General features: G+C 50.0%; 1 protein-coding gene across 3 annotated transcripts; it reads left to right on the top strand.

Moving 5' to 3' along the window:
* Positions 1-18,094: 18,094 nt before the first annotated feature.
* On the top strand, positions 18,095-62,031 carry RXRG (retinoid X receptor gamma). Of its 3 annotated transcripts, XM_040635992.1 has the most exons (11): positions 18,095-18,242; positions 34,954-35,201; positions 43,458-43,602; positions 45,786-45,965; positions 52,176-52,336; positions 52,454-52,583; positions 54,059-54,191; positions 55,415-55,506; positions 56,753-56,858; positions 61,541-61,734; positions 61,851-62,031. In XM_040635992.1, the coding sequence occupies exons 1-10, from the start codon at positions 18,194-18,196 to the stop codon at positions 61,686-61,688; spliced, it is 1,392 nt and encodes a 463-aa protein (XP_040491926.1). In that variant the 5' UTR covers positions 18,095-18,193; the 3' UTR covers positions 61,689-61,734; positions 61,851-62,031. The 3 variants fall into 3 exon arrangements, with proteins under 3 accessions (XP_040491926.1, XP_040491925.1, XP_040491927.1); XM_040635991.1 differs by having other exon boundaries at positions 61,541-62,031; XM_040635993.1 differs by lacking the exons at positions 18,095-18,242; positions 34,954-35,201 and adding an exon at positions 38,074-38,315 and having other exon boundaries at positions 61,541-62,031.
* Positions 62,032-70,532: the final 8,501 nt, after the last annotated feature.

Below are 70,532 nucleotides of genomic sequence, written 5' to 3'. Positions count from 1 at the left end.
TTTACTCACTAATTAATGAAAGTAATATAGGCACAGAATAAGAAATCCTCGAGCAATAAAGGACAACAAAAAATGAAAAGTAGAGATGTCCCTTCTCTTCCCTCCCCTGTGCCTAGCCTCTAGTTCTCCTGGAGGTGATTTCCAGACTTGAACCATCTAAATGCTTTATGCCTTTCTCTTGGTTTTTCAATTTTAAATAGTATTTATTGATTTCTCACCGTAAGAGAGGAAGGATATAACTCATTTGCAGTAACTGCAACCCTCCTTCTAATTTTGCTTTTTTTAAAAAAGATTTTATTTATTTATTTATTTGACAGCCAGCCAGCGAGAGAGGGAACACAAGCAGAGGGAGTGGGAGAGGAAGAAGCAGGCTCCCAGCGGAGGAGCCTGATGTGGGGCTCGATCCCAGGATCCCGGGATCACGCCCTGAGTCGAAGGCAGATGCTTAACGACTGAGCCACCCAGGTGCCCCTAATTTTGCTTTTTTTGTCATTCTTCACCTGCGTAATTTTAAATAATATATTTAAATTTATATTTTCAAAAGATTATCTTTCTTGATATCTCAACTTCAGACAGTACTTTCTGATTTTGCACTGCAAAGTGAGGAATTCACCTCCCTCCATGTTCAGATGTCGATCAGCTGTTCTCTTACTTTTCCATCGCTCGTTTGAAATATTTACACTCTGTTTCATAACTATCATTAGGTCCTCTGTGTTTGGTGTAGATGCTGATTTTATAGATTAAAAATCAATGAGTATTTATGTTATGATTATTTAATTATTATCCTCCTCAAAACCAAGCAGTGTGATTAGACCAATAGAAAGATGTAATTCTCTCTTTTTTTAAAGATTTTATTTTTATTTGTTTATTTGAGAGAGAGAGAGCGCACGAATGGGTTGAGGGGCAGAGGGAGAAGCAGACTCCCCACTGAGCAGGGAGCCTGATGCAGGGCTCAATCCCAGGACCTGAGATCATGACCTGAGCTGAAGGCAGATGCTTAACTGATCAAGCCACCCAGACGCCCCAATACTATTCTTTTTAGATTATCCAGCTTCTCATTCCAATTTCTTGTTACAAGAAATTTCCTTGATTAAAAAAAAATTTTTAATTTTTTTCAGCACTGGACCGGAGCCAAAACATAACCGAACATGAAAGTTATGAACACCCCTAACCTAGGTGAAGACATCCAGGAAGCCAGCCAAAGTTGTTCCAGGTTTCCCAAATCCTAGAACCATGAAATTCCACGTGGCCTCTTGGAGAAGGAACTGGATCTGGGCTTCATGTTCTTTTTTTTTTTTTTTAAAGATTTTATTTATTTATTTGACAGAGATAGAGACAGCCAGCGAGAGAGGGAACACAAGCAGAGGGAGTGGGAGAGGAAGAAGCAGGCTCATAGCGTAGGAGCCTAATGTGGGGCTCGATCCCATAACGCTGGGATCACGCCCTGAGCCGAAGGCAGACGCTTAACCGCTGTGCCACCCAGGCGCCCCTGGGCTTCATGTTCTTATTTGCACACAGCGCTTAGTTTCTCTGCACCTCAGGATCGGCCTCCATAGATCAATGATGGCTATCGATTAATCGAGCGTGTATGAAGTGCTAAGACAGCATTCTAAGCACTGGATATACACTGTACATACTTGGTCCATCTCCAAGATACTCCACGAACTAGGGCCAATCATCATTGCAATTTCAGACACAAGGGGCTGAGATTTAGCAAGACTAAGCAATTTCTCAAGGTGGTGAGTCTCAGAGGCAAGGCTTGAACCCAGGTGGCCTGCCTCCAAAATCCACACTCTCCTCAGCTGTGTTCTGTTGTTTCTGTGAAAGAATTTCTCCGCTCCCTTTCCACAACCAACACATGCCAATGATCCTGTGAGCATTTATTCCATTAAGTATCGAGAGCAACCACCTTCAGAGCCATGAATTCTGAAGGAGGACCCTTGATTCTTGAAGATATTCTTCTCGAAGGGCTCTGTCCTCCTTTCCTAACATGCTTGCTTATTTTCTAGGTCCCCTAGAGAACTGTCACAATAGGATTTCAATGCATTTCACTTCCGTGTTACTTTTACTCTTTCTAAGCCCCATGTTCTCCTCTCTCAGATTTCTCTTTGTTTGGCTGGAGTATACTTTCAAATGATCATTATAAAAAGGTTGCAGTGGATGTCAAATTTCTGACCTTTAGCATATAGTCTGATACACATTGCTTTATAGATAACCACCTTTATTTTTTCTAGATGTTTAGGTTTTTATGTATCTTTGGCATTTCTAAGCTCTTACTGGGATATATTTGAGTGGTGGGCCTAATCTGTGTTTTTTGTAAGCTCCAGGCATTTATCCTCCTTTCTTTGTTTTATCATTGTCTCTGTTTTCACCTGCTCGAATACTCATTAGACAGGTGGCCCACTTACTGGGTTGATCCTCTAAGTCTCTTAACTTTTTGTCTGAAATTTTCCATCTCTTCGTCTTTACGGTCTATACGGTCTGGAGGTGTTTTTCCATTTGCCTTCCAGTTGCTCTATCAACCTTTTCTCTTTAGCCACTGTGTCTGTCATTTCCAATCTCTTGCTCTCTGAATGTTTTATTTCTATAGCAACTCTTTTTGTTTTATGAATGTACTATCTCCCTGAATCTTTCTGAGCACGGAAATTAGAATCATTTAAAAGCTCTCTTCTGTTTTGTTTTCTCAGGGGTGAGTGTTTTATTTGTTCATCTAGATTCTTCTCTGATGCTGATTTTTCTCAAATACCTACTAGTCCTTGGAATGCCACTTCTGTTTTTTTGAAAGAAGGAGAAAGTTTCTTAATCTCTGAAGCTAGCGTGAGTTTCCTTTGTGGATGTAGAGGCCTGTTTGTTTACCAGGTCTCTTTCCTCAGTGGAAGATGATTAAGGTCATAGACAAAATGTCTACACTCATGCTAGTTAAAGTCTTAGAGACGCAAACATCATATATATTATGGGATCGATAAATGTAAAATTTTGATAAGATTTGGCGAGAAATAGCAGGGCTTATGAAGGAGCGTAGTGAGGAGATCTCCAATTTAGATTGGAGTTTTAGGAAGGGCTTTGCTGAGGAGGTGGCATTTATACTGGGCCCTGGAAAATGGGTTGGAGTTGTATGCTAGCGTTGGTGTAAGAGCCTTCCAAAAAGCAAGGTTAACATGTTTAAAGGCCCTGGGGCAGGAAAGGGTGTGGCATGTTGTCGGCACTGAAAGGACAACTGGGCATCTATGACGCATTGATGGAGGGCAAGAGTATACGAGTTTAGGGTAAAGAAGTAGCCAGGGGCCAGGTCATGGGGATTGTAAAGATCAAGTTATGGTAAAGGAGGTTACTTTTCAGTTCAACTATAAATCATTAAAGGATTTCAAGCATAGGACTAATATGAGCAAGTCCACATTTTTTTTAAAAATTGGCTATTGTGTGGTTAATGGAATGGAGAGGGTAACAGTGGAAGTGGGGGGAAAAGGAGGTTTTTGTAGTAATCCAGGCAGAAGAAGATGGAGACCAAGCTGGGTACATTAACGATGAAGAGAAGAACTGACAAAATTGGTGGATGGTGGATGAAATAAAAGGAGCGAGGGGGAAAGTGGTTTCATGGATGACCTATATTTCTGGCTGGAGCAACATGGTGGCTAGAGATGTCATCTGGGGGTGGAAGACCCTGGATGAAAAGCAGATTTAGAGGGGATCCTGAGTTTAGTTAGGTTATGGCAGGTGTGAGATGGTTCAGAGACATCCAAGTATAGATGTCTAGAGGGCCTGTGAATACTTGGATCTGGAGAGGATTGTGCCAAGGAGGCCAAAGGATCATGCTTCAAGAAGGGAAGAGAGCAGTCAGTAGTGTTGAATGCTGTCCCATTGTCAAATAAACAGTAGCTAAAACGTAATAATTCAAATCTGAAGCAAAGAGGTTTTTGATGGCCTTGGAAAGAGTGGTCTTATTAGACTGGTGGCCATGGAGGCCAGACTGTGTGGACTGAGAAGCAAGTGGAAGGTGGGTGGGGGTGGGGATGTGGCAGGTGCTCAGACAACACTTTCAGGAAGGGGAGGAGAGAGCAGCAGCTAAAGGGAAGTGTAGCATAATACGATTTCCACATCAAAATTATTCACTAGATTATGAACTTGAGAAGGGCAGGAGACATTTCCTATACTTCATTCTGTCCCCTAGGCCAGCACAGTGTCTGGAATATGGGAGATGATCAAACCACGTTTACAGAATCTCCTGGAATATACAAAGCCTTGGAAAGAGAACTGTTCTAATGTTCCATGGCAGGTAGAGCTGGCTCAACACCTGGCCTGCAGTGCTGTTGCTGAGTTCCATCACAGGTCCAGATAATCACAGACTGTCTGGCAACAGTTGTGACTTGTGTGACTTGCCATTGTCAGCCTGACCTCTTGGGGTTAAGCCACTGAAGGTTCTACTTGAGAAGGAGCAAAAGCTCCAGTGGGCCTGCTGGTAAACCCCAGGCGCTGGTTGGAGAATTGAACAGTCCTCTTGAGGTCAAAACAGATGTTCTCTTACAATTAGTGAGTACCTACTAGAAACCCTGTGTTTTCACATGTTTTCTCATCTTTTCACAAATTTCTCATATTCCCAACTGTCATTCACATTTCACAAATGAGAGCATGAACGCACAGAGAAGGTAAGTGTATTTCCTAATGTGCTATACATAGAGTCAGGATTTGAACCCAGGTCTTCTGATTTCACAGGACACACACATTACTCCAGAAAGGCATATGGAGAATCAGCAGGATAGAAGAGGAGCAAGATGGGCTCTCACGGTCTAAGAATCTTGATAGCTCATCTTTTCAGTGACTTTCGAGGGACGTGAAAAGCAGATGGTAATTAAATGATCATGGGTGGGAGGACGTGGAGGAGAGGGGAGGGGAAGGATAGCTGAAGAGATTGATTCATTAATGGGATGAGATTCAGGTGGGTGGGCCCCTGAGCGACTGCGCCAAGGGGATGCTCGTAAAACCTTTGTTTTTGGCTCTAACCTTATGGCTTTTTCAGGGAGGTGAGGATTCCAGGCTTTTTTGTTTGCTTGATTTGCTGTTCCTCAACTCTGTGCCTTATGAAATAAAATGTATGAAGGGAAGGGGCTGTGACGGCTGATGCACCAACGGCAGAAAACAAAGACGTTCAGAGGAATAGAGAATATTTTGTTTAAAAAATATTTTCATTATTTTTCTCAATGTAAACATAATTGGTAATAGGAAAAGGTAATAGGGAACTCATAAAATATTGAGAGTTTTGCAGAAGAAAATTCCATGACCTAGAGTCAATCGCTGTTTGAATTTTGCCGTATTCTGGTCTAAAGAATATTTTTGAAAAAATCCAAAGCTCCTTTGAATTCACATAAAATATTTAAAGGAATAAGAGACAGTCCCTCCTTTTTCCTGCAGGCAATCATGTTGATCTTACATGAACAGAGGAAGAGAAGAGTCTAGTTTTCCTTAAAAATCCCCAGAAAAGGAATATTCTTAGCCATTCATGCTATGACATTCCAGTGGACCCCACATCCTGGTAGCAGGGAAATCTCTCCGTTCCAAATATAAATCCTCCTCTTCGTTCGACCCACCTCTTCTAGTCCTGGCAATGGTAGAAACATCTATGAAGTCAATAAACACAAAAACAGCCACTCAATTTGCCCTGGAGGCAACTACTATTTTATAGAAGGAGACCAAGCCAAACGATGAGCTAAAGCCCAGAAGGAAACAGGCACTCTTCACCATGATGATTGTCTCAGGACCTCACTTATAACTGATGAACTAGCAGGAGGGAAGAAAAAGGAAACAAGGGTTACGGAGGAGACACTTAGGGACCACTGGAAGCGGAAGCTCTTCTAATAACAGAACCATAAAAATGTCTGTGAACAGATGTTCTTGTCTTTAAAAAAAAGCCAAAGATCTCACAGCTGGCTGGGGTCAGCTGGGCCCAGAACCCAAGATAGTAAGACTCCCTGGCAGAAGGTAATGTGGATGAAGCACCCGATCCAGCATCTGGGGCACGCAAGGACTCATCAGGCATGAGTCCCCTTCTTTGCTCCATCTAATGAGTTTTTCCTTGCCCTGGCAGCCTCCTGGGCTGTGCGGCGTGTCCTCGGATGGACAGACGATATTTTAAGAGAGTCATGAAGTTTGATGGTATGGAAATCAGCATTGGCATTGACCTTCCAGTCACGGCATACAGACCCTGGTTCTCCACATCGGTAGGACTCCTGGAGAACATCGTCAAGCCAGAGGCCACGCCAAACCGAGTTGCGAAAGTACTCCCTGAAGTCGTTCATCAGTGAGTGCAAATAAAACCCGTGTTTCTAGTTTTTTGGTAGATTCACAAGCTGCTTTTACCCACATTTTTGCACCTGCTTTTATCTTTAAAAAAACACCGGGGGCTACCAGGTGAAGTACCCAGGGGGATCCTCAATTGCAGTAGCAGCAGAAAATCTGGAGGTGCTCAAGATACAAGCCAGCTAGCAGGGCGCAGACGGGAGAGGCTACCCGGAGCGGCCAGCACCCCCAATACTGTTTGTTCGTTCCCTTCGGCTACCCGGAGCGGCCAGCACCCCCAATACTGTTTGTTCGTTCCCTTCGGTGCTTACTCTGCATCTATCCGTGTTTGCATTTCCTCCACCCCCATCCCGTGTGCATCCCCACCCCCCTTTTCCCATCTGCAGGCTCCCTATTCTTATCAAAAGCTGCTCTTCTCCAGATCATGTAATGCCCGTTACCATGGCACCCGGTGCTTCACGTTATTAAGACAATCTCTTTATTAGTAAGCCCGCTCCTCCCAGGATGCCAGGCGCCTCGGAGCCCATTTGACAAGATGATGAACCTGTGTCTTGGGAAGCTTAGGGACTGTCAGGGGTCAGGACAGACAGGCTCAGGGAGCGTGGACCTCACGCCCCACTCGTGGATCGTGCCTCACTGCTTAGAGGGTGACTGGGACTCACAGCCCTGTCTCCTTTCGTTGTCTTTTCTTTTCATCACGCACTCGTAATAATTATACACGTTATTACACTTCACGTTTTACAAAAGGCTTTCAAATACGTCCCTGCTTTCAATCCTCACCGTGTCCCTGTGAACTAAGAATTTTGTGCTCATTTTAAAGGCTGAAGAAACTGGAAGCTGACGTTCAGGGAATCTGACCTTTCAAGGTCATACAGACACTCAGTACCAATGGCAGAGCTGGGACTCAAACCAGCCCCTCTGCGGTCTCTACAGCCACCCTTCTTATTATCGACAGACAGATGGACGGGCGCACAGAGAGACAGACAAAACATTCTATGCCTTTTGGGGGCTCAATAATCATTTGTTGATTTATTGGACTAAATGTGTCTGCTTCTGAATCAATGCGATGTTACTGACTCACCGTCACTGGCTTTGGACTACTTTCCCAGGAGAGGATTAGATTCAACAACTTCTTTTTGTTTGTTTCTTTTCTTTTCTTTTGAGCACCTGCTCGGAACAAGGCACGATGGAAGTGCTGGGGAGTACAAAGAGTGTCCTCTATCCCCTGCATTCTTCGACGGCGAAGGATGGGGAAAACACGCACTGTGCACACAAAGCTATCTTCCAGCACAGAGTGTGATAAAAGCCAGTCCTCCATTCACCAACGAGTCATTGCCTACCAGCCGTGTCCCAGGATTCATTGATGAATAAAGGAGAAATGGGCCTTGCTCTCATGGAACTTTCTGCCTGTGGAAGGAGACAGGTGTTAAAGAGTTATACAACTGTGTAATTGTACTTGGGGTGTGTGCTGGCAAGGGAGAGTGGATGTACAACCAGACATAGAAGCAAAGGTCCCGACCTTTGCTGGGGGGCGGGGATGGGGGACGTGGCACGGAAAGCTTCCTAAGGAAAAGACTTCGATCCACAGAGGTGGGGTGATGTGTCTCACTGACCCCCCCCCAGTCCCCAAGGAAACTGAGGTCCCTGCCTCATCACAATTAGGCCAAGCCTTCAGTGGACATTGAGAAAAGAGCATGAATTTCAAAGGGCATGAAGGATGGGTTATAGTAGCAGCAAGTTCAATGATATTAGTCTGTGGATATGCTTCACGTTGAGAAATCCCAAAGGTCACAAGGCTAAGCTAGTTGTGGATCACAACAGGGAGGTACTCAATGCTGGGAGGCGGGGGTGGGAGTTTCAAGAGCAGGGAGAGACAAGGAGATACAGACAGCCACACAGAGAAGAGGGAGAGGGGGAGACGAGAGAGAGAGAGAGAGAGAGAGAGAGAGAGAGAGAGAGAGAAACCTACCTGGGAGGATCAGGAAGAGGTGACATGTAGGTGCCCAGAGAAGGACCAGCTGGGATTCAGCTAATGGGGATGAATAGTGGGGCAGACGATGTTCTGGAAGGATAAAGCAGCTTGAGTGAAAGCAGAGAACAAAGGAGAAGGAGTGTGCTAGGTGTGTTTGGGGAAGAGCACGCCGTGCACTTTTCTGGACTAGCGTGTGCTCAGCCAAGGAGAGGGGTGAAGGTTTGGAGAAGTGGAAGGGGACCCAGTGTAGATAACCTCTGTGGGCAGAGGGGGGGCCATGAAGAGTGTCTGCTCCCATCAGAGCTATGCATTAGGAGGATTAATCTGTCGGGAGTGCACAGGATGGATGCGGAGGGAGGGGCCCTTCCACCTCACTCTCACTGTCCTCCTGGCCTATCAGGGGCAAACTGATCAATAAATGGAAGTTTTAACACAGTCCTCTGCCTACTTTCCAATGGAAAAGGGGTGATGAGTTTTTAGCCCTAATCATCGTTGCTTTTTTTCAATTGCCTGGCATGACTGGTCCTTCCCTGAAGGATAGAAAGGGTGTAGCCCTGCCCTGCAAACAGGTGGGGAAGTAATGGATGTTCAGGAACTATGGAGAGGATTAACCAACTTTTCTCCCTTCCTGCTTTAGTTTTTGGTGGCCTGAAGTCACTTGGGAGCTGTTTTCATCTGCCAGGATGTCAAGGGGAAGTCCTCTCTGCTGCCCCTGCCTTCTCCACCTTTGACTTCAGAGCCCTCCCAGTCTTGGCTGGCTGCAGCCCACGAAGGATCTGGACCAGCCGCATCTGTGCAGGACCGAGGTGGGAGGGGGCGGCATCAGTCTCAGACATAGGCTTTGATGAGGAGGCACAAAGGCTCCAGTCCTTAAATATCTGTGCCCAGCCTGCTGATGTGTCTGAAATTCCCCCTTAAGAGTCAGTGATGTTTGGGCAATTCCAGAAATAACGCTTCACACTAACAGCTGCCCAAGGTGACGTCACAGGCAGCCAGAAAAGCCTTCCTCTCCCCGTGGCCTTTGCACCCGGGAACCGCTTCTAGATCCGCCCCTCCCCCGCCGTCCTCCAGCTCCTGTAGCCCCGGCTCGGCTCTAACTGGGCATCCTCTGGGGCTCCTTTTGCCAGACCGTTCCTCTTCAGCCAGCCCTCTGTATCCCGAATGCTTCGAACTATTTCTCGTCTCTTGGGCCTACTTTCTCCCGGCTAAGTCTTCCCAAAACTTGTAGCTGCAGGCAGACACCACCTCACTCCTCCCTCACTCCTCCCTCACCCCCGACCTCAGCCCATTTTTCCAGAACCTTCATCTGACCAGAGCCTCAGCCTCCTGCTTGCCAGGGACAGAGGTTTGGACAGTTCAAGGATTGCACCTTCAAGGTGAAGGGTGGTAGAGAGAACACGTTATTTAGAGTCGAAAGAATTTCCCGAGCTTGACTCCACTACTTGTAATAACCATGACTTTAGGAGCTCAGGCTGTGAAAAGACATTAACGTTGGCTTTACAGAGTAACCAGGAGGCGCCAATGAGTAATCTCTAACACGCAACGTGGCCTGCATTCCCGGTTAAGGTTTGGCTTTCTCTAGATACCATTCCGTAAAGCTGTGATTCTTAAATTCTGCTGCCTATGGGAATCACCTGTGGGGCTTGTTAAAGACCCCCCACGCCCAGGCCCTCTCTAGCCCCAAAGATTCTAATTCAGAGGGTCCAGGCAGAGCCCAGAAGTCTCTGGGTTTGACAGGCCTCCCAGATGAGTCTCGTGCAGGTGGTCTATGGACCCTTTGAGCAACCCTACTGCAGGGGCAAATGTCTCAGGTCCCGACTTCCTCCGCTCATTCTCTTTGGTGTCCCATGGTTGGTACCAGCTAAATTGGGCTGAGCATCTCTTCCGAGGCTCCTCTAATACACCGAGTACCGAGATTTCTCAAACTCGCTCTGATGTTGCTAAACATCGACTTTAAGAGCTTCCACGTGCCACACCCCTGCCCTGATCAACTATCCCCCTGCCTTTACCTACTTCTGTTCGTGTTTGCTATTCGGCACTCACCTGAATGCTGGTGGTTAATGCAGCTCTCGCTCCATGCCTTCTGGAACTAAATGCTTTCTGGCCTTTCGGGATTAGCTGCCTGGAAATAGAGTTAGTTATACAGTGTTCAGCTTTTGGCAGTAAGAGAACTATGTCTTGGCTGAACACTAACTCAAAGGCCTTCCCCGTTACAGAGAAAATCATTACAGCAAGATAAATTCTCATGTCCTAACATCCAACATCCTTTCGGACTGCAGCCCCCTTGGATTGACTTTTAATAATATTTCATACCTGCTTATAAATAAGCTATAAAAGCATGCTGTAGACGATCGGGTATTATGCACAGGGGGAAATTTCATTACCATTGCTTATGTAATTGCAAGACCTCCCTCTGATGTGGATGCCTGAGAACAGAACAAGGTCAGTTTTGCCTACGTCCTCCTTTGTGGCATCTACACGCTCAGTGGCTCTTCCGACGGGACAAAATAGCGGTTTGGTTGCCATACAGAGCCCATGGCCAGGCGCTTATACATGGAAACCCCATCAAATATAACAGACACTTGCCCTTATGTAAATTTAGCTCTACAAGTGGTGGGGCCTTTGCGCTGTGCTGAGGGTAATGGTGAGGCTCCTGACGTCCCTGTCAGCCCCACCCTGCTCAGCTGCCAGCAATGATAATCTGCCTCCTGCAGTCACTGGAGGGTATATTTAGAGCCTCTACCCCAAGAGTGAGCTGGATCTGAAAATAGATCGCTTGGCCTGTGTGCGATTGGGTTGCAGCCTCGAAATCTACACCTGAATATATGTAGCCAGTCGCCAGCCCGGTGCACGTCTGTTCAACCGAATATAAGCGCCAGCGGCCTGGTCTTGGGGGCTGGGCTCTACTCCAGGATTTCTTCTTCCCTCTCGGGATGTGAGCAGGCCTTCCTGAGGTCTGGTGCTGACATTCACCTCTTTGGCTGTGACTCCTTGGATCTGGACCCAGCCTGGATTAGAGTGTCCCATATTTGAACTGCTGGCCTCTCTCTAGAAGGGACCAGATGTTTCCCTCTGGTCGCAGCTCAGTGTGATCACAGTTGTTCTGTATCCCGAGAGCCCCCATGTGCTTTGCAGCTGTGGTCGAGTTGTTTATGACCGGGAGGGTTTTATGACCATCGCTTGACTGGGAACCAAGAAATGGAGGCATCTCTGTAACTGTTCTTTCCACCTTGAAAACGTTATAGCAACGTTATTTAGTTTGGAGTTAAGGGCGGTTGAAAGTTACCCTTCAACTTGTAGCTTATAGCGCCATGAGAGCAGGGGTAGAGTCCGTCTGGTTGATAGCTGTCATCTTTGCGTCCATGCAATAAGCATTTATTAAGCACTCACTGTGTACAAAGCAAAATGCTAGATTCTTTGATATTATAAAGATGAATAAGAAGTTGTCCCTGTATTCAAGAAGACGGTCCTAGTGTAACAAGTAATTATGATACGAAGGGAAATTAAACTGGTGCCGTAATAAATATTGAAGCAAGTGTTTTGGAGAACAGTGGGAGTACTAACCCTATGTAAGGGAAGACTGACGGAGGAGACAGCCTTTAGGGAGTGCCTTTAATGAACAAGATTCTGATGGGAGACGGGCTGCGATGTGACTGTGTCACACACAGTCCCAGCACACCTCAAGTCAGTATACACTAAGTCCACACAGCAGATGGCCTCAGCCACCATGCCTCCTGCTAAGCAAGAGTTTCTTGGGTTCATAAGTTCCAACCTCATGTCCTAGCAAATGGGCAAAGTGGATCTTCCTGGATCCTTGGAATTATCCCTGAAAGTGATTACTCATTTTTTGCTGATGGCTCCTTCTTAGCTTCCTGTTAAAGGAAGCTTCTCTTTCTTTAAATCAGTAGTTCCCAAACTCATCTAGCTGTGCCATAATCACTCGGGGTTCTTTCCGCAGTTCCCAAACCCAGAACACAACCCCAAACCAATTACATAATCTCTAGAGGTGGATAAAGTCTTCTGCAAAATTTTTAAGCTTCCCAGCTAATTGTAATGCCAAGTTTGGGAACCACTCCCTTAGGGGAAGTTTGACATGGCTTGTTTCACTAGCGACTGGAGCCATTGGCTACGATAAATATAGGACTGGTTCCTAAGCCATGGATGACACTTTGCAGATGAAGCATGTGTCTTTGAACACCTTTTAGGCCTTATGGAAATGGCCCAGTTTTTGGTGACAGCTGAGACAGTGTCCACTTAAAGCTAATCAGTGCTCTTTCTGAGTCAGGCACCTCATATCTGTCCTCAGAGGCTCTCAGTCACCAAGACGGACTCATGCCAGTATCAAGCCTGTCCACACGGGAGTGTATGGTTCCATGAGAAGGAGCCCATGAAAATAAAATTTGGGTTGTAAAAACTGTTGGAGCCTAGGAACACTCACCTCCTCGTGTCTAGTTCCCTGGGGCTGACCTCAGGAGCAGTTAACATAGTCAACAAAAGTTCGTTCATTCATTCATCGTGCATTATTGGATTTCTATTATGTGTTAGACACCATCATAAAGGCTGTTGGGGCCAAAAAAATGACTCAGACCCAGTTTCTAGTTACTTAGGGTTTCCTGCCTAGTTAGAGGGCTTTTCAGATGCGTTCGAGATAATCATACAAGAAGGAAGGTGATGAGTGACACAGGAATGGTCCCAACCACAGGCTGTGGGAATCCAGGAGAGAGTGGTTCCAACAGAGGGCCATCGAAAAGCACCCATGAGAACGGCCTTGGGGAATGGCGGTATTTGGACAGAGAACAGAAAGAGGGGAAGGCTCTTGTGAGCGGAGGGGCAGAAGGAACACACACACAAAGACGGATTAGTGGGGTGGCAGCCCTGGAAAACAGTGAGTTATCTGAATCTGACCAGCCTGTGAAGGGGAGACAAAGCCAGGAAGGGAGGGTTCCAGCAGTACACAGCTGACACGGCACGTCGAACACAGAATCAGGGGCGAGACAGTGCACCCGTGGAACTCTTGGAAGCCAGGTCATCTGAAGGGGAGACCCGAACATTGTACTCTCCAGCTTCTCGAATACACTGAGCTCATTCTCTCCTTGGGGCTGTTAGACTGACTGTTCCATCTGCCTGGTCCATCCTCCCCTCTCCTCTTCCTTTTCCCCCAACTGAATCTTCTTCTTTCTTTAAATCTGAGTATTACTGTCATTTCCTCAAAGAAGTCTCCCTGACCTTTCAATTTAAATTAGATTTCCCTGCTATAGTCTCTCATCTCATCCAATTATTTTCCTTCATAGCACTTATCATGGCTTCTAATGATATATTTATGTCTGTGACTATTTGTTCTCCAGCTCTTCCATCAGACTACATAAGCTCCATGAGGTCAGGGACTTGATCTTATTGTCTCTTAGTGCATCCCCAGTGACCGACAGGCCAAAAGCTCTCAGTAAGTGTTGGCTGAGTGATAAGCGAATGAATGCGTGACAGCGAAGAGAAAAAAAGCAATATGTAAGAATCTCCCGCCGCATAACACGCATAATAGAAAGACATCATGAATAAGAGAAGGGTCAAGGTCTGGTGAAGGATCGTTGACTGGGAGCCGGAGTTGGGGGCCTGGTTTTATATCCATTTCTGTCACTTCCAAGTTGTGAGACCACATCTGAAATCTGACTGGTTGGAGTGGCTCTCTTTCCTTCTCTGACTTCACAACCTTGGACTCAAATTCTTCATTTATAAAATAGGGTAATATGGTATGGTCTAATTCTAATATTTGGGAAAACACATCGGAACTTTATATACTATTAGGCAGGTGAAGTACTACACAAATATAAAAATATGAATCGATGTCATCAGTGTAGAGGTATTTGCCTCTACATTTTATACCTAATAAATGACTTCGGTTTTTTATTCGTGTTTACTGCAAAATATTATCTTCAATTGCCGTTGTTCAAAAGCGTGTGTGTGTGCGCACGCACACACACACACACACACACACACACAAACAGACCAGTGGTAAAGCTATATCCTTTTATTACCAGGGTGAACATAAGATATGCCGAGTCTGTGTCAAACATACTAGTGAAAACAGATGCCCTTTTCATTTACTCAAAGGCACTAATGGCTTTAATAAAAGCAGAACATATCACTTAAGAGGAATAGATAATTAGCCTTGACAAGAAGTGAGCTCAGAATTCTTATGAATGAATTAGCTAATTCCCACTATGGACACGAGCACTTGGTTTTTCATTTGACGTCCTAATGAGAATCCAGTAACAGCTGGAAGCAGTGGAGTGACTGAAGTCAGTGGGGTTGTCAGGCCAATGTCGTTGTATCAATAATGGTCTTAGACAAGACACCGTGGTACCAGCCAAAAATGTGGATCAGAGAGAAAAGCCACGTTTGTATTTCTTGTACCTACGACAAAGTTTATGGCTTGTTATGGGATGTTAAATCATATGGAAGGTATCACAAGGAAAGAACGCTAAGATATTTTGGTATAAGCATATCAAGCATTTTTTTAATGCAAAAATATGTATTGAGCACCTACTGTGTTCTAGCATTTACGTAGGAAAACAATTTATGTGGGGAAGCAGGTCGGGGAAGGTAAATGAACATGAACAATGAACCATAAGTTGGGGTGAACGTACTATGTTCCCACAGTGAGCAAAATGGCCAGACCAGAAGGGACCACTGGAGAAAGGGAAGAAAACAAACAGACAAACAAGGAGATATCACTGCCTTGTATTTGTATAGAACTTTGGTGTGTAAAACAAACAAAACCCCAAAACCAAACCAAAACACATGCGCTCCTCTCATCCCATTTGATTATGAAAAAAAAACAAAACCCAGAAACCTTAGTGAGGTGAGTGGTGTGAGTGTCCCCTCCCCCCCAGAGTAAATGAGCTTACTCAAGGTCACACGGCTGGAGAGCAGTGGGGCTGGAGGCACAGGGCCTTATGATTTCTATCCCAGAGCATTTTCCTCCCGATAGAGCTTAAAACGTAGGTTGAGACAAGACGGTGGGGCCTTTCCATGCCAGGCTAAGGCTTTTGGTCTTTACTTGGTGAGCAAACGTGGTCAAGGTACAGCTAAATTAGAGAAAGGGGGAGAGAGTAGAGTCTACCACAAAGTGCTGACAGATCATCTTGACATTGACCTTGAATAAGGCTCTAAGGAGAGCTTTTTAAGGATGGTTTTTGAGTACGTGGAAGAACCCTGGCCAGCACCGGTTCACCAAAAAGCCAGTTGTGCTGGAATAACTCATTTCTTTCTCGGATAGGTGTACCAAATGGTCGTTTATGCTTCTAGATACTTGCTTCAGACACTTCTGTGGAGGAAATGGGCAGTTATGGAATTGGGGGGTGGATCCATTTGCATTTAATTTTTAAGCTGCAGGGGATTTGGGAACTCATTTAGCCCTGTCCCACCATTTTACCAATGAGTAAAAAGAAACAAGGGGTGAAGGGACTCGCTCCAGTCACATCACCGTCATCATCAAAAGAGCTTGTACAGATTGAGCATTAGTATCTGGGATCTTTCAAGTGATTAACAAGTGCAGACTCGATCCTCATCACAAGCCTGCGTGGTCACGGAGGCCCAGGGAGAGTCAGTACCTTGCCGATATCGTGAGGCTGTAAGCAGTGGAACTGGGATTTGTACCCAGCAAGGCTGGCTTCTGACTTGCTTTCTCTGCAGACACGGACTCTTCCGGCCACACAAGGAATGTTGTATGAGTCACGTGTCCATGGTCTTCGTAAACCGATGGTACGCTGGTCTGCTGTAAGCCGTCCTTGCTATGTCTTTTTCAGTATTTTTGTCCCTAAGTTAGCTAAAATATGGGGAGCAGTGCGTCAGATCTTCGGAAGTCAAGAATTTGGGGAGAGGAATAACATACACTGGATGAAAGAAGCAGGAACCCCAGAAGATCTGGCGTGATGCGTGAACCCAAACGTTGCATTTCAGAGGCCTATAGGGTGATATTGCACGCTGTCCCCAAAGCCAATCGCCCAAGAAGAGGATGAAAAACGCGTATAATAGAGAATACAGCTGGGTGGGTGGGTCATTTGTCAAGTTAGTTTTACGCGAATCCACACGTGGGGCTGCCCAGGAGCCCACGCAGGGAGGCAAACAGTCCCCCTGTATTCTGCACGGCCCGCATCTGTGCCAGTTCTCAGCCAAGCCTCTGAGGCCAGCCCCCCCCGCCAAGGAAGTCTCGGCCATGCCACGCGTCCCCAGTGACAGCCTGCATCTTTCCTCCTCCTTCCTGGTCATCACCTTTGGCTCTGATCCCCATCTGGCCTCCTCCTCCCTCATCGTCTGGACTCTGTTCCTGTCCCTGGGCCTTTATTCTTAGTTTTTGTTCTGGGTTCTCTTAGCACTTGAGTCTTGAGTCTCCGTCCGTGTGCCATCCCGCATCAAGGGCAACCTCTCATCCTGTCTCAGCCTCTCAGGGCTCAGTCCACGACCCTGGTGCGTATGCTGACAGCACCTCCTCGCCCTGCCAACCCAAACACCAGGGGGAGGAGATCCGCATCATAGCTGAAGTACTGTATTCAGGTCCGGCCAACCCCCTTCCCCTCCCTGAGGGTCTCCAGAAATTGAAGTATATTCCTAGAAAAAGAATAGGTTGTATATAAACTCGAATGCTTGGTGATACATGGGATGGCTGAATGAGGCAAGAATGCCTGGAGAAGTAGATTATGGGCATGGGGTATTTATCTGTGAATTTGCAGAAGATCCCCACAAGCTCCTCTTGTGTGGCCACAGGGAGTACCCTAGAGCCTGTTGGCAGAAGCTACAGAGAAGAGGTAGATGTCAGTTTAATTAAAAACTTTCTTATGGTAAGAGCTACCCGGAAATGGAATGGGATAGTAGTGAGCCTCCCATTATTGGAGGTGTCCAAGTATAGGCCCAGCAGTGGCTTGTCAGGAAAGCTGTATGACAGATCCCGACATCAAAGGGATACGTAGACTTTGATTTGTGGCTGGGTTCCACCCAACAGAGTCTCTGGTTCAGCGAAGACTCAGTGGTGCCTTTTGAACAGCGGCTGGACCACAGCGGTCTCCAGGGTGAATGCTTCCCTCCGGTGAATGGCCACCACCACCTGGAGCCAACGCGGCCTCCCTGCTCACACGTTTTCCCTGTGAATGAGCTCTGGCTCCCACCTGCACCTGTCAGGCTTCTGTTAGAGGGCAGACAAGCACTTCTGGTCAGCAGAGCAGGGGAGGCCCACCCTGCACCCAAGGGAAGCTTTAGCTTAGTTTTCCATGGCTGGGGATGGAATCTCACACTTCTCCAAACCTGCGCTTACGAAGGGGCTCTCTTCTCTCCTGGCCCTCACCCCTGCCCCCTGCCACAGATCAAACACCAAGTGCATTAGACGGACGGGAGCCCAAGTGCGAAAATGCATTTTACTAAAACCCCACGGGCGTCTGTGGGTGCACGTCAAGGAGGAGGCCCCTCCGGAGTCTCAGGGCCCCTGCCACCTCCCCCCCTCCTCCGCCCTCCGCTCCTGACCTACGGGGGTGGGGGGGGGCGGCCACGCAGAGATCTGGGCTCGCCGACGCTGGGCCCGTGGCCGGCAGCGCCCCGGGGAGGCGCGGAGCCGGCGGAGCTCACGCGGGGCCCAGCCCCGAGTGAATCAAAGCAGCAACAGGAGCCCGTGCGCGGCGGGGCGCGGCGGCGGCGGCGCTGTGCGTGGTTACTGACAGGCACCAGCTGCCGCGCCGCCCGGACGCGCTATGTGGCCGCTCCGAGCGAGGGGCAGATTCCAGACTAATCCCGGAGGGCTGGCCCAGCCGGAGCTGCCCGGGCTGCGAGGAAGCGATGACCACTCCTGTTAGCCCAAGTTGAAGGCAGCCCGGCTGCGCTCGGGAGCCCGGGAGGCCGTGCTCTCCGGAAGACGCGCGCGAGAGGAACATGAACTGAAGAGTAAACATGTATGGGAATTATTCTCACTTCATGAAGTTTCCCACAGGCTTTGGCGGTGAGTCCGGCGCTGGGGCTGCCCCGGGGGACCTGTCTGGAGGGGCCAGAGGGGATCGGGAAATGGGGACAGCCGGATGCCCGTGAATTAGGAAGAGGGCATGTATGTTTATATGCACTCGGAGTGTGTTTCTGCGGGAGTGTGTCTGTGCGTGCAGGAGAGAGGGAGGGAGAGGGGATGGTCGGAGGTGAGGATCTGTGCATATCAGCATGAGTGAGCAGAAGAGAGGGCATGCAAATATTCCAAGGAGCGTTCAAACCCACCTGCCTGAGACTGTATCTGAGACCCAGACAGAACAAGAGCATTGTTAGAACCCTGTGTGTTTGTGTGGGTGTGCAAAGTGGAAGAGTCAAAGGGAATCACTAAGACGTACCTATTATCCAACTTGTAATGAGAAAAATGTGATGAAAAAGGTTTTGCCTCTCTATGAAGAGTCCCTGAGATACTCGGTAACAAGGGCATGCTTGTTTTATTTAAAAGCAGATCTCCCTATAATTGGATTTTTAAAAAGAAACGGAGCACTTGAATTTGCCACCGTGTTTTCCTGCCTCTGTTGTCTTCCCTTTTGATTTGCTAATAGCCTCGCGCCCCCTCCCTGCTGATTTCCATCGCCAGGGTCTCCGTCAGCAGTTCTACTCTGAGGGTGGAGGGTCGGATCTGGGGGCGGAAGTCTGCGCTCCTAGAACCCGGGGCTGAAGGTCCAAGTCACCAAGCCAGGGAGGGCAGCCCCGGCTCACTTCCCAGGGGCTGCCTTACGTGCGTCCCGAGGCTCCCTCGATTCAGTGGCAGAAGCAGATCAGCCGTCCAGCTTTGAATAAATGGAACCAACAGCTGACCGACTGGCCGATCACTTGTCAGCTGGTGGCATGTAGCTCGTGTTCTTGGGAGCCAAAGAGGAGCTTTTGCCCTGTGGATGCTGGCAGACAGGACAAAGTGGAAATTCTTGCTAGGTCTTGAGAACTGAAAAGTCCCTGCTCTCCCGACCTCCTGAGTGGACAGATAGGCAATTCATCCGAGGGCTAGGGGGGTACAGCTTGCCCGCTTTGCCGGGCAGAGCCCTCTGTGAGGTGTGGAGGGACATTGCAAGGTGGATGAGGTCCCTGCCCGGGAGGTGTTGAGCCAGGGGGCTTGCTCGTTCATTCAGGGTGCCTGGGGGAGTTTCTGTGAGCCAAGCATGGTGTTAGGTTCTGGGAAGACAGATGTGAATGAGACACGGTCTCTGCCACTTGGACAGAGTCGGCTTATCACACAGACACATTGTAATATTTCGTGCTGTGTGCTCTTTGGGATGTGGGAGGAAGCTGTTTGTTGGGACACAAGAGTTGGGGGGCCACGGATGTGTTCCTGAAAGAGGGGATGTTGAAGTTATTGGGGCCAGTCTCATGATATGACCCAGTAAGAGTGGTGGCCAAAGCTGTGACCGGGACATCTGATCTCGTTTATAGTTGGGTCCTGGGTGTGAAAAGCCTTCTCAGCTCCCATCTTGGTCCCATTCAGAGCCGACACACATTTTCCTTTTCCCTCTGAATTCAGTTGTCTGAGATCTGAGGAAAGTGCTTGTCCTCGAGATTCTTGGGGCCCCCAAGGTCTGGGAGATCATGGCTTCATGAATGCCATGGAGACCCTCTGAGACATTTGGGGAGTGAATAACTGGGTTGAAGGTGGAAGGATCTAGGGAGAGAGCTAAGAGAAAGGCTGGATAAAGAAGGTCTAGCCCCAAATTCAACTGGGGCTGCCTGCTGGATTCTCGGAATATTAGTCTCCTCAGGGACCTCAAAGAGCATCTTAGACCTCTCATTTTATAAGTGGAAACGGAGACCTCAACGAGGTAGGGACCAATCTAAGGTTATGTGGGGTTGAATGGGAGAGACCTTCCAGAAAAGCCCCTGACTCAAACTTACAACAGTACTCCTTCAATCTGATACAGTGAAGGGAGCATGAAAGAGAGAGAGATCTTGCGAGAGAACTGAGTTGGGTTCACGTACTAGCTGTGTGACTTTAGGCAAGGTATTGAACCTCTCTGAACCTCAGTGCCTTCATCTCTAAAATGGAGTTGATAATCCCATCCTCACAGTGTTGTTTTGAGAATTAAATGTGTGAACATTTGAAAAAGCAGCTATTTTACTGTTGTCCATGTATTTGGTACTTAATAAAAGTAAGTATTTTCATCCCTTCCATTTTGCTCAAACATTAACAGGCAGATTAATTTAAAATCAAACATCACTGGAGAATAATGAATTAGGAATCTGGGGGAAAAGTGAAATCTACAAGAGCGCACACACTTTGCTGGTTTAGAGTCTCACAATTGTGGGGGTCCCGGTATTTGGTGGGATTAGGTTTCAAATACAAGGAGACGCACGAGGGCAGCCATGGTAAATACGATGATGTAACGTGGGCAGCGGGAGGGAAAAGGGCCATCAGGTTGTTTAAATGTCTCCCTCTGATGCGACTTTTCCTTGTTCCCTAGGGAGGAGGACAATTATTTTGTTTAGCTCTGTTGATGTTTTCCATTTTGTTTGCGTGCGCCAGTTAAGAGGCTGCTAAAACACTGAGCCAGAGGACACGCCTCCCCCCCCCCCCACTTGCAGGGAGGTCTGTCTGAGAACTTGGAAGTGAGGGAGGACCCCCCCACCCCAGGCACAGAGAACATCTGAGGACTGGAGTGGCTGTCACCTGCAGCCTGGGCACAGAGTGGAACCACATTTATGCGATGATGTGGGGCATGCCCCCCCCCCCGGCCTTTTTATATAGCAGCAAATGGAACCACAGGAGGCTCCTGGGATATGCTGTGAGGACCTCTAGGGACACAAAGTCACCCTTGGGAAATAACCCCTGGGGATGTGTCTGGGGCTGTGCTTCCCAGATGTGAGATCATCGTCCCATCAGTGAACGAGGGACGGGCTAGACTGGCCAAGGGGTGCTCACTACCTGGGTTGCAGGGGTCTCGCAGAGGTGCCCCGTCTCCCAGCTCCCGGCCCCGCTTGTGATGAGCAGAGAACCCTTCTCTCCTTCTCCGCCAAGTCCTGGCTTTGCCAGCTGCTCGGTGAGAGATTTCTTTGCCTGGAGGAGACAGTGGCTGCCTGTAAGAAGATGGCAAGACGAAGCCTGTAACTCCCACATCCAATTGTGCGGTAATCCTCAGGGTGAGGAGAGATCAGGAGAGGGGGCTCGCATTTCAGCTAACCAGGCTCGACCGCACTGACTCGGGGTCCGCTCCCCTGTGAGCACTTGGCACTGTGCGCTCGTGCCAGCCCTCCGAGGGGGCGCCAGGCCGATCCTGCTGCCTTTAGGGACGAGGAAGCTGAGGCACGCGCGGGCAAGGAACGTGCTGAAGGTCTCATGGCTCGAAGGTGGCGCTGGCCGGGATTTGAACCCGGGCAGTCTGGTTCCAGAATCCCCGCTCGGCTGAGCTGCTTCTCAGGACTTCGCGGGCCAGGCGCTTGCTCAGGGAGCAGCACACCCCTGGCTGGGGCGAGGAGCCCTAATCCCACCAGGCGCGGCCCAGGGGTTGCAGACACGTGGCCTGGCCACTGAGGAGTAGAACACGGGAGAGCTCAGCAGTCACTCTGCTAAGGGGCTCTGAAGCCTTAATTGGTGCTTCTCCTGGAGGCCTGACTCGCAAGAGTCCTGCTCGGCTGACCCTGACATTTGTGTGGGACACTCTGCTTTTCACTGAAGAGCAGCCTTCGAGGAGGGGTGGGTTAGAGGTACGTGTGCACACCCGCATGTGCGTATGTGGGGGGGCAATATGAGGATGTGTGTGGATGTGGGAGCAGGGTGTGTGTGTGTGTGTGTGTGTGTCCGTGTGTGTGTGTATGTGTCAGTGTGCGTGTCTGTGTGTGTGTGTCTGTGTGTGTGTCTCTGTGTGTGTGTCTGTGTGTGTGTCTGTGTGTCTGTGTGTGTCTATGACTGTGTGTCTGTGTGTGTGTGTCTGTGTGTGCCTCTGTGTGTGTCTGTGTATGCCTGTGTGTGTGCCTCTGTGTGTCTGTGTGTGTCTGTGTATGCCTGTGTGTGTGTGTATGACTGTGTGTGTGTGTGTCTGTGTGTGTCTATGTGTGTCTGTGTATGCCTGTGTGTGTGTGTATGACTGTGTGTGTGTGTGTCTGTGTGTGTCTATGTGTGTCTGTGTATGCCTGTGTGTGTGTGTATGACTGTGTGTCTGTGTGTCTGTGTGTGTGTGTCTGTGTGTGTCTATGTGTGTCTGTGTATGCCTGTGTGTCTGTGTGTGTCTGTGTGTGTCTGTGTATGCCTGTGTGTGTCTGTGTGTGTGTCTGTGTGTCTGTGTGTGTCTGTGTGTCTGTGTGTGTCTGTGTGTGTCTCTGTGTGTCTGTGTCTGTGTATGCCTGTGTGTCTGTGTGTGTATGTCTGTGTGTGTGTCTGTGTGTGTATGTGTGTGTGTCTGTGTATGCCTGTGTGTCTGTGTGTGTATGTCTGTGTGTGTGTCTGTGTGTGTATGTGTGTGTGTCTGTGTATGCCTGTGTGTCTATGTGTGTCTGTGTGTGTCTATGTATGTCTATGTGTGTCTGTGTGTGTGTCTGTGTGTGTGTCTGTGTGTGTCTGTGTGTCTGTGTGTTTGTGTACACAGATGCGTGCGCCAGAACATATTTTCCCCTCCGCAAATGTGTGGGTGGCTAATTGGGACCTACCATGGACGTAAGTGGTTAGGGTTTATGTAGGAAGGAGTAACTGTTTATGAGATTTAGGAAGGAACATATTTAGTGTAAACTATTTTCTGAAACATTTACAATCTTACCAGGAGACAGGGAGCTGAATAGGAACTGGGGGAAGAAATTGTGCAAAGACTAATCTAAATTCCCCACCTCTTCCTTCCCCTCATTATGTTGCTTCTGTGTCTGCAGAGAACGTCGCCACCAGACTTGGGTGCCTGGGATGCCAGGGGCTCCCAGAGGAAGCTGCGATTTTCTCTTATTTGAAAGTGGAAGACCCAGAGGCCCAGGGAATGTAAACGTTTATTTTCTAGAATGCCTGGCTTTGGGTGGCTCTCCTGGGGTTGATCCGAGTTCTGGCTCAGCCATCGTCATGAAAGAGTGAAAATAGTAGCTCCTGGGTATTAGGCACCTACTGTGTGCCACACCCTCTTCCACGGGCATTGCAAGCCCCATCTCATTTAATATTCTCAAGGGCCGCTGGAAGGAAGGAAGGCAGGCGCTACGATTGTCACGATCCCCATTTTACGGATGGGAACGTAGAGCCACGGGGAGGGTCAGTAACCTGCGCAAAAGCACCCAGCTGGTAGAGAGCAGACCCAGGATCCAAATCCAGGCGGCTGCCAGGGCGGCTGTGTCGAAGCCCTTTGCTGCCCCTGCCTCGGGCTGGGGGGTAGAGTAGAGAGGGGGGGGGTGCAGGGGGTGGAGTCCCAGATCTGCCACAAGTGGCTGAATTACGTGTAAGAACAACAGCTAACATAGTCTCCGGGCTTGTCACCACTTTCTTAGGGATCATACTGCATTTTTTGGACATGTGTAATCGCAGCAAATGAATAGAGGGACTGGGGGTGGGGCAGGGCACCGGGCCCGTGAAGGTACTGAGAAAACAAAAATAAAAAAATTCTCCAGATGGACCCCACTTTAGTTTAATACACAGAGCCCGATTTTACGTTCTAGGGTGGGAATTGGCAAACTTCTCCTCTGAAGAACCAGAGAGTAAACCTTGGAGTCTTTGCTGGTTCTAGGGTTTCCCATTGCAACTGCTCGAGTCCGAATCCTATCATGGGGTGAGAGAAGCCGTAACGAAAGTAGCAGAAACTAAGGCCCAGGGACGCGCTGCGTGTCCCCCCATGCCTCCCCCCCCCCGCCGTGTATGTTTGCGGACCCCTAGGGGGTCATTCTGGAGAAGTTTCTAGGTGTTCTCCAGTTTGCTGTGGTTCCTGTCCCTAGCTCTGAACAGCCTCTTCCCCAGCTTCCCTGGCACAGAGCTGAGTGTTTGGCACTAGACTGAGGGGCTGCGGGTCATGGGGGTGACCCCTTCGTTACAGGTGAGGACATGTGGGGAAGCAGGTATGGCTCACCCAGGACCTGCAACGGCTTGTGGTCTTCAGACTGGGTTCCCCCGATGCCCCCTGAGGGGCCACCTGGGGTGGCAGGAGGGAAAGATTGAGGGGGGCGGGGAGGCCTCAGAGAGCCCTCTCCCCAACCTATGGTAAAATAACTCAGTACTACACACCACACAGGGTCAGTGTTAACCTTCTCCAGGGTAGGGATTAAATAAAATCAATCCTGCACCATTGTAAACACACGGTCAAAGATCTCCTTTCCCATTTCAGAAAATTTGGAGACTATAGTTCTAAATTCAGCTAGAACTTTGTGCCTAGATTTTTCTTAGGGGAGGTATGACTGTTCTTAAAGCATCAGACGGCACACCAGGAGGTGCTGACAAAGCAGAGTGAGCCGGGGATTCTGGGCCTATTACAGGAAGTTCTGTTTTAACACATCATTCTAGAGCAGGCACTCCTGAGATCTGGCAGAAAGAGAGCTGGGACCTGGGACCTCCAACCCCTCCAATCTTCAGGAGACCCTGGCTCCCCGGGGTGGGGCGGCGGGGGGCAGGAACTTTGATGAGTCACTGAACGACCTGGAGCCCCCTGCTGCCTTTATTAAATACTGTGATGGAGAAAGGGGGAGCGGGACAGGAAGTTTCTAGGTTCGAAATCAAGCTCAAATTCCTGATGGGATTTCAGGATCCAACATCTGAACTTAAAAAATGGAAAAGCTTGTGATCTTTAATTCAGAAAGCATTTACAAGAAGTCAGAGGAGCGGCCAAGAAAGTGCTTAACACATGTGTTGGGATGTTTCTTCTAGGCCGGTTTTCAAGGCTGTGACTCAGCATCTCCTTCGACTCCTTTGCTGGTCACTATTGTCATGGGGAAGCGTCTCTTGGAGAGCTGGGGGCTCATGGTCCCTGTGATTCCTCAGCTCCAGCGATGAAGGGAGCAGAGCAAAGGTTAGAGATCATCAGCAGGGAGAGAATATTCTAGACCGTTCTGGGAATGCCAGTCGGTTGTTCAGCACACCTCGGCTAAGTATCTGGCTTGTGCACGAGTTGTGCAGGAGACCTAGGACCCATCCCCTGTCCTGAAGGAATGATAGACTCGTTATAAGCTCTGCAGTCTGCATCTGCATAACATTTGAAGATGAGTTATTTCTAGAAATGTTTCTCGGGACTGGGGTTAAGTAAATGGGTCCTAGGAATCTAGGTATTTAGAACCCGAGAACAAAGGATCCTGTGTGCATTACCTCATGCTAACATTGCACTGGGGATGTTGTTCTCTGTATTAAGATGATTGCAGTCTTCAGAAGACTGTCCATGTTTAGAGGTCAGGGAGAGCATATCTGGACAAGAAGTCTAGAGAGATAGAAAAAGAGATCGAGGTCATGGGTTCAAGAGCTGGCTGTGGACAAAATGGATGTTCAAGGACTTTAGGAACAAGGGGTGAGTTGGGGGCACCCTCAGCCAATGCCTGAAGCACTCATCGGCATTGTGTTGGTGGACCAACGGGTACATGGTCTGCCAGTATACGGAGCTGGCTTGAAGGGACAGACCGCGTTCCTTGTTGGAGGAGCCCCTGCTCGAGGATCCTGGCGTACCTCTTATGAGTTAGACACAGCATGACATCCACCTGTACCATTAATTTGGTCCTGGGTAGGAAAGATGGTATGCGAGCAGAATGCCATTAATTGCGTGCCGAAAGGTTACCAGAAATTGTGCTAGACTCAACTCAGATTCTAGGTCTATAATAGTTCACAGCAAGTGCTTAAAAAGGTCACTTTATCATTCTGAACCTGTTTTTCTAAATTGATCTGATGGGGATAATTTCTGAGTCAGTTTGAAGCTTCCAGGAATGAGGCACTGGCAGGTGGGACCGCTCTGTCCGTAGTGCCTAGCCTGGGGTCTGGCACATAGTAGCCACTCAACAAATATCTTTTGACTGATTGAACCAATAACTGAAATGGAAATAAATACCATAGCGTTATGAAGAGTTTTGTGAGTGTGAGACAGCGTGTAGACCGTGGAATGACCTTGAACCTGGGAGCCAGAAGACCCAGCGTTTTTGTCCTGACCGCGTAGCCTTCAGCAAGGCATGCATACTCTCTGGGATTATTTTCTTTTCTCTAAAACGAGGTAATTCTTCAAGTCCTGAAAGTCCGGTTTCTAACCCCAAGCAATATGGCCTTATTAATTTATGACCTAAGTGATTTGAAAAGGTGATTAAATTGGTCATGGTATGAACTAGTTTGTATTTGCTCCTTCAAAAAAAAAAAAAAAAAAAAAAAAAAAAAAAGACCGAAAAAGGGTTTGTCAAGCAAATAAGATTGTAGAAGTGTTGCCCTATTTAAGTTACATCTGTTTTGAAGCAATTTAAAAAGCCTAGTAGGAGCATCATTAGCATATTAACGGGGTGTTAATTACAAAAGAGTCTTTTAAAGCAGATTTTATAAAATCTCCACTTAATAACCATTAGCTTGTGGTACTCGGAATACAAACTCTTCACGTGTGTTACTTAGAAGTAATAAAATTGTAATTTAAAAGTAATCTGCCAACTTGTCACGAATTTAGACTGATTTTTTCTCTCAATTGATCGAAATGAGTAAGGTTTTGCTATAATTACATATAATGCTGGTAATAATGAGGCTGATTATCAATCTTTGCCTGCTTTTCACTACCTCCATCATTGCAGATTTTAGGGGAAGTGGGGTGGAAGGGGCTGGGGGGATGGGAGCAGGGAGGGGCGGGGAGGGGGAAGGAAGAAGGGATGCCACTGTGCTCTCCCCCTCCCCCAAGCACCGGGAGTAGCAACCCCATCCCCCACCCTGAACAGCCCCGAGCCCTCCTTGGGGGGGCCTGCAGGAAGCCGGAGAGCTGCCCTGTGAGGCTCTGAAAGGCTGGCCAGCTGCAAGCCCCCGGTCAGCTGCTAATCTTTGTGAACTCCCTTGCTGCCGAGGGGCCGTGGGCGCTGAGCCCCTTCTCCCACACTCTCCACTTCTGTCACGTTCCTTTATTCTCCCCATTGAGAATGCCAGAAAACGCTTTGGGAGCAGAGAAGTCTTATCAAAAAAGGTGGCTTCTACTTCTGCTCCTCGCTCCCCGGGAGTTCGGCGCCATCCACCCCGGGGTTGGCACCTGTTCGACCATGGAGCTCGGTGCCTGTGGGACACCCTGCTGTCCACGGCAGGGAGCCGTGGAGCGCTGAGGCTTCTGTGCAGGTGCTTTTGAACATGCCGATCGTGACTCAAATACAAGAAACGTGGACTAGCAGACCCCTGGTATCCGAGTGCCCCTTCTGCCAGAGAAGGGAGAGGGAAAGGTCAGGCTGAGCTAGGACTCCGGTGAATGGAGCCCCAGCCAGCTTGGAACTGGGAGGGGCCAGAGTCAGGATGGGGAGTGTCCTAGTCAGAAAGTGCCAGGGTCAGGGGCATCTGGCTGGCTCAGGCCCTAGAGTGTGGGACTCCTGATCTTGGGGTTGTGAGTTCGAGTCCTACGCTGGGTGCAGAGGTTACTTAAAAAAACAAAATCTTTAAAAACAAAAACAAAAACAAGGAAAGTGCCCAGGTCAAAGTCCAGAGGGAGGCTGCAGGTTGGATTGAGGAAGGCAGGGCGAGCTATCCTGGGCAGCTGCTGGGAGGGGTCAAAGAGCAGTGTAGCTCTTGGTGAGGCTCGGGTTAAAACCCAGATCCGCTGCCTGCCTCCCTCCATTCAGACGCCACTTGTGTAATTTACTAGTCATGCTCCCTTGGGCAATGTATTTAATTTCTCCATCCCCCAGCTTCTGCATTTGTACAGTAGAGATAAGTGTACCAACCTTAACGGGGCTTTTAGGTATGAAATATGTCAATATATGTAAAGTGTTGAGAACCATGTCTGCCTCATGGCAATTGCCCAATAAATGTTATCTTTTTTTGTTGTTGTTGTCAGTCATCGAAGGAGGTGACGATTAGTGTCAGTTAAAGTGCCTTCCTCTGCCTACCTCGCTCTGCGGCTTGCCTGTGTGTTCTGAGCCAAGCAGCCAAGGAGGGGGAAAGGATGGGTGACTAAGTTTGCCTTAGACTAGGAAGAACAAGCCAGGGGCGCCTGGGTGGCTCAGTTGGTTAAGTGACCAACTCTTGATTTTGGCTCAGGTCATGATCTCAGGGTCCTGGGATAGGGCTCCGTGCTCAGCAGGGAGTCCGCTGGAAATTCTCTCCCTCTGCCTCTGCCCCTCCCCCCATGCTGTCTCTCTCAAATAATAAATAATAAAAAATAAATCTTTTTTTTTTTTTTTTAAGGAAGAACAAGCCAGGTGTCCGACTACTCTATGATTCTGGGGCTCATGCACCACGTCCCCCCACTGGAGATAAGGAGACAGGCTTGGGTGTGCAGTTGTGCCCCAGTGGGAGAGAGTTGAATGGGACTGGGCCGTGTGCTGCTCCCAACTCAGGAATAGCACGTCTTTACCTCTGTCCCCTTCCCTGCGGGTGCGTGTTAGCCAGTATCAAGATCCATTACAAGTTTCCACTCTGCAGGAGAGGCGTGGTAGCGGGCCAGCAAATACCCTGGCCCAGCAGCAAAGGGGTGGAAACACCAAGCCATTTGCTCCCTTGTCTGGCCAGTCAGAAAGACTCATGCTTGACATTTTCCTTTCATTGGCTGAGGACGAGGTTGCTAGGCAACTTCCTCACTTTGGTAAGAATTCTGGAGTTCTGAGTACCCTGGCTTCTCTTTCTCAACAAGGCCCCCCCTCCACACACACACACACACACACACACACACACACACACACACACACATGCAATTCGTTACTCAGAGATTTTCGTTTTGGTAAACACCAGGGACAGAGATCTCTGATGTGAGTAATTTCTACTGAGAACTCTATAATTATACACATTAATTAACAAAAAATGATCCCATCATTGCTCCTGTCCCACTGTCAAGCATCTTTCTGAGCAATCTGCTATGTTCCAGGCTCAGTGCTGGGTACCATAATGGGAATCGTTAACAGCGAGGGACAGAAATTAAAAGTATGTGACAACCAGTAGGACAGCAGACCGTCAGACTGGAAGTCACATGGAGGACCTCTTTGTGCCAGGCTGGATTATGGGGAGATCTGGGCGATCCTAGGGGAAGGGTGGAGTGGTCTACCAGTCGATTCAGAAAATTCAATATTATGAACAACTGGCTGTCCGTGCCAGTGTGTGGCAATGATGATCCTTTTTAGCGCATTTACCACGGGCCGGCTTGGGCTTAGCCCTTGATGTCCATGATCTTCCACAATGGCGTTCAACCCAGACGCAGTTCCTCCCTCACAGCATTTACAGGGTAGTACATTAGTGCACCTGCTACCGCAGGGCCCATGCTCTCAGGCGCTCTAAGCAGCCCACGAGGTAAGAGTGTGTGTCTCCGCTTTGGGTGGGGAACTGCCGTTCAGAGAGGTCAAGTTGATCGCTCAAGTTTATGTGACTGGAAGGAGGCGGAGCCTCGAATCCAACCTAAGCCGTCGTGGCTTCGGCGTCTCGTCTTCCGCTGGGACGCGCAGCGCCACGACGCACACGCAGGCTTTGGGAATCACGGCGGCATGTGAGCGCTGCGGGTTCCCGAGCAGCTGTGGTTGCTGGTGACACTCAGCCTCGCAAACTGCACTTTGGAATCCCAAAGAGCCCGAAGGTCTACCCTGGCCCAGTTGCCGATGACAGGGGCCCCTCGGAAAGTGGTCCAGACTCAGACCGTGCCAGACGCTGCGACCCACGCTGCCGCTTTCAGGTGCCGCTGGGCCGTATCCTACTCCGTGTTCATGGAGCCGCAGTGCGAGGGGTCTTGGAGACCCCCGGGCGGAATGAGGCCCAGAAATAGGAAAGACTTTACTTAAGTATGTTGCCAGGAGAGAAGAGAAGAAGCTCCTGAGAAAGCCCACTAGCCCTTTCCCATCAGATGAGTTAGTTTTTATTTAAACAAATCGTTTTCCGAGCAAAGAGAATCAGCTCCGCGGAGTAGAGGGTTGTGTGTTTCCCGGGCGTCTGGCAGCGGGCACAGCCCGGCTAAAGAGGATTAGAGGGTGTAGGGTCAGGGAGAGAGCAAGGCGGCTGGGCTGCGGGGGCCAGGGAGGATGGGGCCGAAGGGACAAGAGGGAAGCATTAGTGAAACCTTCCCTTTGGATCTGGGCTAGAAATTGGTTTTCTGGAAAAACGAGTGGTGCCTTTTGATCCTGGCTGTGGCTCCCATGTGGCTTGAGAGGGGAGAGAGGGAGGGAGGCCGATCGAAGTGCCGTGGACAGCTACGCCGTGCTGTCTGTGGGGACGGGTTAATTTCCCTTTGAGAAACACGACTGTCCTTAGAAACACTGCTCCCCACCTTTTCTAAAAGCAAAGCATTCATGTCTAAGCACCCGTGGGTCATGGGAGAGGCGCTGAACCAACCTGCAATCGTGTAAGATATATCTGTCTTTTTGAATTTTCTTATTTTTAAAATGCGGTTATAAAGTAGCCCACCTCTTCTGGATCACTGACTCAGCAGAAGCAAACCACATTTTAAGGCCATTGCCACCCAAGCTTTAACGGGGCTTCAGTCTGTCTCAGCCATGCCGTGCTCCTCCCTGAGCAGGCGGGGCATGGCCTGATTATCCTCATTATTATTATTATTATTATTAATAATAAAAACAATGTATTTTTCATTTCAGTCACCCTCACATCACCTTATTTTATTCTTGGAACAACTCGTGAGTTCCCCAAAGCCCACGTTCCTATGTTTCTGTGCAGGTCAGTGTTTCTCCTCCGTGTCATCCCCTTACACACTATTCCCATGTGTTCTGCATATGGAGTAGCCTTGTACTTAGGCTTTGTCCTAGGTCACTTTGCTCTTTTTTTTTTTAAGATTTATTTACTTATTTATTTTAGAGAGAGAGTGAGAGTGTGAGCAGGGGGAGGGGCAGAGGGAGAGAGAGAATCTCAAGCAGATGCCCCTAGCATGGAACCCAACGCAGGGCTCGATCTCATGACCCGGAGATCATGACCTGAGCCGAAACCAAGAGTCAGACGCTCAATTGACTAAGCCACCCAGGCGCCCCTACTCTCTTTTGAAAACTTAAATAGCTATTTTTAGAAAGGTAATCTTATGTAAAAATAGAAGCCCAGTCACTTACTATAAATAGAAGGAAACAGTAAAAATAATTACAGAACTATTAATATTATTTTAAGAGTTTGCCACTTAAAATACCACCTCAGATGTCCCTTACCACTGGGTTACAGGCTCCACACCTTGGGAACTCGGGGGTTGGTGAACGTGTGAAGTGACGTCCCTGTCTGTCCCACAGCTCTGGGCCTGCTGTCGGGGTACGCAAGTGAAAGGCATATGGGCTCTCGGAGATCCACGTAACTCAGAATAAAAAGGAGAGTAGCAGGGTTTGTTTCTGGAAAGCTGAACCCCGAAGGGAACAGCGATTTCCTTCAGGTGGCCAGGCGTGGGGGCAGGACGGCTGCCGTCCCAGCGGAGAGAGCACGGCTCCCAGCTCACCTGTCACATGTTGTCTTAGGAACAGACTCAAGATATACACTGGACTCTTTAAATGTCACAGCCTTCCAGGGCCTCAGAAGAGTCTAAAATTGTTCTTTCCAATCAGTGGCCATCTGGGGAGATTTTTGGTTTTTCTGGCTCGAGTTCCTGGAAGCTGCCCTTTTCTCTCTCCTTCAGATAAACTTTCAGCTTGAGATCCCTTCATAATTGAGTCATCTTGTATTTTGTGAGGTGATGGCTCTCCAAATCATCCTTGCTGTCCTTGACAGCACACACAGGGGAGAGCGTGGGCTTCACATTGACAGTTGGAATCTAAGCCCTGTCACTGAACACCCGGGCAGCACCAGGGACCCGCAGGGGGTGGGGAAGCAAAAATGGACACTTATCTCCCTCTCCCAGTTTAATGGAAAAGACAGGGAAATAAATAAATAAATATGGTGACAGAGTATAATAAGTGCTAAGATATGAGTAAGCACAGGGTGTTATTAGAAAACGGAACAAGGGCATCAAACCAGACCAGGAACACCAGGGAAGGCTTCCTGGAGGAGGAGACACTCGAGTTAGACCTTGAAGGATGAATGTGAACTTGCTAGAAATGGAGGGGAGCATAAATCATCCTGGAACAGGGAGTCGCATGGGGGTGAGGCTGAGCCTAAGTTTTCTCATCTGTAAAAAGCTAAAATGATTCTCACAGCTATTGTCAGGATGAAATGAGTTAATGTACAGAATTTGCCTAATGGTCTTCAGGGTATGTGATAAGCTATTCATTTGAGCCCCTTGGGGACGCCTCTGTGGACCCACAGAATGTGGTTCCTCCTCAGTTGTGCTACTTAGAACAGGTGATTGGAATTTATCTGTTTATAAGACAATTGTCCCTGATAGATGAAAACTCCCTGGGTAGAGTGATGGAGGGTCAGAGTTTCCTTGACTGTGGCAGTGACTGTTCTCTCCACAGCGAGACCTTAACCACGTTAGCAAAGCTCGAGAGAAACTCCAGGTTGACATTTTTCCAGTGGAATATTTATGTTTAACGGTAGTTGCACAGTGAGGGCTGCCTGGGTGGCTGAGTCGGTTAAGCATCCGACTCTTGATTTTGCTCAGGTCATGATCTCAGGGTCGTGAGATCGAGCCCCACGTTGGGCTCCACACTCAGCAGGGAGTCTGCTTAGATTCTCTCTCTCCCTCTGCCCCTCCCCTTGCTATGCTCTCTCTCTCTCAAGTTTACTTCAGAGAGAGAGAATGAGCAAGAGAGAGAGAGGGCGAGAGAGAGCCTGAGAGGGGGGAGGGGCAGAGGGAGAAGCAGACTCCCCGCTGAGCAGGGAGCCTGATGTGGGACTTAATCCCAGGACCCCCGGATCATGACCTGAGCCGAAAGCAGTTGCTTCATAGACTGAACCACCTAGGCGCCCCATAAATAAATCTTTTAAAAAAGAGTAGTTGCATAGAGAAAATACTAACTCGAAAAAATATCTGCACCCCCATGTTCACTGTGGTGTTATTTACAATAGCCATGCTGTGCAAGCAGCTAAGTGTCCATCAGTGGATGGATAACAGATATTTTGAGATGGAATGCTATTCTGCCATAAGAAAGAATGAAATCTTGTCATTTGTGACCACGTGGATGGGCCCCGGGGATTGTGCTAAGTGAACTAAGTCAGACGGGAAAGACAAATAAGTGATCTCACTTACGTGGAATCTAATAATAATAATAATAATACCTTGAGCTCATAGATCCAGAGAACAGATTGGGGGTTGCCAGAGGCAGGGATCAGGGTGGGAGAAATGTGTGAAGGGAGTCAAAAGTTACAAACCTTAGTCGTAAAGTAAATAAGTAAATCAGGGAATGTAATTACAGCATGGTGACTGTAGTTAATAACACTGTCTTGTGTTTGCTGGGAGTAGATCTTAAAAGTTCTCATCGCAAGAAAAGACATTTCTAACTGCGTGGTGACGGGTGTTAACTGGTCCTGTTTGTGGTGATCGTTTTGCAATATGTACAAATAGTGAATCAGTATGTCGCACACTTAAAACTTAATATAATGTTGGGTGTCCATTATTATCTCAGTAATAAAAAGAGAATAGCTCCACAGTTATACTTCCGATGGGCTGTGCCCCTCCCAGCATTCAGTGGGAACACATCCCTCCCTGTATCCTGCTCCTAGCGCCGCACTTAGTGACCCCTGGGGTCTCCCAAGGGTTCGGACAGCACCCAGCACGGAACTGCTCCTGGAATGAACAGGGAACCACGCGGGGAAGCAGCGCTGGGATTCAGGGTGGGCTGCCCTGTTGCTTTTCCAGTCTCTGCTTTGCTGCCCCAGCTCCTGAGGGTTATGGCTTCTCTCTTCTGGAGCGAATGTTCCATGCTGGGCTCCTGACGGGACAGTGGGGCACCCTCCTCTGTCGTCTTGAGCTGCGGCTTAGCATGAGGGAACTTGGAGTCCGCTTACCTGCGCGAAATGGTACCAGACGATCATGTGCCCAGAGCCCGTTCTGTGGACACTTGTGACCACAGCTCCCTGTGCCTGGAGGTAGGAACGGCCTGGGCAGGCCTGTCTGTGCTTGCCTCCTGGCCGTCTGTGGCCAGTAAGCCAGGCCCAGCCACCCTGAGTCTTCTTCCCTGAGTGCTGATAAAACCGCACGCCGTGGAGACAGGCAGGGCAAAGACCTTAATGGGCACAAAGGTGCAACAGGTATGGGCAGCCATGGGTAGGACAGCAGCCTCTGCCCGCACTCTCCCTCTCGTCATGGCGGAACGTGACCCCTGACAGCAGGAACTGTGTTCTCTTGGGCTCCGAAGCCCCAGCACCTGGAGTCGTACCTGCGTCTTAGGAAGTGTTCGTTGCTTGCGAGTGAAAGGAACCCAGGCAGCTGCTCACTTCACCTGCACATGTGGGTTTGGACTCGACTCCCCTCCCCGGCTGGCTGGCCCGGGCCACAGTCCCCTAGGCCCGGGGGCTCATGGGCTGTGCCCCTCGTGGCCCTGGCTGTTGGCGTGACCCAGCGCCGGCACACAGCTGAAACATCGGTGCGTGTTCTGTCCGAGGGCACGCCCTCTCCCTGTCTGTTCTGCACTTGCCTTTACTCGGCCAGCTCGGTGTGGGGCGTGAGCACCAAGGGAGGGGTGCAGGACACAAGCGGGGGGGCCTCTGTCCTCACAGAGGCCATCTCCGTGCCCCCCCCAGTCTCCCCTCATCTATGCTCTTCTCTTTACAGGCTCCCCCGGCCACTCCGGCTCCACGTCCATGAGCCCATCGGCAGCCTTGTCCACAGGGAAGCCAATGGACAGCCACCCCAGCTACACGGACACCCCAGTGAGTGCCCCCCGGACCCTGAGTGCGGTGGGGCCCCCCCTCAATGCCCTGGGTTCTCCATACCGAGTCATCACGTCTGCCATGGGCCCACCCTCGGGAGCGCTGGCTGCGCCTCCAGGACTCAATCTGGTCGCCCCGCCCAGCTCCCAGGTAGGTGCCCTTCCTGTCGCGCGGCTTCCTGGCCACCTCGCAGGTTCTCCCAGGCTGCTCCTGGAGCCGAGCCAGCACCCGCAGGGGCTTCACGTGTTCTCGCTGACGGCACGCGCCTCCTGCAGGGCCTAAATGACGTGTGTCCGCAGCCCGGCAGCCCCAGAGGACTGACCACGCCTCGTGGGCCAGGGCACGGGGGCCCAGAGGCCACCCCTGCGGTTCGGCCCTGGCAGTGAGCGCAGTGCTTCTCGGGCTGTTTGTCATCCTGGGGACAGACCCCCTCTGTTCCTCTCAGTTCAACAATCGGGGGTATTAAGTCAGTGACGTGCCTGCTGCTCCACCACGAGCTGAGGGCGAGACGGACGCGATCGGAACGATCAGAACGCGGTCTCCGTCCTGCGGGAGCTTATGGCTGAGAGCGGAAATGCGCAGGGATGGCGCATGGATAGATCTAGAACATGGCCCATTGTCTCTGAGATAGAGGGCGAGACTGGAAACTCAGGAAGGAAACCTCAAACCTTCCCTAATTCCTAGTGCTTCTGCTGCAGCAGAGGGGAGGAGGTGTGTGTGCAGGGGGCGGGGGCACACTGCGCTGCTGCTCTGGGGGACTCTAGGGGGCCGCTTGCCACTTCCTTCAAGCAACGCTGCAGTGAGCCCGTCCGCCTTCCTTTCCCGTGGTGGCCAGCCCTTGCTGTCGGGATGCTGCGTAACAGTTGTCATGGTTTACAAAAACACACCTTTTCCCCCCTCACTCAAAAATTTCTGTTGGCTGGGATGGCTCTGCTTCAGATGGCAGGGGAGCTGGGCGAGGCTGCAGGCGGGGTGCAGGTCAGCTCCTTGGGTCCCACACTGAAGGAGCCACAGCTGCTCAGGGCAGCTTTCTCGGGGTGTCTCACAGGAGAGCAAAATCAAAACCAACTCAGTTGGGTACGGTGGAGGCCCCGCTCACGGCATGCCCACCAGTATCCCATTGGCCTAAGTGAGCTGCGTGGCTCACCCCAGCACTGGCAGGGCAGGGATTGGCGGGGCCCGTTTTAGCGGGAAGCACTGCAGAAACCCAGGGCAGAGCATGTGAGGAATTAGGAACAAGAACCCCATCTACCACGTTCTCCTCTCTCACGGGCGCCTCACTTTTGGGCCGGCGCCATCCTGCCCCAACCACCAGCACATCTGGAGGCGGAATGAGTAGGTTCTGAAACTTCCTGGGAATTTACAGTTTTAGAGAAGAGCCAGGACTCCCATTGTGCCAATATTTCTTCCTACTACAGGGAGAACTTCTGAGACCATCCCTAGACCATCCCTTTCAAGAGGCTTCACGTGCACAGGTTCTGAAAGCAAAGCCGGTTCTGAAAGCAAAGCCGGGTGGAGTCACAGAACTTTAGAGCCAGTAAGGGATTCAGAAATCTATGGGTCCAGGGATCGGAGAATCTGGAGACGACCTTGGCAGGGGGACATCGAGTGTGGGATGGCGGGAGCTGGGACCAGGCGGGCAGCAGAGATGGGGGAGTGAGGCGGACATATACCAGCAGTGCTGGTGGGGAGCAGGGAGCTGCCCCCTTCCCTTGAAGCCATTCAGATGTAAAGATTTGGGGCACGCGCAGGCCAAGCACATGGGTCACATTTGGCCGGCCCTGTTAACCCCAGTTTGTAGTCTGATGGTTTCACCCGTAGGATCTTCTCCAGAGCATACATTTCTCCCCCACCCTTGTGTTGGCCCTTGTGGAGCTGGTCAAAGCCCACTGGAGAACCACTAGTTCTGTCCACATCGTTCTCATCCCACGAATGAAGTAGCAGGGCTCAGTGAGCTCAGGTGACGTGTCCCACCGCGCACAGCCAGTCGCTGCAGGGCCAGGGTCTGAGCCCAGGCGTCCTGACCCCCACTCTGTTCGTGATGCCGCCGTGGTGCATGCTGACTCGGTCCGTGACCCCAAGCTCTCCCGCTGGCTGCCAAGGATTAAAACATGACTAGTCAGTGCTCCTCGGGAGTCTGGCGGGGGGCTTGGCATGTCGTGCAGGTCAATGGCAAGGCCGCGGCTGGGGGCTGGGTGGGCACGAGGGCAGAACCGAAGGGAGCAGAGAACAGGGACCTCTGAGCGTCCCACCTGCGTGTTCCGCGAGAGTGTGTGACCGCTCAGAGCGGTGGGGACCAGACAGCCATGGGGACGGCCACGTGTTTATGCCACTCTCACCTACTGTAATCAGCATGGCTGGTGACATGTACCCCTCAGAGTGTGAGACCCTGGAGAGGTTTTTGTTTTTCCACGTTCTTTCGTGTGAACGGACTCCAGGAAGGCCGGTCATAGCCAGCGGGCTAGGGACAGAAGGAAACGTCGACGTTCTGGGCTGAAAGTAAACTCTTGCAGGGCGCTCCCGTTCCCTCATATAACTGTTTAGGAGGACCTACTATGTAATGGGGGTACTTGCTGCTGTCCGAGGTTCTGGGGATACGCACTGAATAGGTGGCTGAAGTCTTTACTTTCATGGCAGCGACACTGTCGCAGGCAAGACGGACGAACAGCAAAGGAGGGGACAAGATGGTTTGGAACAGCAATCATTCTATCTGTGAGGCAATAAGACGGGGTGAGGTGAGAGACAGTGACAGGGCTTGTGGGTGGGGAGTGGGCAAGGCACCATCCTTCAAGGCTGCTTTTAGCAACCATGCTCCGGTCTGATCGAGCCAAACCTAGCCAATAAATTCAGTTTCCTAGCTGTGCGAGTGGCAGGGCCGCTATTCCTGGACCATATGTCTGTACAGAGGGATTGGGGTTGAAAGGTCAGCTGAAAGCCCTGGTCCTGGCCAACTGGGCTGTGTGCAGAGGCCGAGGCCAAGTTTCACTCTGGGAGCTATATTAAGCTTGCCAAGCTCTGGGGAAGCTCAGCAGCCCCGGACACGGAGCAGTGTTGTGGGCTCGGGCTCTGGAAACACCCGGCAGAAACATTTTGCCCGATTAACCGGATGACACAGGGCATCTAGTACCCTGGGTGTTAGCTGCGGTGAGCTGGTCTCTAACCCATCTGGATACGAGGTCTCTGTGCATCCTGTCTTCCTCACCCGGGATGGGTCCGAGGGGCACTCGCGCGGGAAACAGGCGCCTCCTGTGAGCCGGGTCTAGGGTAAGTACAGTTTCAGGGTGGGGGGAAGGGGGGGGAGCTGTGGCAGCAGCAGGCTGTGACTCCCATTCCCTGCTCTGTCGTGCTGGTGTTGGAGTGTGTCTCTTTTTTGCTCTTGTTGGATTTTCATTCTCGAGGAGTAAAGAGAACTGAGCCCAATACTATGGAGGCGGGGACTGTGTAACCTTTTGCAAACCACTGAGGTTTCTGCGTATCTCAGTTCCCTGTTCTCTGTTTTGGGGTAATATGCATTTCCCTGGTTACCCTACAGTGATATTTATGAATCTTAAAGGAGCTCTGGATTTGAAAAATCACTTCTTAAGCACTCCACGGCAGTAAGGCAGTGATATTATTATTATTATACCTGAGTGATATTACACACGTCGTTGATTTATACCCTACCCCAATGCGATTGTTGATTCTGGGGCACTCTTGCTGAGAGGTTTGAGAGAAGTTCATTTCAATAAGCGTTCATTGAACCAGGCACTAGAGATTAAAAAAAAAAAAAAAAAGTATAAGAATCAGTCTCTGCTCTGGGGAGTATCTCAGTGGAGGGAGCAATTTCCAGAAACACCAAATATATAATTGGGAAGATATTTATGGGGCTTTCAGACAAAAGGATCAAGGCCCCATTTTCCTGACTCTGTGTGTGTGTGTGTGTGTGTGTGTGTGTGTGTGAGATGCCTGTTGTCTGGACTTCTGGAAGCAAGCCCTGCATGTCCTTGGACTGCCCCCACCTCTCTCTCGCCTCCTGAACCCAGCTGCCCGACCTGGGTTCTGTCCCTGATAATTCCTGCTCAGCTAGTAACAGATAACCGAATTACTATCCTTACAGATTTTTATAGAGAATACTTAAGTAATAAAAATTATGAGTGTTAGAGCTGGAACAGACCTTAAAGATCCTCTTGTTTAGTGACTTAAAAAGCTTAAGCCATAAAGTCTTTCCCCCCAGAGCAAGCATGTTTGGAAGGCTGATGTGTGTGGCAGATACAAACAAGTCTGGGTGAACTTGGGGCAGGGGATCCGAAGGCTTCTTGCTCGCCCTCCCCGCTGCCCAGCCACACGCACACTCTGAGTTGGGAAAACCACTGATCAAGTCGGTAGACGAGGAAGCGGGATCTCTAATACAGTGACCTGGTCAAGATCCCACGGTGAGGAAGCGGCAGGTGTCCACCAGAACCCGGGGCTTCTCTCCTCCCTGGTTGGGAGGTCCAGGCTCCTTACTCCTCACAACAAGGACGCTCACTGGATTAAAGGAGCGCCACTCCACAGAGCCTACTCCCTGGAAGAGGAGTGCCTGCCTGTGGCCTGGCAGGCTGGCCACATATCTGCGTTTAGTGGAATGATTTTGGCAGAAAGCAGCTCAGAAATGCGGGACCTGATGTTCCATGATGGCTCCAGGGCATCCAAGAAGCATTTGGTCCCTGGCTGAGAGGCTGCAAATGGAAGCCAGGCCGGTCAAGTGTGTTTTCACCCTGTTCTCAGGGAGTGGCCAGCCGCCTGGTGAATCCCCGCTCTGCAAGTGCTCACTTCTGCAGAGCTGCTGCTAATGGAACAAGACAGCCCGCCGGGGGGACTCCGGGCCACGCAGCTAATGGGTTTGCGCTCTGGTGGCTGCCTCCTATCCCATCTACCTTTGTAGGGAGCCCACGCAAACCCCAAGCCAGCCAAGAGGCCAACGGAGAAGGGAGTACCAACCGTTCTGCCCCAGCCCCTCCGTCCTGCTGCTGCCCCTGACCCACAAGGAGAAGGGGTGGAGGGGGGCTGCTGGCTCCCACCTGGGAGACAGCGGGCTCCTCACCACGGAGGTGGGCCAGGAAGCTGCTAGGGCAGGGGGTCTCAGAGTCTCCTGCCAAGTAAGACAGGACTTGGGGTAAAGGGGGGATGAGCTGGGAGCCCAGTGTTCTAGCCCCAGCCTGTTAGCCTGGGAAGGCACCTAACCTGGCACTGGGCACATGGACAGCCTCCAGGTCTCCTTCCTCCAGGCTTTCCTCGAGCTGCTGCCTCTTCTCCTTCCCTGAGGCAGAGTTTCAGGGGCTGTAGTCCTCAGCTCCAAACCTCCAGTGGCTGCTCTTAATTGCTTCTCGAGATTCAATCCACTCTCCTTAGCCAGGCAATCAAGCCTTGGGCTCAGTCACAGCCCACCCCCCAGCCTGGCCTCCCACCCATCCACACCCCACACGAGGCCCTTCTCCTTCCGGGCTTCCCTCAGGGCCCTTTGCTCTCAGAGCCTTTAGCGCGTCACCAGCCCTTCCGGCCCTTCTGAGTCTTACCCACTTTTGAAGGCTGTGAGGTCCTCCCTCAGATGCCACCTCCTTCAGGAAGTCTTCCCTAATGTCAGTTGTTTGCGGCCTTTCCTTCCTCAACCATCCCGGCTGGCTTTTAACCTCATCGATGGCCAGTCCCTTTGAGGCAATAGCTGCCCTCTTCCTCCTTTCTGCGTCTGCATGTATTTCTGAATCCACACACGAATAAACCGCTCGAGGGCGCAGTTTCCTCATCTGGAAACTGGAATGACCTCATAGGGCTGTTGGGAGCGCCAAGCAAGCGTTCTGTCGAGGGAAGTGCTAACAGTAGCGTTAACAGTCCTTGCCATCCACATGGCCTCTTGAGCCTCAGGTGGTGGTGGCCTCCTTATTCCTGTACCCTTTCTTGTCCATCTGAGGATTTGGGGACAGAGCCAGATTTGGTCAGCCAGAGGGTTCTTTCTCTGGGGTCATCTGACCTAAAATGTTTCCATTTCATGGGTGGATCTAAGTGGGACATCTGTTTCACTGAGGCACGCGAGAAAGGTTTCCACCCAGAATTTACACCGACAGAAACCCCCTCAACCTATTTCTTAAAAATCAGTACATGTCTAAATATGTCCCACGTCTGGAGTAATGATGACCTAGTATTATGACAACGTTAGTTTTCTGACCCCCCCCCCCAAGAGATGGAATCTTATTTAACCCCTTTGGTGAACGTGGGCTCATTTACTGCAGAATTCCTAGCACAGAGTAGAATGTTGGCTGATAAGAAACACTCAGAATTCTTGTCTTGATTAGCCAGATTTTATTGGAATGGTAAGAGCCGGAATTTATGGAACCCCTCCTGTGTGCGGGGCACTGTGATGGGGATTTTCCAGCATGATGTCATCTAATCCTCCCAGTGACTCTGTAAACTAGGTCTTACTGGGCTCATTTTACAGATAAAGAAACTGAGGGTGGATGAAGACAAGTAACTTCTTTGAAGTCATGCCTCTGGTGAGGGCAGACGGGGAGTCGGTCCCAACTCCAAAGCGATGTTTTTCCTGCCAAACCGGTGAATCTTAGCCCTGGCTGCATGTTAGCGTTCCCTGGTAAACCTAGAGAAATAGCAGGACCAATGGCCCTCAGACCCATTGACTCAAAATTTCTGGGTGTGAAGCCCTGGCATCTATTTTTTGTTTGTTTGTTTTTTCTCCAAAGTTCCCAGATGTACATCCAGGGCTGAGAACCATGCTGTGACCCCAAAACAAAACAAAATACTGGGTACAAGTTCTAGATATCTTGTCTTAGCCTTGTATAAAAAGTGGGGGAGAAGAAGAGAGAGAGAGTTCTCCCATCCCATGTGCGTTTTTATCCTTCATACAAATTAATTTTTAAAAATTCCTGGTGACCTTGACTTCAAAGCAAGGAGCTGCAGGCTGTCTTGTCTTTTCTGCAACCCTTATTGCCCTTGACCCGAGCCTCTGCCCACCTCCTGTGCTCAATACACATTTGCTTAGTGAATGGAAAAGCTGGTAAATTTAGAAGGAACCTAACTCAGGCTGTGTTGTGTTTTATGTTTTATTGATCATTGCTTCTGTCCCAAAGGGCTTGAATAGAGAAACAAATCCTACCTTTGGTTTAGGTTGAGAATTGCAGTCACCTTGGGGAGACAGTATGATTGAAAATTCGCACAGACCATACAGAAGGCCGTGGAACGTCTCGTAAGCCCCCAGAGTTACCAGGTGCCTCTGCTGGACACTTAAACTCACGCGTGCTCTGTACCACCTGTGAGTTTCCTTGTCAGTGTTCTTAATGTTTGTGCACGTCCCCACTCTTCAATGAGAGTGTGAATTTTTGAGGAAGGAGAGATCATCTAGGTTTCCTGTCTCCCTTCGCAGTGCCTAGAAGGTGGAGCTGTGCCCTTGGGCACTCACAATTTCTGCTAATTGGACGACTTAGTCATATGTCGCGACGATTTCTTTGATGAATACAGAGCACTCAGCAGTGACTCTCGGTAATCTCCCCAAGCGCTGGGAGACCTGGAGGTGGTGGCGGTGAGAAGCCAACGTGAACTTGTGACAGAGCTGAGGACAGGAATGCACGCGTTGATTTCTTTAGCCATTCGGGCACACCAACTCCCCACAGCGTGCTGGGACCACGTCGGACGCGGGGAAGACAAAGCAGACCGTCCCTGGCTGTACGGACTTTCCAGCTTCACAGGAAGATGGCCTATTCCTTACAGTCAAGTTCAAAACCATGATCTGGGGTTTCTGCCCCACTTTGGTGCTACTGCAATGATTTGGGCATCTGGTTTAGCACCCTCTGGGGGCTCGTTGAGACGACCATGACACATACCATCTCTTCCATTTTGCTGTGAACTCCTTAAGAATGTGCATTTTTAGACCTCACATTCGTCCCCCAGAGCCTGGTACAGTGCCTGCGGGGTGAGCACTCAGTGAGTGTTGATTGACTCGATGAATGGATTTGCATCTTTTTGCTTGGTTCTCTTGTAGTCTAAGTCTTTTGCCTAAGAGCCGTAGCTCTTCTGCTGAATAGACAATCAGTCATTATTACAAAATCTAAAAACACGCGGCTAACTTGTCCCAAGTGGGTCTTAAGCGTGTCCGGGTGGATTTCCAGCTCTAATGAAACACATGAGTAAATAATAATTCTGGTAATGTGTTGTGGTGCTCAGTTTAGGCTTTGATATCTAGAAATGATTTCGTTCCTCTCTGCTACTTTTTTTTCCTCCCTTAAATTCATATCCCCCCAACAGGCAGTTTTGGGTACTCTGTACTTAGAAACTACTTGAAATAGAACTTGGTTTTTTCTACGAGGATACCCTTATTGCTTTCCGTCTCAGGTGTTGGGTCTACTCTGGGTCCATGTTTGATTGTATTTTTTTCCCTTGCAGCTAAATGTGGTCAACAGTGTCAGCATTTCAGAGGACATCAAGCCCTTACCAGGGCTTCCTGGGATTGGAAACATGAACTATCCATCAACCAGCCCCAGTTCGCTGGTGAAACACATCTGTGCCATCTGTGGGGACAGGTCCTCAGGTACGTGTAGAAGCAGAGGCTACTCTCAGGGGTCCCGTCCAGGGAGGGTCCCAGAGGTGGTGCCTGTTCCATCGCTCACCTGGCCGCTTGTACCCAGTGGAAGAGAAAGGGCCTTTTAGGACGGTCCAGCATGGGGCCCAGGTTGTAAATTTCTGTCACTGGATTCATAGTCTGAAATCTGGGTGAATTTAAAGTACGAGTTCATTTTTAAGGATTAGATTTATAGGAAGCATTTCAGAAACACCTTTTTGGAGTTACTGTGTTGCACATGGTGTATGTGGGATAGTGAAGCTGTCGTAATTAGCAAGGATCTCTTTAATTTTTTTAAAAAAGAATTTTTTTATAATTCTAAAAATACTGTCCCAGTGTAGGAAATGTCCCATTGTAGGAACAACTAGAAAAGCATAAAAGAAAACTAAAAACATTATCTTTAATGTTCCCGACAAAGGTAAAGACTTTACTATTTTAGTATATTTCTTTCTACAGCATTCTAGGTTTTTAACGTGTTTTCATGGATAGAAATAAATGTGTTTTCCCAGATTTCATCTCCTCTGATCCTCTTCCATTTTTGCCCAGATGATTTCTTTTCTGACTTGTCCTTCCTCTCCCCCACCCCTGATCCCACCAGTTTTGAGGGCATGAGAATCTCTGTTTGGATGAATGAGAAGACATGGGAAAGGTTCTTTTCTGTGGCTGTCCATGGTGGTGGACAGAGGATTCCTCATCTTCCTGTTGTCACCAAAGCCACTGCAAAATTCACTCCATCGAAAGTTCCTGGTGCCTGGAACTGACTTTGCTATGTGGCCGATGTTTGCTTGCTCTCACAAAGTGGTTGCCAAATCGTGCGGACTTGGCCATTGCCATAGCGACAGAAGGCCATCCACACCCCGGCAGAGTTTCCTCTGCTATGACTCGTTTGACAGTCTGGGAGTTTCACTCAAATATGGGAGAGTCATGGGAATGACACAGAAGTACCATGTTTCTCAAAGACAAATACATCAGAGCCGAGAGCATTAGGATTTTTCAGCCCGAGGTAAAATTCCGTATTTATTATTGCTCTGCCTTCAGTGGATTGGTGTGGTCAACTGATTAAGCCCAGACTGGCTTCGTCAGGCAGGCTACCTCGAGTCCTCATTTTATGTCGGGGCGGCTTCCTCTGACGTGTCAGCTCCTGGGATGCAAATAGGCATGTTGACTAGTTCGCAAGGACTTCTTCACATTCACTTTTATATCAGCCTAAATATAACCGAAGTAGAAAATAACGTCAGGTCTACAGCTAAGCAACATCGCGTATGACACTGCGAGTTAGAGGTAGATATACTTTAGGTGATCTGCCTCCTTCTATTTTCCAAGTCCCACATTCGAATCTGTTGAGCACAGCTGCCTGGTGCGTAGATTCGAGAAGGGCTGCTCAGAAGGAAGTTGTGATTGATTCTTGGTGCCCGTGTTGGGTGAGTGTGGTGGCTCTCCTGACATAAACTAGCCATCCCTGGCTGGGGTCATTGAAAACCGTGTGGAACACATAATAAAGGCAATGAAACATGTAACAGAATATTCTAGATCAAGCAAAACCACCTTCCATCAGATCTTTATGTCCTAAGACTGCACGTCCTTTTATGCTCTAAAGATCATATGCCAGCTTATTTCTCCAACAGGCAAGAGCATCTAGAAAATCCGTAATTCAGGTTCCTGTTCCTAGTCTGTGGTGAAAGAGAATACTTTTCAGTGGGGCTCCCATGTCCTTGGGCCTCAATTATGGGGCAATATTAGTGAAGCTGAGGGTTTTTTTTCCCCCTGCTAGATACTACATAACAAGCATAAATATTTTTATTTATTATGTATACTAATGTCTTGAATGGAGACAGAACATTCTGCTTAACTAAACACAAGAGTTGCCTTAATAAAATAAATGTAAACAAAATCTTGGGTCAGGACCTTTCTAGTAATGCTCTCTGGAACTGGTGCTCCCAGAGGGGAGACACAGGAAGGGCATATTTACTCTGCCTTTGTTTGGTTCCTGTGATCAAGCCTGCCTTCTCCGCTGCTTGCTCTTTGCTGCCTGTCCCGGTGCCCGGGTGTTGTGCCAGGGTCCCTGGGGGAGAGCCAAGGGGCTCTTGTGAATGAAAGATCCGAATAAACCCGAGGACGGTCTCTGCAGTGTTAACTTTTCTTCTTGTGAACAGGAAAGCACTACGGTGTATACAGTTGTGAAGGCTGCAAAGGGTTCTTCAAGAGAACCATAAGGAAAGACCTCATGTACACGTGTCGCGATAATAAGGACTGCCTCATTGACAAGCGCCAGAGGAACCGCTGTCAGTACTGCCGTTACCAGAAGTGCCTGGTGATGGGCATGAAGAGGGAAGGTGAGGCCCCGCCCCCTCGGGGGAGACTGCTAGAAATCATGGTAGAAATCCTCAGGATCTCTCGAGGACTGTAGTTGAGTGCCCTGGCCCCAGGCAGCGGGTACCCCAGAGCGAAGCGAGCAGGAGCGCCTTCCTCCTCCCCGCTCCCCCATCCTCTCCTGGAGCTCGGGTCATGCTCCGCACAGTGGACCCTCTCCCTGGCTCTTCCGAGAGCCAGGCAGCAAGTCTCAGAGCTGGTGGCGGGGCCCTGGGGTACCACCCCACAAAGGGATCGTGCGGATCATTCGACTGCCTCTCTGGGCGGAGCAGACCCCTCGCCTCTAGTCCTCACTGGGGAGCCTGCTGGTTTGAGTCATCTCTCTGGACTTCTGTCACCTGGGGCTGCTACCCCTCTTCTGAGATTGGTGTGTCCTGTGGTCTTTGGGGTGGGGGGCGAGGAAGATTATTGGCTTTACCAGTCATCAGACGTGGCCTTCTCATTCAGAGAGACCATCGCTGTACATTTTTAAAACGTTACGTCTTTTAGTTTACTGTGGGGCTTCGATGGCTTGTTGTAGAGCGAAAACAGAATCTGAACGTGCTTTCTGTTCATTTAGAAAATCGAAAAGTCTTTCTGTTAAATACCACAAAGAAATCGAATCGGGCAGTTAATTAACTCGGGAACTCAAGCAAGGACAGAGCGTAAATCGCGCGTCTTACTAGATGTCAGAGTGAGGAAGTCCTGCCTCTCTCCAGGAAATCGAGGCGTGTAGTCGGCCCCAGGGGACTCCTCATTCTCAAGATTTCCTTTTCTCTGAGGAGAGTGGAGGCTGACTAAAAGGATCAATGAAAAAAAGGTTCTTGGAGCCCCTCCTAGGAGGGGATGCTACCAGGAAGGAAAACATGGACATTCTTAGCATGTCTGAGGTAGATGGAGGTGGCCCTTCAGAATGATTTAATAGCACTCCTTGTTCTACAGCGGAGGAAACCTGTGTGGATTGGTGAGGTGAGTTTCCCAGGTAGGTGGTGAGCCGAGAGTGGGTCTTCTTCCTTCCAGATCAGAGCCCATCTGGAGCCTCCCCTCCTGCCAGGGTGCGGAGGCGCTCTGGAACAAGGATGGCCCTCCCTCTGTTATCTGACAGGAATCTCAAGTTGGCGGATCCAAACCTGGGCTCCTGATGATTCGCCCTCCGAGCTGTTCATCACGTGGTCTTCCCGTCTTCCCCATTTTAGGAAATAGCCACTTTTTTCAGTCGCTCAGATGAAAAACCACTGGGCTCCTCTTTCTTTCATATACACCATCCAGTGGGTGAGGAAATCCTCTCTCTCCCTCAGAGTATGTCCAGAATTCTTCCATGTCTCATGACTTTCATGCTACCAGCATAAGCCACTGCTACCTTCTGTATAGTCCACACAGGCTCCCAAGAACTCCCCCTGCTTCCATGTTTGTCTTCCTACACTCTCCAGAGCAATCAGGGAGGCTTTGAACAAGTGGGTCAGGTCGAGCCCTTCCTGCACCAGAATGCTCCAGCGCCTTCCCGTCTTAGAGAAAAGGCAAAACCCTGGTTATGACTTCAGGGTTGCACATGGTCTGACTGTCCCACGTCTCTGGTCCAGCCTTGCCTATCTCTGCTGGGCCACCAGGGGTGGTCCTTCCCCAGGAGCTTTGCGCTTCCTGTCTCTGTGCTTGGAGTGCCCTCTTCCCAGGTGCCTGCATGCCTCCTTTCTTCTCTTCCTTCGGACCTTTACTCAGTTGTCAACTTCTAGGTAAAGCCTTGCTTGTCTACACCATCTAGGATTGCATCAGCCACCCCGGGTACTTCCTAGTCTCTTTTCCACAAGGTGTATCACTATAGCTAACATACTTACTGATTTTGTTTACTATTGGTCTCCACCAAGGCAAGGATTTTTTCTGCTTTCCCCCTTATATCACCAGTGACTAGCACAGAGTAGACATTTAATACATAATTGCTGAGTGAATGGGTGAGTGGTTTAGACTGAATATTGAAATCAAAAGCTTTAGTCACACAGGAGCTCCTAGAAGGACTCATTCCCTCATGCAGCAGGTAGTAACGGAGTGCCTGCTTCGTGCTCATGTCGTTCTCGCTGTCAAGGAATCAATGACCAGAACACGTAATGTGAAAAATCAGCTGGTGGGGACTGTCTTCTCTTCTCCAAGATAGAGCTGGTACTCCGTAGAGCTTCTGCCACCATGATGGTCAAACGTAAAATTAATGACCCCAAAGAATGTCTCCCATCAGCAAGAGCATGATGGCTGTAGGGGTCATCTTTGTGTCTCAGGACAGATGAGATAAGTTTCAGGATGACCTGGAAAAATAATCATTTTCCTTCTGCAGGTGAGATTGAACTAAAGGCAGGTGAAAGGCTTCTGTCAGAGAAGCGGCCATGTTTGCTGCTCACGATCTGTCTCTCGAAACTCAGGCCCAGCAGCCCTCAGCTCTGTTACAGTCCGAGTGGTTGGTGTATAGTGAAAGGGAGGGAAGTGTGGCTCTTTTGTGAAAGAAAAAGACAGAGGCATGTGAATTCTAAGGGCCTGGGCAGTCCTTCCTTGAAAGTTGGCATTGTTCTGATTCTTTTTTTTTTTTTTTGAAGATTTTATGTATTTATTTGAGAGAGAGTGAGAGCTTGAGAGAGAGAGAGCACGAGCAGGGGGAGAGGGAGAGAGAAGCAGGGGAAGCAGCAGAGGGAGAGAGAGAAGCAGACTCCCCGTTGAGCAGGGAGCCCGATGCAGGGCTCGATCCCAGGACCCCGGGGTCAGGACCTGAGCCGAAGGCAGACGCTTAACCAACTGAGCCACCCAGGCGCCCCTGTTCTGATTCTTTGATGGAGAAGTGTCTAGTTTTGGCTTCTGCCTTTTTGAAAAGAATGTGGAGAAATGGGAGTGATGAAAATTTGAGTAGTAAAAATTCAGAAGGGAAAGGGCCTCTTAGAGAAATTTTGAAAGGAATTGGTACTATCTACCCTGACGAAGAGAAGGCAAAGGGACAAATAGGGCCCCGGTCTCACTATAGGAAGGGCCACTTTTAGAAGGCTGCTCGGCAGCCTTTCCTTCACTGCTCTCATTTCTGACCTCGATTTACAGAATCGGGAGCTCAGGTTGGACACTGCCTTGAGGACAAGAATAACAAAATTTGGGAACAGTTAACTGAGAGAAACTATTCAATTGACATTTCTGGAAGAGTTGAACAGATAGAAAAGGGGGGACGTGGGGATGGGCTCAGAATGTATCTGCCGGGAGCCAGGGGCCAGGACCCTTCATAGTGGTGAAGCTGGAATGGACATTTGCTGTTCTCTGATGTGACACATTCGTTTCCTAAACAAAGAAACAAAGGTCCTGAGAGCCTAGGGACTTGACTAAGCTTACCTAGCAAGCTAAGGGCAGAGCTCATATAGGACCGAGACCTTCTGGCTTCCAGGCTACCAAATAACCCTCTGGGGTCTTGGGGAAGTCTATTTCCATGATTTCTAGGTTTGGGTATTTAGATACTGGACTATTTTTGAGGTAATTCACGGGCAGTGTTTGACATCCCTCTTGAGCCCTGTGTGGCCTTTATTAGCACGACCAGCCCAGAACCTGGAAGGTGGTCCAGAGGGCTGAGGGGTGGGTTTAGAAGACTGTCAGCCTGGGTCTACATGTTGGCTCCATTTTTTCTTAGCTCTGTGACCTCTGGCAGGTTACGTAACTACTCTGTGGCTCATAGTACTTGAGAGGGTTATTGTGGGGAGTCAACGAAGTATAATCTATGTAAAGTGTTGAGTATAATTCCTGACACAGAGAAAAAACACTCCATAAATTTTGGCTATTATAGTGCACGTGCAATAAATGTATGTTGGGATAATGGATAAAATCCTGTTAGAAGGCAGGAGTTTGGTACGATTTTATTTATTTATTTATTTATTTATTTATTTATTTATTTATTTAAGAGAGAGAGCACAGGAGAGGAAGAAGCAGACTCCCCGCTGAGCAGGGAGTCCGACACGGGGCTCAATCCCAGGACCCAGAGATCATGACCCAAGCCCAGGACCCAGAGATCATGACTCGAGCCGAAGGCAGACACTTAACTGAGCCACCCAGGGGCCCCGAGTTTGGTACTAATTTAGATCAGCCAGGGTCCCCTGGATAATGTCTGCCACAAAGAAGATTTCTCCCAGCAACAGATACATGACACCTCTTCTATGGCAATAAGATTTATGGCACAAAAAGGAGAGGAGAATAGCAAAGGATCACTCGATTAATGGCAAGATTGGAATTAGAAACTAACTCCCGGAAGCCAAGGTTATTTTCTTTGAAGCTTGAAGGTTATTCTCCCTCCATGTTACAAATCTGTAGAAGAAATCGATTGAGGACCATAAAGGAAACTTAACTTAGTTTGCTTTTTCCCATCTTTTAAAATCAAGACAAATAGAAGCCTATTAACCTACGTTAAAACAATTAATACAAGAAGCACTCAACTTTAACCAGTCAATCCAGCTGATAATAAAAATACATATGGCAGTGTCTGTATGCTGTCAGGGGGTGAAGACTAACAGTGTGGACAGGAAGGAAGGATGAGGGAAGAAGAGAAACAAGGAGAGGGAGGAAGAGGTCCAAAGGGGGGATGGAGAGAGGACCAGGCAGAAGTCCAGGAGCACAGAGACAAAGGGAAGGGAAAACTACCTTTTGGGAACTTTTCATAATTATTTCACTTACTCCTCCCCAAACAACCTCACTCGAGTGTGGTAATCCCCACTTCACATTAGGGAAACTGAGGCTGAGCGGGCTGAGTCATATGTCCGATGTCCTTTAGCTAGGAAGTGGTAGAGCCCATTTTGAAAAAGACTTCTTGGACTGCAAAGTGCATGACTTTTGCTCTCCTCTTCCCTAATTCCTCTATTCTCTCTCCCTTCTGTTTCTTCTTTGTGTCACTGCCCTGCTTTATTCTCTTTATTCCCCGTCTCCTTCTACTCCTTCCTTCCTACCCTCTCTCCCTCCGTCCCAACCACTGAGTATCATTCTCATCTTGAGGGGTCTTCGGATGTCTCTACTGGAGACCTTGGCATGTGAGTCGTGATTTTGCAGGCATACCCTTCTCTGACCTACCTTGACAGGTCACTGACATCACCTGTGTGACAAACTGGATGCCCAGCCTCTGGTTCCAGTTCATTCGGCAGCCTTTGTGCCTCGTTATCCCCTCAAGTTCCAGATTTGCCACCTGCTTAGAGGATTGTTTTCTTGATTCTTGGGATTAATATATATATATATATTATATATTATATATATTATGTTATATATTATATATTATGTATATTATATATAAAGGAGGCATATATATTATATATATAAAATATATTAAAAATACTATATATATATATATACCAATATTGAATTTTGCTCCTCAATGCTGGGAATGGGAAGATGGAAACCACAGCTTTCTAGATGATGGAAACTAACCCAACAGAGAATGTTTGTCAACAGAGAGGACAGAATTGGGAAGGGGGTCTGCCTGACATCCTCGTGCACAGACCCTTAGGGTTCTGAGGGTTAGAATGAACTTTGGTGAAAATCGTACGTGTGGGGAGGCAACGATCATGCCAGCCCACACCTCTGCCTGGGTACCCTTCCCCACCCCCAAAATCAGCCGCTGACTCTGAAATGTCACCTAGGTGACATTCCTCCACCTCTTCACTTACTAAATACCCTCATGGCTCCCTGAAGATCTTCCCTGACAAGTCGGATCAGGTGATGTTGTGTTCAGGCTGGTGCACTCGGGGCAGACCTAATGGGACGTGAATGCCAAGCGTGATGCATAGGATCTGACAGAGGGAGTTCTCGAAGTAAAGCGCTTGCTGTTAACCATCGCGTGCCCACAGTCCATTAGAGGGAGAAGCTAGAGGTAAAGCGCAGGACAGCCCCCTGGAGAGACCAAGGAGAAAGTGCTCATTAAAAGAGAGGGCAGGATCGGAGGTTATCAAAATTTGAAGTGAAACCTCTTAGACTGGTCACCACAATGAACGGGGAAGGATGCGGACTAAAGAACCCACAGTTGTACTCGTGCGTACCCAAATCACTTTGCTCGCTTTGTTTCGTCGGTCAACATCACGACATCTCTGATCCAGGACCGTGAGGATGCCCATTTTACAGATGAAGTGTCACAAGCTCCGGTAGGTAACTCGCTTTCCCACAGTTGTCCTGGGCATGTGGTGACATCCGCTCGTCTTCCTGTGTACCAGCTGTGCAGGAAGAAAGGCAGAGGAGCCGGGAGCGGGCCGAGAGCGAGGCAGAATGCGCCAGTAGCGGCCATGAAGATATGCCTGTGGAGCGGATTCTAGAAGCTGAACTTGCTGTTGAACCAAAGACAGAATCCTATGGTGATATGAACATGGAGAACTCGGTATGTGGTCTTAGACCTCCATCCACCTCCCACTTCTTGGCGGGGCTGAAGATGGGAAAGGGGCATACTAGAGTCCTGGAATCTGCTGCTCACAGTGATTTGGTTCCTTTTTTTTAGACGAATGACCCTGTCACCAACATATGCCATGCTGCTGACAAGCAGCTTTTCACTCTTGTTGAATGGGCCAAGCGCATCCCCCACTTCTCTGACCTCACCTTGGAGGACCAGGTCATTCTCCTCCGGGCAGGTAAAGGACATCGGGGTTTGTTTTTTCTTGGGACAATCACTTGGGCTGCCATTTTGAAATTACCCTTGGGAGCCTAAGTCAAGTCAGCCAAGTGTGACCCATCTAAGCTGTGTGCCACGGTGATGACAGGATAACCCTATTCAGGGTTATTCTTTTTACATTAATTACAGGCTCTTTCATTTGGGTGGTCCTCTCCCACTTTTTTTTTTTTAATTTTTAATTTTTTATTTATTCGACAGAGATGGAGACAGCCAGCGAGAGAAGGAACACAGGCAGGGGTAGTGGGAGAGGAAGAAGCAGGCTCCCAGCGGAGGAGCCTGATGTGGGGCTCGATCCCAGAACGCTGGGATCACGCCCTGAGCCGAAGGCAGACGCCCAACCGCTCTGCCACCCAGGCGCCCCCTCCCACAACTTTTATTCCCAAATGAAACATTGTTATTGGAGGGCAAGACTCTTTTTCCATGCAAATTTTACCATGGTTTTATAATTTGTGTTTAATTTTCAAAGACAGGTCAATTTGATGGAGGACAGTCTAAAGCAATGCCTCCTTATTATTAGGCTATTGGGAAATAGGGGGATGCCCATTTCACAGATGAGATAAGAGAAGCCAAAGATTGTTTTTTTTTTTTTTAAGATTTTATTTATTTGACAGAGATAGAGACAGCCAGCGAGAGAGGGGACACAAGCAGGGGGAGTGGGAGAGGAAGAAGCAGGCTCATAGCAGAGGAGCCTGATGTGGGGCTCGATCCCAGAACGCCGGGATCACGCCCTGAGCCGAAGGCAGGCGCTTAACCGCTGTGCCACCCAGGCGCCTCCAAAGATTGTTTGCTCAGGTTCATTTCAGGGTCCCTTCCTACGCTAGGGTTCTGTGTGCTGTATTCTGTCTTGGCTTCCATTTCTGGGACATTGTGCAGGTGACATGTGCCACAGCCCCTCTCAGTCACCGGACCAGCAGGGAGATTTCGTGAAGACTGGCTAAGCGTTGGGAGCCAGACCCTCATTTCATCCCCACTAGATAGTGAGCAGTCCCTGAGTGTTGACTGAAAGCCCTGCGCTGCGCTGGGGGCTGCCAGACAACACCAAAGAGATAAAGCTGGGTTGTCAGGTCCTGGGGGCGGAGGCTGCAAGGTATACTCCTTCCCTTTATCCACCATGGCAGCTAACATGTTGACTGTGACCTGTCACATGTTCAGTCCATAGGTGTCGACTGGAGGCAAAGAGTCCTTATCTTCAAGCTGCCATTCTGAGCTGTACTAGGGAGACGGTGGGGGATGTGCAGGGCCATGAGTCAGGGGACCCCTGTCTTACCCTGTTTCTTCACTAATCAGCTGTGTTGTTGGGAGATGGTTTTTAAACTCCCTGCATTTCTGATTCTGCTTTTGTTCCTTGTGGGTCACAGTACATGCCTTGGATGACCATCAGTGAAGCAAGAATGCGGTCAGTTTTCCCTCACGGCCTCCTCCTTCTCCCTGCAGGGTGGAATGAGCTGCTGATTGCCTCCTTCTCCCACCGCTCCGTCTCCGTGCAGGATGGCATTCTCCTGGCCACGGGCTTACACGTCCACCGGAGCAGTGCCCACAGTGCCGGGGTCGGCTCCATCTTCGACAGGTGGCTCTATTCTGCTTCCGGTGCTCGTGTGTGTGTGTGTGCGCGCGCGTGCGCGCGTGCGCGCATGTGAGTGTGGGGCCTGGGGGTAGTGCTGGGATGCAAGATGGACCACCCAAACAGCCGCATAGGGCAAGAAGCAGAGACCATGACACACACAAGAACAGATCCCTGGGGAATGACAGGTGGATTACAAGAACGTTTGAAACGACGCGATGGAGCCCGTCAGGGACCAGCAGAGCTGCTGGGCAGAAGGGAGAACCTGTTATCTCTCAAGGTCTCCAAAGGAGACACTGGATCACGCACATTACCTAGGAGGTTCGGGGTGGGGAGGTTGAACTGCTTATCCTGGGGGGCCTCGATGGAGACAAGCAGCCGGGATCTGACTTTAGCAGGCAGGAGAGATGAGCTGAGGTTTTTGCTGGACTCTGTAGCAGGAGCTCTGGGGAAGGTCTGCAGCAGCAGCAGACCAACCTGGGTCAGACAACAGCAGCCTCTGTCTGTCATTCTCTGCCTTAAGTGGTGTGAAGGGAAAATGAAGGCATGTGATTAAAAGAGATGAATGAAAAGAGTAGGGGTGAATGACTTGGGACGAAGGGATGGAGAGCTGGTAAAGAGGAGGCTAGGGCTGAAAATAGCCTCTCTGTCTAGCGCCAGGGCCCCATGGCCCCTTTCCACTTCCATGAAAAATGATCTTCCAGGCCACGTGCATGTCCACGCAAGATGTCTCTACTCCCTCTCTGCCCTTTCCCGCTGCACATTCCACACAGAGACCAATGTGGTTTTGGCTGACTCAGCCCTCTTCCTGGTCCCTGGAGATTTCCGCCCTGTCTCTGGAGTCTGCCCTCTGCCGTCTTCCTCCAGACACGCCGCACGCTTGCCCTGCTTTGCCTATTGCATTTCTAAGTCCTCTAGGCTGCCTTCCCAGCCTTCCCCGGCAGAGTGTCTGGTGCTCCCCCTACTTCCCCCTGGGTGTTCCCTTGGTCTTGGCCCCTGGCAGTTGTCGGCTTTATGTTGCTACCTATTGTTTCCGTGTCTGTTTCTTCTCTGAAACTGTGAGCTCCTGGAGATCAGGGACTGCAGCCTTTTGATCTCTGTGCCCCTAGTACCTGACGCATCGTCTGAGAAGTGGGGTGGGTACGTAAGAAGTCTTGGTTGCATTCATTGTTTCAGTCCTTGGCCTGGGACTCATGGTTTTCTCATCGCCTCTTGTTTCCTGTGAACAGGGTCCTGACTGAGCTGGTCTCCAAAATGAAAGACATGCAGATGGACAAGTCGGAGCTGGGGTGCCTGCGAGCCATCGTGCTGTTTAACCCAGGTGACTGTGCAGTGCTTCCCTCTCCTCTGTGCTCGGCCTCCAGGCTCGCACGTTCCCCGGTCCTTTGGCTCAGCTGAGACAGACAAGGCAGGGCTGAGGATCCTGACCTTGGCGAGGGCGGGGAGCCGATTCTTTGTGATTTCTACTCCTAGTGCCATCTTGAAAGCGTCTCGAATGGGCGTGGAATGTGCATGTTTGGGGGCAGGTGGGGGAGACGAGAGAGGAGAGAAGCACCCACGGTCATGGTGAAGGAGATGGTAAAAAGCGGTCAGATTCTGCATATAGGTTGAGGCAAAGGCAGTGGGGTTTGCTGATGGATTAGAGATAGTGTGTGAAAGAGAAGTATTAAGTGTAATTCGCAGGGTGTTTTGTGCCGTTTTCCTGAGTAATTGGAAAGACGGAGTTTTATTTGCTGAGATGGGGGTCCTAAGACTTAGGACTTCGTCTTGTGCATTCCCATCTCAGGTGGATAGTAGACATCCAAGAGTAGCTGGCCTGGAAGGTCTTGTTTATGAGTCTGGGGTTCAGAGGAGAAGTCAGGACCGGAGACGTGTGTTTGAGAGCTGTCAGCCTCTACCTGGCACTCGGGCGCTCTGAGCAGGTGTGAGCTCACATGGGGGTCAGTACAGGTTGGGCAGAGAAGGGGGCTGGGGGCTGGGCACTGGGGCGTGCCCTCACGTAGGGGTTGGGGAGCAAAGGAAGAGCCATCAGGGGAGCCTGAGACAGGGCAGGGAGAGGCAGGGAGAGAAGCAGAAGAGGGTGTCCTGGAGGCCCAGGGAAGAAATGTTTTTCGAGAAGGTGGAAGTGATCAGCTTCGTCCGATACTGCTGTGGGTCAAGAAAGGTGACTGCTCAGAATGACATGGTGATTCATGCCCATGCCTCCACTCGTGAACTAGGCGGGTAGTGATTTGAGGCGACACGTGAGTGGAACTGGTTTTTGTACCCCATCTCGTCATTCAGTCCGTGCTTAGCACATAGTAGGCACTCAGTAAATGTGCGAATGTCATATTTCTAGAATGACCGGATAAAATAAAACTCCTCCTTGGAGTCAGTAGTGGGTGCCTTTGGCTATAAACGGCATTTTTAAACCTTTGTTCCAAGAGTCTATTGGGTAGACTTTCTTTCTTTCTTTCACTGTTGTTCCCCGTCCAGTGTGTCTGTAGTAACTCTTGGGGCAGAGGCCTGAGTGGATGGGGGTCCACCTGACCTGTGTCACCTGAGGCTAAATCAGTCATCTTTTCCAGATGCCAAGGGGCTGTCCAACCCCTCGGAGGTAGAGACTCTGCGAGAGAAGGTTTATGCTACCCTTGAGGCCTACACGAAGCAGAAGTATCCGGAACAACCTGGCAGGTGAGGGAGTGCTGCAACAGTTATGGCAGCAGCGATGGTTCTTTCTTGCCCTGGATACACGGAGACGCGCAGCGGGCACTGTCTAGACTTTTCACGTGTTACGTAATCTTTATGACAAGCTGAAAGCTGCTAAAACATTGGCTCCATGAAACCAGAGGTCTCCTCTTGTTCGCCGTTCCCCACTCCGGGATCAGAGCCTGAAGCCATCCCTGGTCCGTAGTAGACAACTTTATTTATTTGTTTGTTTGTTTTAAAGATTTTATTTGTTTATTTGAGAGAGAGCGATAGTAACAGCACAAGCAGGGAGGAGAGGGAGAAGTAGGCTCCCTGGTGAGCAGGGAGCCAGACGCGGGCTTGATCCCAGGACCCTGAGACCATGACCTGAGCTGAAGCCCAACCGACTGAGCCACCCAGGTGCCCCAGTATACAGCTTTAAAGGCTGAGTGAACTAGCAAATGAACAAATGAATGTGGGTGTCATTATCTCTAGTCTCTAACGAGGCACCGAGGCTCAGAAAGGGTAAGGCCCTTGCCGAGATCATGGGGCTGGTGGGCAGTGGGGCTGGGATGTGAACTCACGTCTGTCCGATTTCAAAGAGCTTGGGCTTTCCAGGTTGACTGCCTTGCTTTCTGCTCTGCCCTCTGGAAGCCGCTGTGTGAGAAGGTCCAGAGAGACCGTGGCAGCCAGGACACAGGACCACTGTCCCCCAGGGCCATCTGTGTGGCATCTGGCAAGGTGGTGCTCTGGCTCTGGGCTCCTTGTCTAAAGAGCATTGGTCAGAGGGTCTCCAAGGTCATCTCCCCATTTAGATGTTCCTGAGTCGTTAAAAAAAAAAAAGCTTTTCTCAAATGTTTCCCCCAAAGCACAGCTGAACAAAGGTTTCCTCCCCTGCTAACTCTAGGTAAGTAGAGAGAATGCAATCCTCAAATCTCACAGAAACCGGAAAAAGAAACTGACAAAGCTGCCTTAAAGACAATAGTTCTGTTTTTAGGATTAATATTACATGCTCTGAATTCTCACTCATCATTTTCATTCCTCTGTGAAGTCTAATTTCCGTTTAAGCGGTTTTTTCTGGATCCTAAGCCGGTATGTATCAATTGTCCAGAAGAAGTCGAGCTCCAGTTCTTATTGGAGTTTTTTATTTAACTCCAAGTGGGTGGGTTTGAGGCCTTTGTACCATGTATAGGCAGACCTTGAGGGGTCGGGAGCCGAAGCTGGGGTAACAGACCTCCCAAATGTCAGTAGTTGAACACGATAGAAATGTATGTTTTGCTCCCATGTCAGTCCTGGGGGGGGCAGTCCGTTCGGAGAGCTGGCTCTCTTCTGCATCACGACTCAGGGATCTCCTCTTTCCTTCTTGGGGCTCCACCGTGTCCCTGAGCCACATCCCGCTCTGCAACCAGATGATGGAAGGGGAAAGAGGGGGAGAGACACAGAGGTGAGGCTATCTGGGCAGACCTGGCCTTGGAAAGGCCCCATCTCTTCACTCTCTGCCATTGGCTGAAACTCAGTTGCATGGCCCAGCGAGTCACCAAGGGGTCTGGAGAATGGATGCAGCTGTATGCCAGCGAAGAAGGGGAGAGTGGATTTGGGTGGACACCTGGCCGTCTCCCCTATACTTGTAAGATGTGAGGTTACAGACCTCTACCCAACAGACAGGGCTGGCTGCCAGCCGTAGCCCAGCCCTGGCCGTTGGGAGAGACCTGAAAACCCGGTATTGGATGATTTCTACTGAACCTCCTGGCTTGAAGGTAGTACTAAGCATGTTTTTTTTGAGCACATATTGCACGCAGGGCATTAGGAATGAGAAGGCTCATACTCATCCTTTTCTTCAAATTGGCTCTAGGTCCTATTATTTATCTCTTAAAAAAAAAAAAACCTAGGGACACCTGGGTGGCTCAGTCGGTAAAGCATCTGCCTTCGGCTCAGGTCGTGATCTCGGAGTCCTGGGATCAAGCCCCACATCAGTCTCCTTGCTCTGTGGGGAGTCTCCTTCTCCCTCTGCCTGCTGCTCCCCCTACTTGTGCACACACTCTCTCTCTCTCTGACAAATAAATAAATAAAATCTTTTAAAAAAAAACCAAAAAACCTAAACCAATCTTTTTCCTTATTATAAAAGCAGAGCATGCTTTTGTAGGAATAAGGGAAGTGTTTAAGAAATAAAGTAGGTAATAAATGAATCATAAATTTTGGGGGGTACATTTTTTCCAGTATCCGTGTATATCAATGCATGTGTACCTAGAAGTGTGTATTTACAGAGAGGAAATCATACAGCTTGGTGTATTGTTTTCCTCTCTTAGCTGTTTTAGGTACTTTATCAGATACTGAAAATTACCCTTTTCTGTGATTTTGTCAGTATTTCACTGAGTGGTTGTATCCTCGTGTATTTGGCTGTTGTCCTGTGGAACATTAAGGTTGTTTCTACCAAATATTACTGTCAAAACTTTGGAACTTTCCCGTTCTCCTAGGAACGGGCCAGCCAGGGGCCTGGCCTACCTGCTGGTTGGCTGGACGATGGCAGAACCTGGGGGTGCGGGGAGGGGGTGGAGAGGCTGGGCCTGCTGCATGTTCCTTGGGCGCACCCAGTGCAAGCTGGACAGACGGTGCTCACCCCGAGGCTGAGCAGGTGGGTCGGGGGTGTCATGTGGCTCAGCCAGGTAGGTGAGTGTGCAGACAGCTGGTCACCTCCACTTTGCAGAACACGGTGGAAGGGGAGCCTGGCACCGGGTCCTGGAGAGTGCTCAGTGGTGGAGTGCTGCCACTCCATGGAGACTCTTCCGAAGTACACTTTGCAGGGCTATACTTTCTGTAGCCTGAAAGCAGAGATCAAACTGGAGGAGGAGGAGGAGGAGGAGGACGGGGAGCCTGGGTGCACATTGTCTCGCACTGGGGCGGGGGAGCTCTGGCCGCCAGCGTGCACGCGGAACGCGGCGCCCTCCCTGGGCTGTGGCTCTTCATGGGTGTCCTTATTTCCACGGTTCTGGTCTCGATTCCTAAATCAAGGGCCGTCAGCAAAGACAGCAGTATCCTCGTGTATTTAGCATCTTACGTATTCTAAAACTTTGGCATTTTTAGAGGAAATAAAATACATTTTCAGAGTTACAGCTCAGCCTAACTTTGGACTTTGCAGACAAGCCATTCCCTTCCCCTAATCCCATGAAACTCTTTCGTGGCCGAGGCAGGACCAGGAGCTCAGCGTTTCTATCTGCCTGCCTCTTCCTGCTCGGCGACGTCCTGCAAATGCGCTCAGAGGCTTATCATGGACACTCTCTGAAGGGTTGTGCGGGCCTTGGTGTAGACCGTTCATTTTTCCACGTGAAGAAGTAATGCCTCCCTTTTTTAGATGGTGCCATTTTATCTTATATTGTCCCGGTCCCTTAAGCCTTCATGGGGTGCGAATATAGAAATATACACATTTTCAAGAAGTCTTAAAATTCCAACTTGAAACGCACTCATGGAATAATGTTGTGACGCCCAGCGAGGAGCCATCCTGACCAGAGTCTCTGATTTAAGGCCAGAGTGGCGAACGTGCTTTTGGTCCTTGTCCTTTGATTGGAAGTTATGACTTACTGACTTCCAGTTGTTGTTAATAACATTAAAAAATAAGCTTCCTTGGCAAAAAGGATTTTGAGAGACGAAGGACCCCTGAAGCAGGATGGAAAACATGGCCGATGGAGGGGTCTCCTGAGCAGATGTGAGATGAATTCTTCACATGCTGGCCTCCCTCCCCGTGGTGAACCTCACAGCCAAGGTCCCTAACTACGCAGGAGTGTGGAGGGGTGCGGGCGAGCCATGTGTGAGTGTGCACACGTGCATGTGTGAGAGTGTGCACACGCATAAGGGTGCTGAGAGCACAGGAGAATGTGTGAGTGTATATAGGTGTGTACGTGTGTGCACAAGCGATGTATGTGAGGGTGTGTAAGAGTGTGTGTGCACCCATGAGAATGTGTGTGTGACTGTGCCCATGTGTATGTGTGACACGCGTGAGGCAGGTGTGTATGGGTGTGTATAAGGGTGTGCATGTAAGACTGTGAGTGCACATGTGTGTTTCTGTGAGTCTGTGGGTATGTATGTATGACACGTGTGAGGCAGGTGTGTGTGTATGTGTGACAGTGGTGGGGCTGTGTGTGCGCGTGTACACACACCCGTGTGAGAATGTGTGTGGGTATGTACGTGTGACTGTACACGTGTGCGTATGTGTTGACGAGTGTCAGGCACGTGTGGGTGTGCATATGGGCGTGTGTGTGTGAGAGAGACAGTGGTGGGTTCTGTCGCATGCACACACATGTGGAAGTATGTGAGTGTGCGTGCACACGTGTGTGTGTATTGTCTCCCACCCAGACCAGGCCCCTCAGGGGCAGAGACACCCATATCGGATCGCCCCCTCCTCCGACGGAAAGCCCGAGAAGCCGAGCCCGCGTGGCGGCAACAGCTGGTGCAGTGGGTCACGGCGCTGGTGACTGAGGCGCCCGTGGGCCGGGGCGGGAGGTGTGGCGTGAGGCCCGCACAGTCCGCCAGGGAGGGGAGAGCTGAAGCTTCCTAGGATTGGAGCTCGTCCCGCGTGCTCCGTGCTCTTCCAGGCCCCCTGTCCTACCCCAGGCTGGAGAGCGTACGAGCTGCCGGGGGGACAGCTGCCCGGGAGCCGCCGGTCCGGCCCCTGACGCCCGCTCGCCTCCCCGCAGGTTCGCCAAGCTGCTGCTGCGCCTCCCAGCCCTGCGCTCCATCGGCCTGAAGTGCCTGGAGCACCTGTTCTTCTTCAAGCTCATCGGGGACACGCCCATCGACACCTTCCTCATGGAGATGCTGGAGACCCCGTTGCAGATCACCTGAATGCCCCCAGTGCAGCCGCCCCCCACCCCGGACCGCCCCTGGGCAGGTGTGTGTGGACCCCCACCCAGCACACGTCCCTCCGCCTCCCACCCCGACCCCTTCCTGTTCCAAAAATGTGATGCTTACAATAAAGAAACCTTTCTACATGTGCGATTTTTATAGGTGGAGTTTTGTGCAGATGTTAAAAGAAGCTCTTCTTTGCCATCTGAGGGGCTGGGGATCTTTCTGGAAGTTCTTGGAAAAACGAACCAAGCCTCTGTACATATAATTGGTTTAAATTATTTTTTCACTTGCCATGGAACCCAAACGAGCGAATAATAAAATAATATATATGATGTTGGCACTGCTTGGAGCATGGGGTGTGTTATTGTGCTGTGGGGAAGTGTTCTCAGCAGGGCGAGGAAAGCTGTTGGGTGGGGAATGGGGCTGGGGTCCTGAAATAGTAAAGCCCAGGGTCAGGCACCCTGAGTCTACTGGGCACAGCCTGCTTTGCCTCAGGGCACCCCCCCACCCCACCCTGAGATTGGGAAGAAACATTGTCTTTCAGAGTCTGCTTGGTTTTTTGTTTTTGTTTTTGTTTTCTTCCTCCTAAGAATAATGAGTACAAACAGCCTTGTCCTGATGGGGAGCCATTGAGCCTAAGGCCAAGGGAAGATGCTCTCTTGGTGGAAGAAGATTCTTGGATCCTGGGAGTTGATAGGAAGTAGTAACAAAAGAAGGGAATTTTCTGATATTAACCAGCAACATTAGCAAGAAGACCAGAGTGCCCCTGATTTGTTTTCCATCATTATCTGACCCTACATAGCCTGTTCTTAAAACAGAAAGAGAAAACCTCTCCCAGCTTCTAGCCTACGATTTCCTGGTGGTCCTAGACCCCTACTGTCTACTGGACAGTGAGCCCCTTGAGGGCAGAGACTATGTCTGATACCACAGTTAGACTAAATATAGAGCCCATCTTCTTTGAGTCACCATCCTGCCATCTGCAGGAATAGGACTTCATGGATCCACAAATCTATACTATGATTTACATGACGTCCCCTAGGGTTGTCAGTGTACAACGTGAACAACTGCCCATGGCAGTCCTCTTTACCTTTTCTGTACCATCAGAACCTGATCTAGGGCCTAGCACAAAGCAGATGCATAGTAAACGTGTGTTGTTGAATTGGGGTCCATGTAACTGGAATTAATTTCTTAAAGGGCACTGTGGATGGCAGTTACCTCATTCCCCATCGATAACTTGTCCTTTCATAAGACCCTAGGGCTAACTTTTCAGTCCAAATAAATCCATCCGTGGTCATACGATTTTGGAGAAATAAGAATTGTTTTATTCCTGCAGAAAGTTTAGGGATCCCTTAGCCTTGGACATTAAGCAGTGGAATTACAATCTTAATTATGTTGGTTTTTTTTCCCCTTCTTATCTACATTTACCGTGAACCATGATGAAAACGACTGGAGTCGGGGGAGACTAAGACTTAATCGTAGGCTCCCTGACCTCCCCTTTCTGCCAGTATAGCTCACTGGACACATTCGGCTGCCTCACAGGTAACTTGTGGCTTCCAGGGGAACTCACCATGGCCCACCATTCACAGGAGCCAGAGTCCTGTTCTGATCCTTGATCCCTGGAGCAGAGTTGATGAAGGCCCAGCAGGGTGTCTGCCCATCCATCAGGCCGTGTCCCCCAGAACTGTTGTCATGGAACCCCACTGAGCTTGGCCGGAGAGGAGTAGAAATCTCTTCCCAGGCTGGGTCCATGACATTTGGGGCCCCAAAGGCCACCTCCTTCCTGACCCCATCCCCCTCCACCCCCAGATGCGCCCCTGAGTAGCTGTTCAATCTTCCTTAAGGCTCTGCTCCACAGCAGCTACAAGAAGCTTCCCCAGAGATAAACCCTCCTCATTCCGCTCACCTCCCCAACAAGAGGCGTCAGCCGTGGAGAGAACACACGGTCCCATCAATGCTGACTCGTGTTTCCTGACAGCCACCACCCAGGCTGACGACACAGGTAACAAAACCAAGGGACTCAGCCTTGCGTTCCCTGGGGTTTTCGTAGAGCCAGGACCAAGGCTCCGGGTGAACAGAGGCTGGGTTCTGGACACAGCCAGCCAGAGTCTGCTCCTGGGTCTACCGCTGGTAGTCCTGTGTTGGGGGGAAGCCGCTTAACCTCGGTGGCTCTTATTTCTTATTTGTAAATGTCAATAATAATACACACCTTCTAGGGTCACTGGGGTGGCTCAGTCGGTAAAGCATCTGCCTGCGGCTCAGGTCATGATCTCAGGGTCCTGGGGTCGAGCCCTACATCAGGCTCCCTGCTCAGCGGGGAGTCTGCTTCTCCCTCTGCCTCTGCCCTCTCCCCCACTTGTGCTTTCTCACTCCTCAGCCCTCCGGCCCCCCCCAGTGGCCCCCCACCCTCCAGGCTTACACTGCATCAGTGGCACGGTCCCCTGCCTTCCTCAGTGTGGAAATCAGTGAGACAATCTCACGACAGCCCTTTGTACCCTTGCAGGGATGACTGAAAAGGTGGCATTTGTACGGTAGACATTTCTTGGCCTTGACCCGTCCTGTTCATCCCATGCAGTGAAACCAACCAAATGGCATTTGATTATGATTTTATTTCACTTCCTGGCTCCAAAACTATTAAGCAGTGGGGGTCACCAGGGGACCATTTTGCTCTGCCTCTGCCTGCCCCCGGGGGAGGTTTGGTGATGTCTGAAGAGGTCGTCACAACTGGGGCGCTCTAGTGGGTAGAGGCCAGAGCTGTTGCCAAACCCTGACGGACAGGGCACAGGCCAGCCCCCCGCCCCCCAACAAAGAGGCCTCTGGCCCAAGGGTCAACCGTGCTAAGACTGAGGAACTTCGCTGTAAAGCATCACTAATGGAACAGAAAATCAAATGGGAATTCCTGTTGTTTTAGAATTTTGGCTAAAGCCCCAAGGCGAGGCCAGCAGGCCCCTCACGTTCTGGAGGAACTATGGGATGTCCCCACAAGAACTTACTAAGATAGAATTCATTCTGTAATGCCTACCTTCTATTTCTTCTTGAGCCTGTAGTCATAGGAGATTGAAATTCAAGAAGGAAGTTCCTAAGAATAAGGGGTAGGTGGGGGGCAGTGCTGTGGCTTTACCCCTCTCCTCCAGGAGGAGGGAAGGACCCCTATGCCCAAGCCAAACGAGGACCACAGGAGAAGCACTCGCTGCGACTGGACCTCTAAGGAGGGGGTACTTGTAGGAAGGGAGGCTGGTGCCTCCTTCCTGGCTCGATGCTTGCTCAGCCGCGGAAACAGCAAGTCACCCTAAAGGGAGTGAGGGAGTGCTTGGAAGGGCTCGGGGATACCTGGGGGTGTAGAGACCGATGCCTTCCTCTTGACTAGAGAACTCTGAGCACAGGAATCCGTCTTGAGGGTCAGTGGGACCCTCAAGGGTCAGCGAGGGAGGGGACAGCAATGTGTGCTCTCCGTCTCCCCTGCACTTGGTCTGGTCAGGATGTGACATTTTCTGTGAGCCGAATTAATACTCTGGAAGGTAGTTGTGCTTGGAATTTCCCAAAGGTACTGAGCACCTGGGTGGCTCAGTCGGCTGGGCATCCAGCTCTTGGTTTTGGCTCGGGTTATGATCTCAGGGTCATGGGATCGAGCCCCATGTTGGGCTCCAAGCGCAGCCAAGAGTCTGCTTGAGATTCTCCCTCTCCCTTTGCGCCCCCCCCCACATGCATGTGCTCCTCTCTCTTAAATAAATAGATAAATCTTAAAAAAGAAAAAGAAAAAAGAATATCCCAAAGGTACCAAGCTCAAGAGATTGGCCTATGAAGGCCAAGGCAAGGGGGCCCCAGCAATAACAGGCCATGGGTTGAGCTATTGTGGGCAGTGACTAAGGGTCGAGCGGGAAAGGTATCGTATTGGACACCAGTCAGCAGAGCAAGGACAGCCATCGGGTGGGTCCTTGCCACGTGGAATGCATCGACAGCACTACCTCCCTAAGAACATTTCCCTGCTTCCCATCTTTCCTTCAAGGCCCCAATTCCCTGGTGGAGAGAGGGAGGGAAGACCCAAAAGAGGGGGGAAGAAGGTGGAGGAAGAGGGAAAGCGTTGTCCCTGGATCAGGAGTCCGGCCCGACAGGCCGAAGCTTGGAATTCCACGTGAGGTTGATGTTTGGATTGGACTGCGTCTCGTAACTACCAGAATGAGATGTTCTGAGCTTTGCAGGCAAAGCAGTGGAGAGCCCACGGAGCAGGCCTGGAGGCTGGGGCTGGAAGAATGGAAAGCCTTTTCCTCTGTGCATCCCGCTGACTTCCAGTGCTTCCCAGCACCAGTGCACACGTCCAAACGGGGGCCGCGGGCAGGCACCACCCTGGCTCTGCCATCTTTGGACCCCCCCCGGCCCTCAGCCCCGGCTGCCCTCCTCCCCCCACCCCATGGTGCAGCAGCTACAGTGATTTCGTTTCCCCCGGGACACAAGCCCCGGCTTCCTAGCAGGGCGATCGCTCTCCGTGGCTGGGCCCTGGAGAAAAAGTTGCCAGCTTGCTCTTTCTTCCACATCCCACAGCACACCCGCCTCCGGCCGACTCAGTCCTCCACCAGCACCTGCTGTCTGTCCTTGCTCAAGCCCGGCACCACGGCTGCGCTGGCCGTACCCACTCCAGTCCGACTGGACCTGCAAGCCCAGCTCAGGCACCACATCCCGATGGCGCGTTTCCCCATCTCTCCGTCCTTGTATTGTCACCATTATTTTGTGTGTGCGTTTCGCACACGTCCACACTGCGCTTTCCATTACGGAGTAGTGTAGCTACCACCAACTTTACTTGGAAACGCCTCGGGAACAGACATCCTGTCTGATTTGACTGTGTCTCCACCACAGCTCAGAACAGGGTGCCCAGCCCGAAGTTGGCATTCAGTAAACGTTCCGTGGGATTGGTCCCTTTGGTTTCACCCCCCAAAGACGGCAGCCTGTTGCGAGTAGTACCGCCCTGCAGTGAGCCCGGGAGCCTCCCCATGGAGCCACGAGCCGGCAAGCCAGCCTCGCTCGGGTAGACCATTAGCAGAAGGGGTAAGGTCTCCACTGTCTGTCGAGTCACTTTCATGGGCACAGTGGGCTGCGACCAAAGACGCTGAGGCATGTTCTTTGCCTTCAGGGAACTTACAGCTGAAAACAGTACAAGGCACGAGGATCAAGCGATGCGAAGCAATGATGTTTTGTAGCACCTCAGAGTTCACAAACATCCGTGTGATTGTAAGGTGGCCCGGGAGAAGTGCACAAGAGAACTTTTATTATCTTTCTTTATGTATTTTTATTTTTTAAGGATTTTATTTACTTGAGAGAGTGAGGGAGAGCACGAGTGGGGAAGTAGGGCAGAGGGAGAAGCAGACTCCTCACTGAGCAGGGAGCCCGATGTGGGGCTCGATCCCAGGACCCGGAGATCACGACCTGAGTTGAAGGCAGATGCTTAACTGATGAACAACCCAGGTGCCCATCGTTATCTTCGTTTTAAAGACAGAGAAAGTAAGATGCTAGAAACTCAGAGACTTGTGCCAGGACACACATGGTGGGCAGTAGATGGGACTCAGCCCCTGTCACTCCCCATACACAGCCAGTGTCCCCTGACCCCAGGACCTTTGCACCTATACTCTCAGCCAGCTGTATATTCTATGCCCTAGAAACATCTGTCCACTGAGGGATTGGCATAAACAATGAGCAAATTTAAAATAAGAAGGAGGGTGTTTTTTGAATAAACAAACTTGGGCAAACGCATCACATTTAGCCTTGAAACCTTCTTTAAGACTTTTGCTGCAATGATATTTTCTTTGGAAAGTTCTCTTTTCCATTCGTCTTCAGAGCTGCTTTAGAGGCCACCTAAGAAAAATGATCTCATGGTTCTATATTCAAATCTCATCAAATAACAACAAGGACAATAACTACCCACGTGACCCAGATTCACACGCCACTCCCATCTACCCAGAACCTACTCTATACTGGGCCCTGGGCTCCGTACTCTCATACCAGCTTTATTTCCTCTGTTTAATAGATTCAGCTCTGGATGACTTTTGGCCGTTTCCAAAAATCAAATCTACTCTCTCCAGTAGTGATAATTTGCCACCACTCGTGTAATTCAAAAGACTGGGGCTCAGGCTCTAAAGGATCCTTCCCCCAAGTGATCTCAAGGCTTCAGGCCATAAACCAATAATGTCTTTCCCCCAGGGAGGAAGATTGGGGCCCCTGAAGTGGGATGGATTTAGGGCATTCCTGGGAGGCACTGAGAGGGGAGTGGAGTGGAAAGAACCCCCCCTTTTCCCCTAAGGCAGGCAGGGATGAGGGCCTGGGAAAGAAGCCTCTGCTAACTTGAAGTAGGGGACTGGGGAGCCAAACGGTTTCCCAGCCAGGGAAGAGCAGCCTTCACCCCGTTCCATGGAAAACTCCATGGAAATGTCTCCCATGACAGTGTTGGAGCACACAGCCATCTCCGACCACACTGAACTGGCCGGGGTCCAGGTTCCCAGGGGGAGCTCCTCGCGGTCGGTGCAGCTGCGGGGATGCCTGCGACCCGCCCAGCCCCGGCGGGACACTTGGTGCCAAGATCGTTAGGCACGGGCGCCCTCTGCTGCCATCTTGGGGCATCACACCCACCTTCCTAGGAAAGCGGCTTCCAGGAGGTCGGGGAGGGACAGAATTTTGAAAATGGAAAACAAAAAGAAGAGTTTGAAAAACAAGCCTCAGAGAGACTCAGAAGGTCAAATATGCCCCTGGCCAGATGCTCACTCAGTGGAGTTTTAGTTTCTGGGGAAATGGGCTCCAAAGAGGCATCTCAAGAGGGAAGAATGGAGAATCTCATAGGGAATGCTTAGAAGCAGGAGCCGGTCTCAGCTGGGAAGGACCACCTCCTAAGCGGCCAGCCCCTCACCAGCTAAACGCTAGCTAGACGCAGACCTGCGATGGCCACGTCACCATCATCACACGTGAAGTCGAAGGGTAACGCAGCAGCAGGGCTGGCTCAGAGCCCGTTACCGCTACGTGGGACAGCATGCTCCCAAGGCCTGCCCATCGATTGCTTTCTCCGAGGCAGAAGGGGGCCCTGGGACAGTGCTGCGTGTGTGCTTCCAACGAGACCGTGTTTTAGGGAAACGTTCTGTTGTTCTTTGCTGGTAACGGCTGTGAGCCGATTATTCTGCAACGCGTAAACGGGCTGCGTCAGCCCTTCCCAAATTTGCAGAGCCAGAGGCGCGTTCACAGCAAGTGAGGTCACCTGCGTGTTTCACCAGGTTACCTGGTGGAAAGAGAAGCGGACTCGGAGTCAGAGGCCTGGGGCGTGCAGCAGCTCCCCGTCGGACCCTGGTAAGATCGCGGGACCCCCCGGGCTTCAGATCCCTCCGCAGCGAAGTCAAAGTTTCTGACAGATGATTTCCGAGTTCCTTCCACCTCACGGAGCCAGTCATGTCTTTTAGAACTTGATTGATTCGCTCTTCCACGGCCTTCCATGGAAGCATGGGAACACCCCAAGCTCTCAGTACTGAGTCCAGAGAAAACCCTGAAAGGTCTTGTTCCTCAGAAAGCTCTGAATCTGAAGGATGAGACAGGCTGGTGACTGTTAAATTACTACTTGAGCGCTTGCGATGGGTTTAAATGCTAGAGGCAGAAAGGTGGTTCCTGGCGCCAGGGAAACAGAATTAGTTTACCTTTCTCAGCTGATGGCCAAGCCGACCATCCAAAGCACCTCTATTGCTTATTTTTCCCCCTTTATCTTCTCTCTCAGATCGAAATCCTCCCAAAGGTAACTATTTCTCACGGATTTCTAGTAGGTCCTTCAAAATCCACTTTCCATTTGTTATTTCTCCAGACGACACTTATGCGAATGACATAGTACTATTTTACATGTTTCAAAAATGTACGGGAGTAATTGTTTTGCTATCAGTCTCGCCTTGACTCGTCCCTCTTTGTTTTACTCTGTGCTGTGCTCTGAGATCTCTCAGCGATGCTCTAGGTAACTCCAGCTAATTCCTCCTGACTGCTGCACAGTATTCCAGCACATTCCTCAGTGGCCTCCAGTTCTCTGCCAGGATAGGCCGGCCTGCTTGAGTCTCCTTGCTTACCTGTGTGGGAGTTTCTCTGGGGCACATCCCAGGAATAGGACTTGGCCTAGATTGTAGTCACGTGCCCACGTCCCTAACACGTCCACACTGCTCTCTGAGAGCTGGCAACAGTATATCCCACCAGTGCCTGAGGGTCCCATGTCTACACGACCTCCCCGGTGTTTGGTAGGATTTAAGTGATTGTGTGGGCTACGCATCAAGGGAGACCTTTCTCTGATTAGCAGAAAAATTGGGCTTCTCTCCATGTCTTTAGTAGCCTTTCAGATTTCCTATTCTGTGAGTTACCTGTTTAGAGTATTCTAAGGGACTCGACCAAATTCTTAGTGACCCGAAGCCCCCCCCCCCCGCCAACATTCCCCCAATTTATTGATTTTTTTCTTTTTTATAAAAGGAAAGCGATGGGCTCAGGACATTGTTCCCGTTCTCTCTTCACTCAAATAAATCACAACAAGATTTATATGCAACGTCCTCGGAAAGATACATTTCGCATCTTGGCAACAGCTAGAATACATAATGCGTGCACACATCCTATGAGAAATTTTGGGTCAGAACTTGGAGTGGCGTGCTGGTTAGCACAGCTGCTGGAAAGCAGAGAGGAGCCTGCCTCTAATGACCAGTGGGGTTTCGACGGGTTGTTATCACTGTCAGTCATGTCTGCCCTAACGGGGGTGTGGGGATAACCATCTCTCACGTCCAGAAGCAGAGCGCCCTGCAAACTGTTTGGGGAAGGGTCCGGTTTTGCTTGGGTCTAGGGAAGCAGAAATCTCAA

Source organism: Ursus maritimus, unplaced genomic scaffold (assembly GCF_017311325.1).
Source record: "Ursus maritimus isolate PB19 unplaced genomic scaffold, ASM1731132v1 scaffold_2, whole genome shotgun sequence".
NCBI lineage: Eukaryota > Metazoa > Chordata > Mammalia > Carnivora > Ursidae > Ursus > Ursus maritimus.
The sequence above is the reverse complement of the archived record's forward strand: the minus strand, read 5'-3'. Positions and strand labels throughout refer to the sequence as shown.

Excerpts from the sequence above, each read along its gene's own strand:
- RXRG (XM_040635992.1), top strand. The coding sequence starts at position 18,194 with ATGTATGGGAATTATTCTCACTTCATGAAGTTTCCCACAGGCTTTGGC. Across the intron at positions 18,243-34,953 it reads GTTTCCCACAGGCTTTGGCG|GCTCCCCCGGCCACTCCGGC; the intron begins GTGAGTCCGGCG and ends TTCTCTTTACAG. Across the intron at positions 52,584-54,058 it reads GGTCATTCTCCTCCGGGCAG|GGTGGAATGAGCTGCTGATT; the intron begins GTAAAGGACATC and ends TTCTCCCTGCAG.